Source organism: Tursiops truncatus, chromosome 4, assembly GCF_011762595.2.
Source record: "Tursiops truncatus isolate mTurTru1 chromosome 4, mTurTru1.mat.Y, whole genome shotgun sequence".
Lineage (NCBI taxonomy): Eukaryota > Metazoa > Chordata > Mammalia > Artiodactyla > Delphinidae > Tursiops > Tursiops truncatus.
Genome location: NC_047037.1, coordinates 28,953,516 through 29,025,604, shown reverse-complemented (window position 1 = coordinate 29,025,604; position 72,089 = coordinate 28,953,516). Strand labels below are relative to the sequence as shown.

The 72,089-nt window shown below is 46.2% G+C and overlaps 1 protein-coding gene across 11 annotated transcripts; it reads right to left on the bottom strand.

Annotated features, from left to right (window-relative positions):
• Nucleotides 1-22,875: 22,875 nt before the first annotated feature.
• Nucleotides 22,876-69,656, bottom strand: DZIP1L (DAZ interacting zinc finger protein 1 like). Of its 11 annotated transcripts, none has more exons than XM_033855366.2 (17): nucleotides 69,243-69,639; nucleotides 66,621-66,699; nucleotides 56,491-57,072; nucleotides 53,757-53,841; nucleotides 50,523-50,644; nucleotides 49,684-49,845; nucleotides 46,693-46,821; nucleotides 40,408-40,470; nucleotides 39,027-39,167; nucleotides 36,710-36,740; nucleotides 35,526-35,579; nucleotides 32,182-32,315; nucleotides 30,079-30,274; nucleotides 27,157-27,373; nucleotides 26,559-26,728; nucleotides 25,355-25,494; nucleotides 22,876-23,799 (listed from the first exon to the last, which is right to left on the bottom strand). In XM_033855366.2, exons 2-17 carry the CDS (start codon nucleotides 66,633-66,635, stop codon nucleotides 23,638-23,640), a joined length of 2,403 nt encoding a protein of 800 aa, XP_033711257.1. In that variant the 5' UTR covers nucleotides 66,636-66,699; nucleotides 69,243-69,639; the 3' UTR covers nucleotides 22,876-23,637. The 11 variants fall into 11 exon arrangements, with proteins under 11 accessions (XP_033711257.1, XP_033711256.1, XP_073659894.1 ...); XM_033855365.2 differs by having other exon boundaries at nucleotides 26,559-26,731; nucleotides 69,243-69,637; XM_073803793.1 differs by lacking the exon at nucleotides 27,157-27,373 and having other exon boundaries at nucleotides 25,355-25,560; nucleotides 26,559-26,731; nucleotides 69,243-69,656.
• Between the last annotated feature and the right edge of the window lie 2,433 nt (nucleotides 69,657-72,089).

Genomic DNA, 72,089 nt, shown 5'->3' with positions numbered 1-72,089 from the left:
TTTTTTTTAAAAAGGATTACAAGTGTCAATTACTCATCATAATTGATGGCAAATAGTTCAACTCTCCTCTCCCTTTAAGCATATTTCTCCCCTGAATGTAGAAGAAAAGGCTTTCTGAAGCAGCAGTCCTTATGTTAGACACCCTCAAGGGAATTATTATAGCCCCTGCTGCTGACAGTTTAACCTCAGAGCAGTCACTGAGGAGTATGATTCACAGAGGAGGATGAGACAAAGAGTGTAAAGATACTATTGTGAAACCCAATAGCTGGCTGCCCTCTGGTTCCCCTGCTCTACCCTGATTTCATGTTGCAATGGAATGGAAACTCCAAAAATAGGCTAAACATGGGGCATCTACACTTGGAGAGAATGTGCAACACTTTAACATTCTATTTCCTAAATGGAAGCTAGCTCTTCTTTCTATGAACAGGAGAATTGGCACTTCATTTATTCTTCCCCAAATGGGTTTCATGCATATAATATACTTTCAATATTCACCTGTATTCACTTATTGAACAAAATGTACTGAATGTCTATTTTACACAAACATGTAGAAAATTTGCCATTAAAATAAAATATTTATAAACCATGTAGCAAAATATTTTTAAAATTATGAAAGGAAGGAAGGAAGGGAGGGAGGGAGGAAAGGAGGAAGGGAGAGAGAGAGAGGAAGAAAGAAAAAAAGAAAGAGAGAGAGAGAAAGAAAGAAAGAAAGAAAGAAAGAAAGAAAGAAAGAAAGAAAGAAAGAAAGAAAGAAAAAGGAAGGAAGGAAGGAAGAAAGATAATAGCCTGAAATAACTGAAATTATAAGGTCCCAGAGCAGGTACTCCATATGGATGCATCCACATCCCAGCATACACAAGCTTCCCTCACTAAAACATCTTTCACTAAAATTAAGCTCACTATCAAAAATTATAAAGCATGTGAGGAAATAAATCATGATGAGAAAGTCACCAGATTTGAAAACCAAGAGAAATCAAAAATCAAGATCTACAGCTAATAGAAAAATATAAGAGGCTGTAAAATAAGGACACTTTAAATGTGTCCCCCAAAAAAGAATTGGGAAAAACGAACAGGTGGTATTTTAAAATGAACCAAATAGAAATGCTGGAAATTTAAAGTATAGTCATTGATGTAAGAATCATAGTCAGGTTAAATAATGGACTAGATATAGCATGCTATCTCAGAAGAATGAGTAAAGGAAATGACTCAGCACAAGAAGAGAAAGAGATGTAATGCCTAAAAAAGATTTTAGAGACATGACACACAAGATGAGGAGCTTTAACATTCACTTAATATGGATCCAAGAGAAAAGATTAGTCAACCTGGAGGAGAAGAAATGTCTCTAGAACTGGAGAAAGACATTCTCTGGTATGAAAAGTACACTGCCTCCTGAGGAGAATTAAGCTATACTTAGGGACATAGTCATGAGAATGTAGTATATCAGGAATAAGAAGAACATCTTAAGATAAGTAAAGAAAAGATTATTTATTATAAATCCATGACAATGAGACTGACATCAGTACCAAAAAATGCCAGAAGACTTTGTAATCATATCTTCAAAGTTCAGAGGAAAAACAGTTGTCAAGCTCGAATTTTACAACCAGCTAAACTATCATTCCAAAGTAAGGGCAAGATGAAGTCTTTCCAGGGACCAGCATAAAAGATACTGACCATTCCAGCTGTCATTGTGCTCAGGAAACACAATGTGACTGTGTGAGCCACACAGAATTCTCCCAGTGGAAAAGGGTCAGGTCTGAGGAACTAGAGGCCTTGTTGACTCTATCAGGTGGGTATTGCCAAGCCAATACTACTGAGGATTATATCCAGACACTTAAGAACAGGTGGGCCTTGAAGAGCAAGCATCATCTTAGCTTTAGTGCTTTTTACCCACCTAAATTACTTCATTAGTTTGAGGAGTACAAAGATAACACATTCTAGGTAGGCAGAGGGACCAGCTAAATCTACATTGTGCTCAACCTGGGATGCAAGCATATATGGATATCCTGGTCAAGTCTTTTTGTATGTAAGGAGCAGAAAACTCACTGTATGATTTGGGGCCTCTCTGCCAGCTGCTTACTCCTCAATTAAAAATGGTTGCCCCACCCAGATCCAACTCTGCATGAACTTTTAGTTAAAGTATCTACTACAATCTAAGCAGAACCTACGTTTCTCTTAGTTTAAATTCTTCTCATGAGAGAAAATCTGACTGACTGACCACTAACCAATGAAAATTTTGTCATCCTCTGTGAAGGGTGCACCTCTGATCCAATCAGTTCTGCCCCTGTAGTAGCCTTGGCTACTCAACATCCATCCTATCACCATCATTTTTTCTTGGTAAAGAAGTATATCCACCCTCCATCCTATGGCGCTTTCCCCAGCTCAAAGGGTATATTTTGATTGGCCTAAGTCAATCATAGTGACACATTCCCCTTCCCAGGGATTGGTTTAGGGAATGGAGCATATGATCCAGTTTTAGCTAGTGATTTATAAAGGAAAGTCTGTTGGAGGATTCTAAAAAAAGATTTCTTCACTTCCTAATGAGAAGACAGCAAAACCTACAGACCCATCCCCCAAATACACACACACGCACACACACACACACACACACACACACACACACACACATTCTTCCTCCATCTAGCATAACCATGATTATATGTGATGACTGGAAACATTGAAGCTAGGTTGCTACCAGCCTGAAGATGAAGGAGAGCAGAAGAGAAGTCTAGAGAAGGTGGAAACAGAATTCTAATTTTGCTCCTCATTTGCAGACATTCCATCTCTGAACTCTTTGTAATGTATGATAGTTTGCATCTTTATTGCATAACCAAATTTCAGTTGGGATTTACTACTACTTAAAGCAAATGTATCTTAATTAAAAGAAACACGGACACCCAGGCCAGGCTTTCATCAGAGACCTTGAGTGGGTACAGCTCCCACAGAAATATCCATTGTGCCAAGTGGGTTTGGTAGACTTGAGGAGCATGAGGAATGAAGTATGTCCGAGAAAATCCCGTCTCAAGAGAAGAAAAATGACAAAGAACAGGTTTACTTCAAGCATGAGTAGGGATGATTCTGGATGCAGTGTGTAATTTTGATTGTCCTCTAACCTAGTGTGCATAGACTTGTGTCTGAGTTCTAGGGCAAATGTATTGCGAAAAGAAGCAAAACATATTAATGGCTACAGTAGTCCTCCCTTATCTGCCGTTTTGCTTTCTGTGGTTTCAGTTACCACTGGTCAACTGTGGTCCAAAATTATTAAATGGAAATTTCCAGAAATAAAGTCATAAGTTTTAAATTGTGCACCATTCTGTGTAGTGTGATGAAATCTCATACCATCCCACTCCGCCCTACTCCATCCTACTCTGTCTTATCCAGGAAGTGAATCATCCTCTTGTCCAGCGTATGACACCTATTAGTCGCTTAGTAGCCATCTTGGTTATCAGATACACTGTCATGTTATCACAGTGTTTGTGTTCAAGAAACCCTTGTTTTATTTAATAATGGCCCCAGTGGGAAGAGTAGTGTTGCAGGCAACTCAGATATGCCAAGGAGGAGCCTTAAAGCGCTTCCTTTAAGTGAAAAGGTGAAAGTTCTTGACATAAGGAAAGAAAAAATATGCTGAGGTTGCATATTTATGGTGAGACTTATGGTTAGAATGACCTTCCTGTCTGTGAAATTGTGAAGAAGGAAAAAGAAATTTGTGCTAGCTTTGCTATCATACCTTAAACTGCAGACGTTACTGCCACAGTGCATGATAAATCCACTTTTATTAGTATACTGTTATAATTATTCTATTTGGTTATTAGTTATTATTTAACAACAATCTCTTACTGCATCTAATTTATAAATTAAACTTTATCATAGGTATGTATGTATAGGAAAAAATATAGTATGTATAGGGTTAGGTACTCTCTGCGGGTTCAGGCATCCACTGGGGGTCTTGGAATGTATCCCCCATGGATAACGGGGAACTACTGCACTTCACTAAAATCTTAATGCCATCCTGAGAGGTTCTGGTAGCTTTGGTGCCATGACCTAGCTGGGTCAGGAGACTAGAATGAAGCTTCCTTGGAGGGAAGAGGGGTCTTTGAATCTTTGTACCAAATGGGCACAAACATCTCCCTGTTTGGAGCCGGGGACAACAATCATTGGATCTTAAAAGCCTAGACTGATTCCAACTGACTGTGCTGAGAAGGACTCAGGCATGAGAGACTGCCATGGTCAGTGAGCAGTGTCTGTCTTGCAAGTGGCTGGGGACAAGCAGCACCCACGTCACACTCTCACCCTCCCGAATCCCTTCCGAGACCTCAGCCAACCACTACCTGCATAACAGGGAAGGTGCGCTCCCTCCAACACTCCACATCACGCATTCAAAAATCTTGTATTTTATCCTTTATTCTCTTAAACAAGGATACACTTACAAAAGTGCACTGTCTCCAACCAACTCAGGCATTGTCGAACAACCCTCCAAGACCAAGAGCCATTCTCATCACTTTTATTGTCCCTTGCCCATCCACAACTTGACACGCCTCAACTTGCTATTTCTTGAAGATCAACAGCCCTCCAACCTAGCGAATTTCACTTCAGAATTTTAGTATTATTGTTATTTTTATGATTTTTCTTGTCTTCCTGCTTCATCCTAGAGATTTTAACCATGAGTAGCTTTGACATGCTTCAAAACTGCTTTTGTTCTTTCAGGGAGCTTTTGGAGAGGGTCCAACTTCACAATGTCCCTGTGAAACAAGGCCACGGAGAATCCTTTGAATTTACTTCCTCAAATATTTCTTGAGTACCTACTCTGTACCAGGTGCCATGGCAGATACAAAGATGAATAAAGAAGGAGAAGGAAGTGCCACTTGTTGAGATTCTGCTGTGCTATGTAATGTGCCAATACCATGCCAGGGACTTGGAAGTGCTTCAGCTCATTTCATTTCCATAGCAACCAGCAATTTCCCAGAGCATTATTATCACAATTAGAGCTGAGGAAACTGAGACTCAGAGAGGTAACAGTCATTCTTCTAGTGATTAGTGGAGCTGGCATTTGAATCATGTCTGTCTGACTTGTGGACAAAAAATGTCGCCTGCCATATCAGTAAACAAAGGATGCTGGGACGACCAATCCATCAGCCACTGCAGTCCCCGAATGTGCACCCTACAGGGATTCAGGATGGAGAAGAACAGGATACTGGCCCTAGATAGCTGAGGTGTCTATCAAAGGAATGATTTAAATGAGCCCAGATTCTTGCATCTTCCCATACATAGAAAAGTGCTAAATTCATTAACCTGAGATGTCTGGTTTTCTTTAATGAGTGGTAATCTTTTGATGCTCATCTACCTGGGTTTTTTGTTTGAATTTCTGTATATCCCGGCTCCTCCCTTACCTCTTCAGATCTGTCCCTCAGAGCTATCTGAAAGCCTGTCTCCAGGGCTTAAGTCCTCAGTAAAGCTACCGAATAAAACATAATTCTCAACTTGTAGGTTGTGCACTTTTTTTCAGTCAACAGACTCAAAGCCCATTGTGTTTCAATGCACCAAGACAAGGGACCAAATGAGAAGTAAGGCTTAAAGGAAAGGGGTGGGGGGGCTTCCCTGGTGGCGCAGTGGTTGAGAGTCCGCCTGCCGATGCAGGGGACACGGGTTCGTGCCCCGGTCCGGGAAGATCCCACATGCCGCGGAGCGGCTGGGCCCGTGAGCCATGGCCGCTGAGCCTGCGCTTCCAGAGCCTGTGCTCCGCAACGGGAGAGGCCACAACAGTGAGAGGCCCGCGTACCACAAAAAAAAAAAAAAAAAGGAAAGGGGGAAGAGGGGTGCTGGGAAATTTGGAGTCAGAGCATTTCCTAGCAAGCTGTATGAAAGTAGGCCGGTTACTAACCTCTCTCAGCCTCAGCAGCTCAGTCAACATGGGCTAACACCTACCTTGCAAGGTTGTTGTGAGGATTAAAAATAATACGTGTAAAGCATCTAGCACATGGTACTAGCCTATAAAGCATCATTATTGTTATTCACAGCTATGCAAATTACCATTTCTCAAAGAGGCAGGAGCCATTTTCCTCCACCCCAAGTTCTCAGAATTTGCAGTGGGTATGAAATCTAGGACCTAAGTTAACAGGATTTTGCTATATGGCTTTGAGAAGGCATATGTTTGTCTCAAGAATCTCCAGGAAGTCTGTAAGAAGAGAAAATCCCAAATCAGAGGCAAAATCAAGTCCTCATTCAGGGCAGATACTGGGCAGGAATGCCAAGAGAAGCCACCACAGTTCAAGCCTGCTTGTGAATTTGCATGAAAAGTGAAAAACAACATGACCACGGATCTGGCCCCATGGAATAGCCACGGGCATCTTCAGTGAGAAGAAGGCCATTATCTAAACTGCTTGGAGTCCCACCGCAAATCTTTACAGAAAGGCACAAACTCACATTGGATCAGGCTTTTGTGGGTCTCCAGGGAATGCTGACTTTGTTAATGTCACCACAAATGTGTCCCTAAATGAGGGAATTGACAGGACACCTGTCTCTGCATTGAAACCTGATTAACGCAAGTCCAGCCCCTACCATTCTCTCAGAAGTTTTCACAGTTTCTAAGCTATTTAGTCCTTTGTGATTTGGTCATTTCTATGGCAGGAAGACTTCATCCTTGATTCTTTTAGTGATAGTCCATCCACAGCACAGCATGAATACTCGAGGACCAGGCTGTCTCCCAAATAGAGAGGATTGCCTAGGTGGAAGGACTGGATAGGGACTGAAAATGCATCCCCAAAAGCCACCCTCACACATAAGAATTTTCCCTACCTCCTGTCACTGATGCTGTGAATTCTTCCCTGGAGGAAGAGCGGCAGGGAGGTAGCATCCCAAACTCTTTCACAAAAGAACCCCTCAAAAAGAGGGTACTAGTGGAGATGGCTGTGCAACATTGTGAATATACTAAAAACTATTGACTTGTACACTTTAAAGTTGTGATGTTTATGTTATATGAATTATATCTCAAAAATATTTTTTTAAACATTAAAAAAAAGAGAGACGGAACTTCAGCTTTGGGAAACTTGTCCAGGAGGCCTGGAGGGCCCAGACCCAATTAGAGCTCCAGATAGGGACTCTCGTGCATATCACGTTCTGCTCTGTAATATATCTGTATTTGTTGTAAGGGTTAAAATTTGTTTTAAGGGTTAAAATTATTTGCCAGTTAAAATGCTTAACCTTTATCCCCTCAGATATTTAAATAAAATTGATAACCGAGGAAGATGTGCCTCAGTTTTCCAGGGGTTTGGAGAACCTTGTGGCAACTCCAATTGCTTGTGGGCTTAAGAAGCATGAGAGGGCTTCCCTGGTGGCACAGTGGTTGAGAGTCCGCCTGCCGATGCAGGGGACACGGGTTCGTGCCCTGGTCCGGGAAGATCCCACATGCCGCGGAGCGGCTGGGCCTGTGAGCCATGGCCGCTGCGCCTGTGCGTCCAGAGCCTGTGCTCCGCAACGGGAGAGACCACAACAGTGAGAGGCCCGCGTACCACAAAAAAAAAAAAAAGCAGCATAAGAAACCAGCCAGGCTTACCAAAGTATTAACCCCGGGTGTGGATCTCAGGACACTATCCCAGTGCCTATAAAAAAATGTTGTCTGTCATTCCATTAAACAACAAATGCTGCCCACCATCAAGTCATCGGCCACTGCAGCCACCCCCGTTAGTACTCTATGAAGGGAATTCTGGATGAAGGAAAACAGGATACTGGCCCTAGATACTTAAGATGCAAATCTAAGGAATAATTTCAATGAGCCCAGATTCTTGTATCTTCCCATACATAAAAAAGCACTGGGCTTCCCTGGTGGCACAGTGGTTGAGAGTCCGCCTGCCGATGCAGGGGACACGGGTTCGTGCCGCGGTCCGGGAAGATCCCACATGCAGCGGAGCGGCTGGGCCCGTGAGCCATGGCCTCTGAGCCTGCGCATCCGGAGCCTGTGCTCCACAACAAAGCACGAAAATCATTAACTTGAGTCGTCTGTCTTTTGTGATTAGCAGTAATCTTTTGATGTTCTACCCCATGATTGGTTTGTCTTTTCTTTTTCATTTTTTCAGCAAAAACTCCTGTGTAACCTGGCTCCTCCCTTACCTCTTTGGAACTGTTCCTCAGAGCTATCTGAGAGGCTGCCTTCCCAGGCTTTAGTCCCCAGTAAGGTCCCTGAATAAAACATAACTCACAACTTTTAGGTTTGCATTTTTCTTCAGTCGACAGTCTCAATATGTGATTCCAGGGTATAGATCCTTGCTGTGGACTCTGGTCTGGTCAGGTCACTCAGAACATTCATTTCCTCTTCTGTTAAATTAGGAATCCAGCACCTACTGTACTATGAAACACACCCAGACCTACATATATATATAAAGCATATATATATGCTTTGTCACAGGAATAATTGGCAAAAGACAAAACAGTAATGACCACAACAGCCCCCAAAACACCATTACACAGACATTCACACTCAGTAGAGGGTACCTCCAGATTTGAAAGAGCTTATGCAAGGCAAGAGACCTCCCTCAGGTGAGCAAAGAACAAACATTGAATGGAAGACTGCCAGTTGAAGCAAGAAAGAAAAGCTCTTCCATCCGGTAATGGAGCCCTGTGAGGCCAAGGTCAGGGCAGACCTCTGCAGCTGGAAGAAACATCCTTTCCTTATTATGGGTTCAGGCTGTGAGTCAAGAACAAAATAGTTGCTTGTTTTCACAACAGTACAGATCAACTGGTAAAAGAAGTGATCATACCAAATAGAAGATTTAAATTAGAGGTCCATCCTCATCCACCAAACCAGAACTCAGCACAACCTAGCTTCCTTCCTGTGTCCAGTGTGCAGAGGCCTAGGGCTGACGCTACAACCGCAAATGTGGATGTGATCACCGTCGTGAGGAGATCAGCAGCAGCGATACATGGCTTAGGCCTGAGCAGGCAAGCGGCCCAGGCCTCACGTGGCCCTGCTCCTTCCTTGACATTTTCTAAGCACCCCTCAGGGCCTGGAACTGGCCGGGGCCAGCAGTCTCTTCTGAGAAGATGCCTCAAGCCCAGATCAGGACACAGAGAACTCCATCCCTGTTTCTCCCCTTCTCAGTGCTGACTCTCTACCCTGGATGTGGGGATGTCGGATGCCCAGAGGAGCTCTGGAACATGCCTATGTGTCCCGTTTCAGGCCAGCAGCCAGGCCAGCAGCTTACCCTTCCTACTTAGTACAGTATTTCTTTGTGAGATCATGCAAGATTGGGCCCCTAAAATGGTGTTAACATGCTGAGTTGGGGTGACACTCACATATCCCACAGAATAAGTTCAGGGCCCGTGTGTCAACCCTCCCCCCTCCCCCATGTTCTATGCTCAGTGCTGCCTCAGACCTACAACATCGGACAGCAGTAGGTGTCACTTATCCTATGTGTCCCCGGCTGCTGGCGCCCAGGAAGGTTTCCCAAGTCCTCACCGGCTCCATGCCACACGCCCAGCGGTCCTCTGCGGATGGTCTCACCTACATCCCCTGAGGCCTCTTGAGATTGCCGCTCTGCAACACCAGGGGGCACTTTAATTGATGTCCTCGCTTGCTCCTAATCCATGCGGCGACATTGCACTCTCCTGCTCAGTCTTCCCCCACGGTAGAGGACAGATGGACATGCCTCATACAAGGTATGTGCCTCACTCCCCTCACAGGCCCCTCGTCCATCTTCCCTGCAGGCAAAGGTGTGTCTACGTTGAACGAGATCACATCCTATGAAGGCAGTGATTAAAGCCTAAAAATTTCAAGAGAAGACGTGGTCAGAAGATGTGGTCTAGGGACTTCCTTGGTGGCCCAGTGGTTAAGAACCCGCTTGCCAATGCAGGGGACATGGGTTCGAGCCCTGGTCCAGGAAGATCCCACGTGCCACAGAGCAACGAAGCCCATGCTGCACAACTACTGAGCCTGCACTCTAGAGCCCACAAGCCACAACTACTGAACCCGTGTGCCACAACTACTGAAGTCCACGCGCCTAGAGCCCATGCTCTGCAACAAGAGAAGCCACCGCAATGAGAAGCCCGCACACCGCAACGAAGAGTAGCCCCCGCTCGCCGCAACTAGAGAAAGCCCACGCACAGCAACGAAGACCCAACGCAGCCAAAAATAAATTAATTAATTTTTTAAAAAAAGAAGATGTGGTCTACCTTCAGGTTAAAAAATTCCAAATGGTAAAGGTAACAAGACCAGAGATCTATCATTCTCATTTTCCTGTATACTCCGGGTAAGATTTGTTGTTGTGCTTCTCAACCACGAAGCAGGCAACATTTGAGAGAGTCATTGGAAGCCAGTATTCACAGGTGGCCTGATGCAGAGGCAGCATCATAAGCAGTGATATCACCGTCACTAAATAGCTGATATCAGGGAACTGCGGGAATGAGCAGATCTATATTGTTTCAATACAAACAGCCACAGCAATGGGAGCAATAGCAGCATTGCTACCTTTTCCTCATAATGAGGAGTATGAAATTAGCCAGGAATGGTGCATTTGACAATAAAGAACATGAAGAATGTTTCCTGGACCTGAACAGGATGAGATGGTGCCAGAACACTACAGAGAGTCTTCACATGCACCAACTGGACAATAAAATCCATAAGTACCTCTGCTCCCCCTATTTTTCTATATTGCCAACAATAAATCACTATGTCACATAAGCCCATGCCCATGGATTTTAAATTCTTTAAAATTAATTTAAAATTTAAATTAACTGCAATTTCTTTGTCTTAATCAAATAGTTTTCATAGACAGCTTTATGAAAAATATTTGCTCAGGGCCCTGTACACCCTAGAGGTTCCCTGGGCAGGAGTGCATCTTTCTAAGGTAGAGGAGGAAGGTTTGTGGGAAAGAGCTGGGCAGAAACATGCTTGGGAAAGTGCATTCAAACCTGAGGACAGGAGAACCTGGTCATGAGTGGAGACTTTTGTCCCCTTCAACTAGTATTTATTAGTCCCCTAAGAGCCTCCCCAAATGGAATAAAAATAAATTTAAAAAAAGAAAAGTAAGCACACTAAAGGTTTAAAAACTTGAGGCTAATATCAAGAGGAAGTATAGCAAGAACAGTAGTTGCTAAAGCAAATTGCCCTACGTTCAAACTCTCCCTCTACCATGTGTAGTCATGTGACCTTGAACCTATCTGAGCCTCAGTACTCCATTCTGTAAAATGGGGGAATAACAGTAACTCTCATCAAGGTACTTGTTGTACAATAAGTGCTCCATCAGTGTCAGCTGCTATTATTTGTTTGTGGAAGGATCTAGCCAACCATATGCAGAATAAAAAATCCTAGATCAGTATCTGTAAAGTCCAGTTAATTATCTTTATGTTTAGAATACTGCAATTTTTAAAGTTTTTTAAAGATATAAATCCTCCAACTTAAATTCATACTGTATCTTAATAAAGATAGAAAAAACCAAATGAATCCAAACTTACAAACACAGTGATGAAAATGTAGAATTGCAGCAATAAAGAAAACATCTTAAACTTAAGTCAAGAAAAAAGACAGATTGACTACAAAGCAATGGCATTTGGAGTGATAATAGATTTTCTAGAACACAGTGGAATCACATCTTTTAATGTAATGATGGAAAACAATTATCCTACTTCTCTACACCTAAGTATTCTATCATTTAAGAATGAGAATGAAATCTTTTTATTTTCCATTTTCACTGACTCTAGTGCCTTGGGCTCCCCAAATCAGATCGTCACCCTTCAACCCCTTCTACAGGGAAACTTTCAACCACCTATGTGACTAAAGAATGTATTGAGAATGCCTGAATCCACATCTAGAATGAGAAATATATACACGTTCAGGGAGTATTAAAACCAAGTATAGGGCTTCCCGGGTGGTGCAGTGTTTAAGAATCCGCCGCCTATGCCGGGGACACGGGGTCGAGCCCTGGTCCAGGAAGATCCCACATGCCGCGGAGCAACTAAGCCCGTGCACCACAACTACTGAGCCTGAGCTCTACAGCCTGCGAGCCTCAACTACTGAGCCCACGTGCCACAACTACTGAAGCCCGCACGCCTAGAGCCTGTGCTCCACAACAAGAGAAGCCACCGCAATGAGAAGCCCACGCACCGCAACGAAGAGTAGTCCCTGCTCGCCGCAACTAAAGAAAGCCTGCAAGAGGCAACAAAGACCCAACACAGCCAAAAATAAATAAATAAAATAAATTTGTAAAAAAAAAAAAAAAAAAGTATATTTGCCACCTAGGCTGCAGCAGCCATTGAGTAGAAATCATGTGATCATTTATACACAGCCACACTCCAAATATTGATGCTCCAAACCCCTATGCCCTTGACTAATAGGAAGTCCCATTCTTTGCTGCAGTACCCTCCCTCAACTTTTCAGCTCTCTCAGAACTTACATGTGAAACCCAAATGTACCTAAATCTACCCATCCGTGGGTCCCAGGTAAGGGCCGTTCTTTCCTGGAGTGTCTGGAATGCCCCACATAAACGCAGAGCCTCCGCCTGACCCACCCTCAGCTCTCACCCTACCGGTGCTCTGTGATCTGTCGCCCCCTGCCGGTCTCACTGGACATAGCCTTCCCTTCCCCTCTGGAGTCCAGACTACCATTTTCCGGCTTATTCCAGGCCACCCTCAAACTACTGTCTACACCACTGCAAATTTCAGGCACACCACCAGCCTCTGGCCTCGGCTGCTCCTTTCTCTCTTTCCCCAGAATGGGGCTGCTTTCCCTTCTGAGACCTAGTTCTCTCTCAGTGCTGTGTGCCCCTAGTAATACAGCTGTGAACCCCATATTTCCCAAAGGGCTTTTTTAAAAGTCATTTTGTTTCTGCTATACATTAACCACAAAAGAACTAATTCCAAAGCCAAAAAAAAGAAAAAAAAGACAATTACATGAAAAACGGCTCAGAACCATGAAATAGATGCTGATTATAAATATAGGCTTCAGGCATTATGAAATGAGGCAGCTCTAAATTTTCAAAGAACAAAGAGAAAGCAAGAGGATTTTTTAAATATCAAAAGGACTTTCAGGTTATAATTAGTAAATTGACTAACCTTTTTAAAGGTAAAAGTGAATTTCTAAAGCCTAAGGCATTCACGGGATTATACAATACTGTAAGTCTAGAAGATCGGCTCTGCCAAACTTCTCACTTCACAGGTGAGAAAACAAAATGTTACGTGACTTTCCCAAGGTCACAAAACAGGTCTGTGGCTGTCAGGATTTGAATCAGTGCTCCTAGCTCCCTTCTTCAGGCTCTTTCCACTCTGTCTACAATAGAAGATGTGTTCACAAATGAGTGACAATCCCCAGAGTTACATGGATAAATATACAATGGTGGTGGTTGTGGAGGTGGTGATGATAGTGGTGGTGATGATAGCGGCGGTGGTGGTGATGGTTGAAGAGGTGGCAGTGATGGTGGTGGTGGTGGTGGTGGTGGTGGTAGTGGTGGTGATGGTGGTGGTGGTGGTGGTGGTGATGGTGGTGGTGGTCGTGATGATGGAGGAGGTGGTGGTGATGGTGATGGTGGAGATGGTGGTGGTGATGGTGGTGGTGGTGGTGGTGATGGCAGTGGCAGTGGTGGTGGTGGCGTTGGCGATGGCGATGGCAATGGCGATGGTGGTGGCGGTGGTGGTGGTGGTGGTCGTGGCTGTGATGGCGGAGGTGGTGGTGATGGTGGAGATGGTGGTGGTGATAGTGGTATGCATATGTGCTGGAATATTGAAGAGTAGAGGACAGACAGTTCAAGGGCAACTCAAAGGCATGTCAGCCGAGGCTGAGATTCAGTTATGACTGGGTATATCTAACAAATTGAAGGAATGAGGCCTGGGATGCAGCAGGTATAAGCAAATCAATTAGATGTATCTATACACAAAATGAGAGACAGTACAGCAACTGAGGAAGCAAAAAGGTCATAAGGACATTTCCGTGTCAGATTGCCCTGTGTATTGGATACTTCCAGGATGGGGAAACTTCCTGACAGTGAGTCTCCTTGAGAACACAGGTTGTGGAAACCCATCGGTATTTGTTGATTGCCTTTTTGGTGCAAGACTCTCTGCTAGGCCTTGGCAACACAAGGGTAAGCAGGAAAGCAGGACAAGTCCCTGTTCTATACCTACCTTCAAAGGTTCTTGATTTTTGTTCTTTTAATGATAGGAGAGTTGCCTGGCTGAATAAGACAATTTGCCAAGTCCTGCCCACCTGTCCTGAGTGGTGGTGCAGGCTGGAAGAGCCCTGGTTAACTCTTGCGGAAAGGTCCCCATGTCACTGAAAAGTCCTCATGAGCCATCCACTCTGGCCCACAGTGCCACTGTGCGGTAGGCACCCGCGGGCTGATCCTGCACAAAACAAAACAAGCAGTAGCAGCTTCTAAGTCAACATACCGCTCCCGGTCAGGAATTCAAAGCACTTTCTCTGAATAACTATTGTGCTGAACCAAGGCAAAGAAAAGGCTCTAGAATCTTGGGGCTCAATGGACCCTTAGTGATCAGCTATTGGGCCCAAGTTCTCCTCTGTAAGACCTCTGACTGTGGTCAAATCATGGAATCAGTGAGCTGAGGGCAGCTCTCTACTCCTTCAGACCATCCATTTATTTGATCTATGATGCTGATGGGCTCTGTTGAGCATGGAACACATCTCCATTTCTACAAGAGCCTAACACTGACCAGCTATTGCAGCAACAATTCAGCTCATTACCTCATCCTGGTTCAGGTCCTCCGTTCACCCCCCTCAGACCTTTATCCTGAGTCCTCTCTATCCCTTGGAAATATGTCTCTTTCCTTGCTTATGTTGGTTCTTCTCTCTTGTCTTGTCATCAGGTGTGTCTTCATACGCTATGAAGACACTCCTGGCACAATAACTGACTTAGAATTGGCCCAGTTAGGCTTATCAGATGGGGAGTGTCTGCTCTCTGTAGAAACAGGTGATACAAGGATCAGCGACATGTCCTCCTCCCTAAAGAACTTAGCAAATGTTAGTGCCTGGCAGCTCTGTCTTCTTCTGTCTATTACTCTAGCATGGAACCTGCACCATTACCTCCAGGGAGATGGGTATGTAAATGAGACAGGCATGAGAACAGACAGAGAATAGGCCATGCAGGTATGAATGATTCTTTCCACATCCGTTCCTCTTAGAGAAGACTTGGAGGATCTCAGTAGCTCCCCTCAGAAACTGGCAGGGGACACACACAAGGAAGAGAAAAAAGTGTAGAACCACTGCTGAGGTTTTGTTGACTTTAGAGTTTGCTTTACTTCAATTCCCTATAAACTCAGAATTGATAACAGTGTGTAAATCAACTTATTATAATGTCATTTCACTTTAGATTTTCCAAAATTGAAAATGGTCTCATGTGTATCTCAGTTTCACAACACTATCAGATTCCAGCCATGAGATCAAAGTATCTTCTACTTCCTAAATTGTGGGTTCGGATTTTTAGGTGGTAAAAACCTTTTTCAGGTTGTAGCCACCAACCTATTATAAACTTCCAATCATTATCATCCTTACATGCATAAGTTAAGCTCATTACTGAAGTTATCTCAGAAGATACAACTCATTACATTTTCTTTTTTCCTATTGAATCATGCAATCATGTAATATATGGTCCACAGATACAAACTGCAGTTCCCGAGGGCCAGGCTAGGGACCAGAGCTGGTCCATAATCAGGTCTTCATTCGTCCACCTCGTTTTGAAGTGAATGAAGAAAACGAGGGGTGCGTGTCATTGTGAGGGGCCAATTCTTGGGAAGTTAGGTCTTCTAGTCTAAGATTAACTCAATCTTATTCATCTGGTATTAAAAATCTTTTATAAAATAAGGGTGCTAGTGTGTTAACTGTTGCATACTTTCTTTCTGTTATGTTCTTATCGGCAAAATAAAAGCTGTTAACCTCGAATCACCTGACGAACATTTTGTTAACTGAGCCTACAGCACACTGCCACCCCACACTACCAGGGATTACGTTCCCACCCTACAAAGAACCAGCCTGATGGGAATCCAGGAAGAATTGTGAGATGCAGGAGGATTTGTGAGAAACGGGACACTCTACTTAGAAGTATTCAAAAGACACCCAATTAAGGACCAAGTTAGAGCTGCTTTTTTTCCGGACGCGCAGGCTCAGCGGCCACGGCTCACGGGGCCCAGCCGCTCCGCGGCACGTGGGAGCTTCCCGGACCGGGGCACGAACCCGTGTCCCCTGCATCGGCAGGCAGACTCTCAACAACTGCGCCACCAGGGAAGCCCGCAAGTTAGAGCTTTGACTAGACCCAACTTCAAATAAGAGTTGTAATTAGTGCTCATGAAGGTGCACTTGACAGCTATCCAGATTTATTTGTTTATTCATAGATGGAGATCTGGATGCCTTCATAAGAATCTGATATAGTTTCAACTTTGAAATATAACCAATAATAAAATTCTGAGAGATAAAAATAATTAGGGTATTTGCATCCTGCTGGATGATAAATTTTAATGATGAAGAGCAGTGCGATTCCAGTGCCAGAACCGTCAGATTAATGGAATAAATAAAAAGTCCAGAAACAGATCCAAGCACATACAATAATTTACATCTGATAAAGGGGATATTTTCGAAAGTGAAGAAAGGATAAATTGTCAAATAATGATGGTGAGACTACTGGCTGTTTGGAAAAAAATAAGTACCATCCCTAACTCACAGCTAACACCCTCCCCCCACAAAGCCCAGATAGATTAAGTATTCACATTTTAAATTTTTTAATAGAAGTAAAAGAAAATATAGATGAAAATGTATGAATATTGGCATGAAAAAAGCCTTTCTGATGCTGACAACCACTAAAGGCAGACATTATAAAGGAAAACGTCAGTTAGACATATAAAAACTTAAAAATCTCTCTGTGGAAAGGAACCTATAAACAGAATTAAAAGACAAAAAATAGCAGTATGACAATGGATTAATATTTTCAATATATATAAAGTCTTATTTATATAATAATATATATAATTTTAATATATTTACATTTTATATATTAGCAATATGTATATATAAAAGCAATATGAAGCAAATTAAGTAATAAAAATGCTAACTCTAAAAATCAAAAGTAAAACGAAGAAGCAAACCAAATTATACAGCCATTCAGTAGCATAACCACAGAGAGAAACTATTGGAAGTGATTTTAAAACATAGTAATTTGACTGGGCATCCCTAGTGGGATACACCCTCAGGACCCCAAAACTCCAAAATATAACAGTAATAAATTTTAAACTGTCTTTAATATTCATATTGTGGACAATAAAGTTGGTACTGCTATTCTAAGACTGAGATGGTGCTGTTCAGAGCCAAGACTCTTGGAGTGGAAAAAAAGAGATACAAATAGATATTAAATCAATGAAATAAAGTAAAAATCCTGTAGTCCTGAATTTGAATGGGAAATATCAGTAGGAACTTATAATACATTTTCTTACCTGTATTTCCTGTCTCTGTCCACTGAAAGCACTTAGAAGTAATGACAATACCAGTGGTAGCCAGGACCCCACAGCACCCAGGTTGTGTCTGTAAATATCATCTTCCTCTAAAAGAAACCAGGATTTCCCCAGAGAAATTACTAATTTCAGGTCTGAGGCAGGAAATGTATGCTATGATCTTCTTTCATAACAGATAGCAAGGAAGCTATCAGACTGCTAAGGTCATTCAAAAGGACCCAGGAACCAACAGCAAGAAGCACCCATTGACCAAAGACGATGAGTTCAACATCAATAAGGACAACAATCACAATCAATTTCAACAGATCAAATATATTTAAATGTATGAGTTCATATGGTTCCCATGGAGTACAGAAGGAAACCATCTCATTATTTTGAAAGGGGTAAGAATCAAACCCTTAGCTTCCTTACCTATATAAACTGTATCTTAAGGCAACCAGACAGTTCTATTTGGGGAATTTCTCCTTACAGAAGCGTCCCAGCTAGTAAATGCCAAAGGAATGATAGACTATCATAATTTTGGAAATCCCTCATCAATAGATGGATTTAGGTAATGATCCTCAATATATCATCAATGCCATCATCAACAACATAAAAAGAGGGAACCAGATGTTATGTTCCTGTTGCTGGAAGTGCACAGTGCCACCTACGAAGTGTTTTGTCAAAAAAGAAACTAAATATGAAAAAAGTGGAACCCGCTCAAGTATTTAGATCTAACTACAATTTACAGATAGTTCAGGGGAAAGAGGAATGCATTAAACACCATCACAGTAATGCAGTCAGCAAAATCGAGACCAGGGGAATTCTCCAAGGCAAATAACCAAATTTCTTTAGCAACAAAAAAAATAGTAAGGATTGTGAGGGAGAAAAGGAGGGAGGGAGAGAAGGGAGGAAGGGGAAAGTGGAAATGAAATCTATGGATTAAAAGAGACATAAACATGTATAGGATAAGAGAGGACATGTGAACACAACAGACTGGATGACGTTTAGAAGATATTACTGAGTTTTGTTTTAGTGGTGGTGGTAAAGTGGTTATTTGGAAAAGGAAGTATACTTTAGAGATACGTATGGAAATATCTGTAGATATAATAATATGATTATTCAAGAGGAGGTTGGCAAGAGGTTTGCCGGAAATAAGAGTCTTCACGTGTTGATAATTGTTAAAGCTGAGCCATGAGGACATCAAGGCCATTATACATTCTCTCTATTTTTATATATGCTTGAAATTTTCCATAATAAAAAGATAAAGAGGGAATTCCCTGGTAGTCCAGTGGGTAAGACTCCACGCTCCCAATGTAGGCACCCTGGGTTTGATCCCTGGTTGGGGAACTAGATCCCACATGCATGCCACAACTAAGAGTTCGTATGCCACAACTAAGAAGCCTGCATGCCACAACTAAAAAGGTCCCATGTGCCACAACAAAGACCCAGCACAGCCAAAATAAACAAACAAATAGATTAATTTTTTTTAAAGATAAAGAAAAAAACAACAAGGAAAAGTTAATTACATCAACTGACCAAAAAAAAGCACTAAGAATATAATCGGGCAATTTATAAAAGAAGAAATAGAAATAATTGATAGGAAAATGAAAAAAGAAATCCTGTCTTAGAAGAAAACTAAAAAATGTAAATTTTTTAAAAGGTGAGATTTCATTTTTCATCTAGCACACTGTCCAAACATTTAGAGGTGAATGATACCCCCTGGTGGCAAAGGAATGAGAAAAGGAGCACTCCAAACACTAGACTCAGTGGCTCAGGTTCTCTGCAGAGTGTTTATGTAATGAAAATCCCGCTAAATACATGGTGAGGGACTTTCCCGGTGCGGCAGTGGTTAAGAATCCGCCTGCCAATGCAGGGGACACGGGTTCGAGCCCTGGTCCGGGAAGATCCCACATGCCGTGGAGCAACTAAGGCCGTGTGCCACAGCTACTGAGCCTGCGCTCTAGAGCCCACGAGCCACAACTACTGAGCCCATGGGCCACAACTACTGAAGCCCTCGTGCCTAGAGTCCGTGCTCCGCAACAAAGAGTAGCCCCCACTCGCCGCAGCTAGAGAAAGCCCACGCTCAGCAACGAAGACCCAATGCAGCCAAAAATAAATGAATTAATTAATTAAAAACAAAAAGAAGAGAAGAGAAATAGAAAAGAAAACATATATATGAAAAAAATACATGGTGAGGAGCCGGGGCTCCAGAGCCAGCTGGCCAGGTCAGATCCCAGTCATACCATTTACTGGAGACAGGACTCAAAGCAAGTTTAACTGCTCTGTGTCTCACGTCCTAGTCCTAAAATGACTGTAATAGCAGCACCTCCTCAAAGAGTTACTGTCAGGTTCAATCAGTGAATTTTGCGTGTGTGTGTGTGGCCGCACCACACGGCATGCAGGATCTTAGTTCCCCGACCAGGGATGGAAACCGTGCCCCCTACAGTGGAAGCTCAGAGTCTTAACCAGGCAAGCCCTCAGTCAGTGAATATTCGTAAGAAACTTGGACCAGTGCCTGGCATATAGTGCTGGCTTTCATTACGATGTTGGTCCCGCAACCTCACTTCTAAGTCCTTATCCTCAGGAAATCTTTATTAAGCTCACAAAGATGTATATACACATTTGTTTATCATTCCATGATTTATCAAAGGCCCAAAGTAGGAATGCTTGGCTAAATAAATTTTTGTAATCTTTACCTTGTGATACTATGTGGCCATTAAATATAATTATGTTGATACATGCGTATTGATGTAAGGACATTTACAATCTATTTTCAAGAAGGAAAATCAAGTTAGAGAAGAATAAATATAGTTGAACTCTAGGAAGGAGACATATGTATGTTTTTAATCAGTGCATGCATACCTAGTAGTTGACTCTGGATTTGGGGGTTATTCAAATTTATTTTTCTTTTTGATTATCTGTGTTTTCTAATTTTTCTACATCAATCTTACTGCTTGGATAATTTTTAAATAATTTACTATGTTACATATTGTGATGGTTAATTTTATGTCAGGGTCAACTTGACTAGGCTAAGGGATGCCCAGATAGCTGGGAAAACTTTATTTTGGGGTGTGTCTCTCAGGGCGCTTCCGGAAGAGATTAGCATTTGAATCAGTAGACTGAGCAAAGAAAATCCACCCTCACCAGCCTGGCTGGGCATCATCCAGTCCATTGAGAGCCCAAATAGAATGAAAAGGCAGAGGAAGGATAAAGGACGATTTAGCTCTCTCTTCTTGAGCTGGGACGTCCATCTTCTCCTGCCCTTGAGACTTGTAATTCCTGGTTCTCAGACCTTCACACTCCAGGACTGAGAAGCTTTCCTGGTTCTCCAGCCTGCAGACACCAGATCATGGGACTTCTCGGCCTTTATAACTGCATGAACCAATTCCTGTCATAAATTTCCTCTTCATATATCTGTATCTGTATCTGAACTTATATCTATATCCTATTGCTTCTGCTTCTCTGGAGAACCCTGACTAATACACATAGTTCCAAAGTTCTTATAAATCTTGCCCCCCCAAAATTTTAATGTATTTGAAAGTAGGGAGGGGTAAACAGCATAGAAATGCGAAACTAATATGTGAGTCTCCAGAGTAGATAGAGAAACACATTTGGGGACATAGAACTTAATAATGTACATTCAGAAACAGAGTCATTCTGCACAGGTGATTATCACTAGCATGTGTAAGCACATGCAAAGCACATGGGTATTCACATCTATTTCACTTGGGTCCCCCTGAAAGCGGAACCTGAGGCAAGGACTTGGGTACAGGTTTTATTTGTTTCAGAGGTGCTCCCAAGAAGCGGAAGCGAGAGGGTGAGAAAAATGAAACCAGAGGGAGAAAGGCCAATAAAGGGTGTGTTAATAAATTGTAACTGTTGCAGGAGACTGGGATTCACTCCCCCTGGGGACTTTGAGAAACTGCAGAATTAACCTCAGAACTGTCCCACCAAAGCATGGGAAGGCTGGAGCGATTACTCACCAACTCCCACTCCACCTTGGGTGTGGGCTGCCCTGGTAGAGACAGCTCTCCAGCATTTGCAGGCTGTACCTGCAAGTAGCCTGTGCAACCTCCCACCAGAGACAACCCTGAGGCCGAAAAGCAGAGGTCCCAGAGCGCATTGTGATGTGGGGGACCGGCAACGGTAGTGCCCTCAGTGCTACGGGAAACCAGCATGTGGCGAGGGACCCCACAAGCACCTTTTTACACCTTCCTTGCCCAAAGCCTGTGAATAAGAAAGCATAACTTTGTCGGCAGAACTCTGAGAGAGGGATGAACTGCCCCCACCACTCCCCACTCACTGTCCCTTCCCCTCCTCACTTGCCACTGAGATCCTGGTTGTACACCTTCTCAGCTGTTCAAAGGTATGAGATCCAGGGCTTCCCTGGTGGCGCAGTGGTTGAGAGTCCGCCTGCCGATGCAGGGAACACGGGTTCGTGCCCCAGTCCGGGAAGATCCCACATGCCATGGAGCGGCTGGGCCCGTGAGCCATGGCCGCTGAGCCTGTGCATCTGGAGCCTGTGCTCCGCAACGGGAGAGGCCACAACAGTGAGAGGCCTGCGCACCGCAAAAAAATTAAAAAAAAAAAAGGTATGAGATCCACAAAGGCAACTTACTCCCCAGGAGCTAAGGGGTGGGTTGACCCGAGTCCCACGTAAGGCCCTTCATAAGCTAGCCTCTGGCCTCACTGAACAGCCTGGCACCATGATACCCCCAAGCCTCCTTTGCCCCAGATCCCCTTTGCCCTCTGCAGTGCCTTTCCTCCTCACTTCCCCTGGTTCCTCCTGCTAGAACTTCAGGGCTTAACCCAGGTATCAGGACCACGCAGAGGTCAAAAGAAGCCTGGATGGAGGGCTGGGGAGAGGGACAGGCCCAAGGTAGTGGGGAGAGATAGGTGAGGCAAGACTGGCCACGAGCTGAGTGGACAACGGCTGAAGTTGGGTGTTGGGGACGTGGGTTCATCACGCTATTCCCTCTACTCGTGAGGCCTGGAGGTGCACGGCTGGGGGTGCACGGCTGGGTTTCCCTTTAGGGAAAACAGTGGCTGTTCAACTAGGTCTCACTCGCCGGGGCACCCCAGCCAATGGCCAAGCTGGCTGGGGGCATGAGGTCCTGGCCACTCCTGCCCAGTGGGGACTCCCTGGTGGGCAGTGCTTGCTCTGGAACTCCCACAGGGTTGGTGGAGATGTCAGCCGCAAGGTGGTCTGGGGCTCCCCCCTCCCCACTCCTGCTTCCCGCTCTCCCTTCTCCCACAGGGGTCAGACCTGCATTGCACGTGAGGGCTTTCCCTGCCCGATCCGGCTTCCTCCGCCGGTGTGACTCCCCAGCAAACCGACTGCAATCCTATCTCCATCTTGGCAACTGCACCCCAAAGGCCCTAAACTGACACAGTTGGGGTACAGATGGCTCCGGCCCCCACCCAGCCCCTGCTAAAGCGCCAAAAACATGAAGAAATACCAGAGAGTGAGAAACATTGTACTGTATTTAAAGGTTTACATATAATAAATTAATGCTTTTCAAATTAAAAAAAATACAGTAGTTACATACATAACCTAATTTTAGAAATAATATCAAAAATTTAATTTGTGGTTCTTTGGGGATATGAGGCCCTCCTTCCCTCCCACCCACGAGCAGGCCCTGCCAGACATCAGCTCTGGGAAGCTCTCCAAGGTCACCCCAGGCTGCACTGGGAGGCTCTGTCTGCACTCCCATAGCATCCTAATCTCTGTCAACAGATTATGACCCTGTACTTTTCACCCCCCATCTCTGCCTCTACCCCAACTCAGCAGTGAGAGGCTGGAGGACCTCAGTAAATGGCTTTGGGTCAATCAGTGAATGACTGGCTCAGGCATAAGTCCCCAAAAGGACCCCATACAAGACCCATCTCTACAGCGTTTCTGCAGGTTTACAAAACACTCCGGACTGGAGACCAGGGGTTTCCTTTCAGTCTGGAGTGAACGTGGAGGTGGAGGAAGGATGCTGCTCTGAGGTCCTGTTACAACCCTTTCTCAAGCCCTGGGACCCAGGGGCACTGCCAGGGCCCCTCACAGGGGGCGGGAGAGATCATATCCATCTTCTGCTCTGCTTCTCTCCAGGGGAGAAGACCTCTCGGTTACTGGTGACGACAAGAGGCCCAGCAGCCCCATCTGTTGGGGGGGACCGTGAGCCAGCCCCACCCAGCTGGGCGACGAGGCTGGTCCTCTGGCCGCCAGGCTCTGGGACAGGATCACCAGCCAGGGGCCCTGGGCTGACCAGGGCTCCAGGAGCTGGCACCAATCTTCTCTGGGAGCTTCGAGCGAGACAAGGGCTTTGGTTTCTCTCTCTGGATCACGTCCTGGGGGAGATCTTCCAAGGAAGAGATCTCCAAGTCACTCTCATCTTCAGAAAGCTGCAGGGAGGGGAGGGGGAGAAGAAAATGCATCTGACAAGGGAGGATGGATGTGCAGGACGGACATGGGGACAAAATGCGGATTTGGAAGAAAGCAGGAGGGGGATGCTTCTCCTCCTGCCTTCTCATTTCCCTGAGAACCTGCTTCAGAGACCTGGGGTCACAGCAACGCAAACACCCCTGAAATTCCACTGGCCACACCAAGGCAAGCTCCTTGGAGAGGCCTGTAGCAGAGCAGGTTGCTCTTGTTGTAATTTAAACTTTGTCCAGATTTTTTAACTGCCCACAGTGATGGATCTGGAAGCCTAGAGCCTCAACTTCTCCAAATTCCTGAGCTGACGCACCAGGGGCTAACACACCCACCCCACCCGCCACAGACTTCTTGTCTAGGGGCTGGGAAACATTCTGACCATAGGAGCGTGAGGGGAACTCGAAGTGCCAGGAATCTTTCGTCCTGGAAAGGGTCTGGGCTGGGGCCAACTGAAGAGCCCAGAATGGGCCACGGTCCCAGGCTGTCCTGGAACCAGAGCCACGGTCAGTGCCCAGGTCATTTGCCTGGAATGTAAGGCCAACCAATCAGAAACCAGCAGGCCCCGGGGGCGGCAAGCAGGCTCCGAGCGGTACCTCAACCTGCTTAGGGCTGTCGGTGTTCTTTCACAACATGGAAAAAGAAATGAATACTTTTAAAATCCTTTAGATTCATTACTCGCAAACACACATGGGCTGCATAATAAACCAAACATGTCATGTAGTACAAGGTAGGTATTTGGGGTTGGGGGAGTATGCTAGGGAGAACCAAAAAGTGATGGCCCACTCTTTCTGAATTTTAGGGCAATGGCATCCCAGGATGCGTCTTCTTGATTGAGAAAGGAGTGTAAAGTAATAAGAGCTCGAAATGTTTCTGCCTAAGACAGCAACAGGAATATGGAAGTTGTTCCCTGATGGGGCGCGGGCAGCGAAGAGGACGTCCTGACGGGAACGGTCTGGAAGGCTGAGCATCTGAGTTCTAAATCTGATGGCAGCTGGAGCCTGAGAGAGGCAAGGCCATCGAGACATTCTTAGTGATGAGAAACGGCCTTGAATATTTAGTCTAAATATCCCCATTGTGGGTTGTGGTCTACTCTGACGTGCTGTGTGATGCTACTCCAACACTCCACCCTGTGAAGCAATCTGCTCTGCACACAGCCTTGCGCTGGGGTCCTCGGGGCATGAAGGAAGGGGGAGGGGTCGGCTGTGGGGTGAGGCGGAGCCGGAAGAGAGCAGCTACTGCAGGAAGCCAGACACAGAGCTGGGTCCAGGCTCTATCAGAGGCAGGAAGTGGGAGCGTGTGCGGCCCGGAGACACAACCCACTGAGCGGTTGTTCGTATAATGAAACAACAAGCACTGGAAAGTGGCCATCCCTCTACCTGTGCAAGGGCAGAGGGGACAGTGACGTCACCCGCAGTGTCACACCAGGGCCCAGGCTGACGCTCGCTGGACCCTCCCTCAGTCCCCCAAACTCAGAGCTGGCTCTGTAGGGAATTGCAGGGCAGCCTCCAAGGTCCTACAGCCTACCTGGGGCTTCCCTCCTGGCACAGCAGCCCTCTGTGGCCCGGCACTGGGCTTGCAGAACAGACTGACCTCCCCAGCAGGCTTCTTGGTCGAAGCCTCCAGCTGCTTCTCATGATTTCTGACCATCGACCGCACCAAAGTTCCTGGAAGGCAACCGGGGGAAAAGCCTGGAGTCCGAATGCATCATCCTTATGGGTCACATCCAGGCTCTGGTGTGGATAAAGGGAGCAAGGAAAAGGGTCAAGAGGAAGAAGGAAGGGCAAAAACAGTAAAAGAGGGGCAAAGAGAGAGAGGCCCAGGCCAGCGTGTGCTTGGAACATCCTGTAAGTGTACAGTGCACTTAAGGACACGGCTGGGTACACAGGCTTAGGAAGCTGCCCTTCCCTCTCAACGGGAGGCCGGGAGGAATCCCTGCTCAGTTGGTACATGAACTGCAAGACTAACGTGCAGTTCCTCCTCCAACACCTTCACAGAGAAACGAAGAAATATCATCAATATAAATTCGCAAAGGAGGGCTGTGGGCCAGACACACTTTCTGTGAACTCCACGCAAGAAGGGGGCTAAGCAGGGACTACGTTATCAACGGACTCGGTGACGTGGGAGAGCAAGGTGGGTGTCCAGACCGCAGGACCGGCCAAGAAGCAGGGAGCTAGCCACAGACTTCCAGGACTCAAACATCTGGGGCCTGAACAGAGGTCCGGAGCTACGACAGCCCTCGGCTCATTGATTCATGCAAAAACTGTTTGTTAAGGGCCTAACGTGTACCCCGCCCCTCATTACCCATCTTGTCCGGAAACCTCATTTTACAACAAAGGAACCGAAACCCTTCACACAAGCACACGCAGGGAGCAAGTGACAGAGGCTGACGCGTGTCCGAGGACTCCGGATTCCCGGTTCCTAGATGTTTACACCCTATCATCTCGCCTGGCAGGTCGTCAGTACTTCTCCAGAGACCTGGTTCTGGTGGGCGACGGATCGGCAGGCTTGGAACACACTGTGGACAAGATGAAGTACTGCAGGATCCATGGACACTGGACTTGGCAGATACAGCTGGGCTTACACCCCAGCGCTTCCACTTACTGACTTCGGAAAGACAAAAGTTCCATATTCTTTCATCTTTGGCTAGAAAGTGCAACTGAAGCCAGAAGCTACAAGCCTCTTAACATTTTTATAAGAAAACCTTCCTCTCCTGAGGAAGCCAGCGCACCTGAGCTCTTGCCAGGCATCTGGGCGCTCCCCTCCGAGGTCTCGGTGTCAGACCAGTCCGAGTCATCCTGCGGCCGGGGCCCCCTCCTCGAAGGAAGTCTCGGGGGCTGGAGGGACACGTGAGAGCTGGCATCTGCCTCCGAGGCCTCTTCAGAACTGAACGGGGGCGTACTGCTGAGGAAAAGAAGAAACGGGCGACGTGTGGGCCGGAAGGAGGACGTTCAACGCCACACTCCACCACTTGCAAGCTTGTTTGGTTTGCCCAGAGCCAGCCCTGCTCCCTCCCTGGGCCCAGACGCCAGCCAGGAGTCACCTGGAGGGTGGCAGCCACACCAGCTCCTCCGTGAGCAGATGAAGACCCAGCCCCTCCAGCGTGGCAACCGAGGCTTGGGGACAGGCGAGTAAGGGGAGGCTGGGTGTGTCCTGGCTGGGAGCAAAGGACCCCGGTCTCTTCATGGGAGCTAGGGCTGGACCGCACCTGAGGCCCTTCCTGTTCACTTCTGCCTCTGCCCCTCCCCTGTCCACAGAAGGCTGTGGGGGGCCCAGGACAGGGCGGGAGCCACACCACAGACCCAGGGAGAGCGCAGAGCCTGGCTCACCTCAGCCCGGGCCCCAGGGAAGGCGGGGTGCTGGAGGGGCCAGGCGCTCTGGAGCCAGGAGTACGGGTGGGCCCCTGAGCCAGGCCCGGGCCATGGCTGCCGCGGATCTGAAGACGTGACACGGGGGACTCTGCCAGCTTGGATGACTGTGCCACGTGCAGGGTCCTGGCCTTTGTCTGGGCCTCTTTGGTGACCGGTGTGCTCTGCTGGCTTTTGACTAGAAACACAGGTAAGAGTGAGTTTCAGAGCATACCCATCTGGGCCCTCGAGCCCGAGAGAAGCAGAAAGAGGTTCCACACACGGGAACTGGGCAAGTCACTCTGTGCAGAGCACCATCATAATCACAGCGGATTTAATAACTTCCCCCACCCCAGGTGTCCTGCTGCTGGCCAGACCTGGGGCCAGGTTTCATCAGAGACCAAGAGAGCAGCTGGTGTTCCAGGGTCATGGCATCGTTTCGGGAGACCCGCGGGAGGCAGCAGGTCTGAAGAGGGTCCAACATGTCTGCAGCCCCCCCAACACAATCGTAGAAGCTGGCCTTGCCAAGGCCACCTACTCCCCTCTCTACCCAACCCCAGTGGCTGCTGCTGGAGCGCAGGCAGCCCTGCAGGAAGGCTCTGCTGCCACGAGAGGGCGCCGGTGGACCACCTGGGCCATCGAGACCCACACACCCGCCTCCCAGAACTCAGCTTGTGCAGGAGTGCTTAAGGCAGGCAATTAATACAGCCCCTCCAGTTCGCGAATCACAAGGGGCGGGCAGTAATGCAGGATTGGCAGTTTTTTTATGGGAAGAGAAGAGGAGAGAAAGCGCATCACAGGGAGTCCGAGTAAGTACTGTTTCATCAAACTCGTACACGTGTGGACTGAGCCACAGCATAAAATGCATTTCTTACTGTAGTTCGAAGTTCGAAAAGACGGTTCAAAGTGCACAGCTCTCGGAGAATGCATTTACACAGAAGTGGGGTTTCCAGGAAAGAGTAAACTGAAAGGAGGGTGAACTTGCTGAGGGAAAATAACAACAGCTACAGTTACTATGCACAGACCAAGCTAAGCACTTCATATCCAACATGCATTTAGCCCCAGGCAGGCTTCCAGGGATTCGGGAACACTCAAGGCCCACGATTCCATGCAAGTCAGAGGCAGATGCCAACCCAGGTCGTCAGTCATCCCAAATCTAGGGCTCTTGCCACTGCCTTGCCTGCACCCCACAGCTCTGCCCCCAAACACAAGAGGCATACTCTGAGCAGAGACGGGAGGTGAGCTTCCGTACGGCACTCATGGGGCCTAGAAAGAGAACACGTGGGTGCAGAGCTGGAAGGAGGCCTACGAAATGCCAAGAGAACAGTGTTCATCTCACAGGTCAGTGATGGGCCCTGGAGAAGGCAGGACCCAAGGCCAGGGAAGCGGAGACAGAAGGTGGGGGCCAGGGGAGGTTCCCACTGAAGGCTCTGGGACCAAGCACTGGAGGGGAGGGGAGCACCTGGAAGAGCAAGAACACTTTCTCTTCTTTTGGAAACCAGGACTCAGAGGGGCTTCCATTCACCCTCCTTCGGGGCCCGTCCCCTCTCCGAGCTGCCCCAGCCTGTGCTTGGCCCTGTCACATCACCTAGTCCTGGCTGGTTTACAGCTAAGGGAGCAAGCCCCAGCCCAGGCCAACCTCAGTAAATACTGCACTCAATTAAACAAATTAGGAATGAATGAGCATTTGGGGCAGAGGGTTATGTGAAAGGCAGGTTAGCAGCCAGGACAAACACCCTTCACTCTGAGATTTCTGTACAAGACTAAAAACTATCCTTTCCTTAGAGCTTTTAAGGCCAGAAGTTTAAACCAAATACAAGAGAGTTACCCAGATCATCGACACAATTTTCACCATATTCTCAAAGCAACTGTCCTGTTGTCTATTTAACATTTTTATATAAAATGACACCACTTTTAAACATAAAGTACCCACTTCATACTTATGCAAGTAATAATTTCCATGAGCTCTCAGGATTGCTATGTTAGTAATATTTTTCCAATGTACATGAAGAAAAATAAAGATTAAATCTTGAAATTATTGATTCACGTACCAACTAAAATCAACCCTCATAGCCCCCAGCGATGGGTGGACCACACTCTGGAAACTTCCTTTGCATACAGAGCTCAGGTTGGGGCCTGCCTGGACACAAGGAGACAGCAGAAGCGACGTTCCTCTGGCTGCACACGTCCATGACCGAAAGGAGCTAGGGCATCACCCGGCCTGTGGATCTGAATCTAGAGATGGGGACTCCTGAGCCAAAGAACACAGTTCCCTTGCTCCCTGCGTGCCCTGAGAACGGAGCGCAGAAGGTCCTCGCCCACATACTTCAGTCCTCCACAGGACCCACAGGGCCTTTCCATATCACAAATTCCAGGGACAAAGCAGCGGCTAGACCCGGTCCAGGAGACATCTGAGTTCTGAGGACTTGTCCGCCTGCCAAACTGGCCCAACCGCTGCCCCAGAGCCGAGTATTCATTTGACGGATCCTTGCCTCCACCTGCAGCCTCTGTGCTGACAGGCCTGGTTTATAGAGCCACAAACAGAATGGGCTGCTCTCTGTTGCGGCAAAGCTCAACTTGTGATCCAAGGAAGTAAAACAGTGCAGAGCTAAGCTGCTGAAGTGGGCAGTGCATCGGAGCAGGGCCAGCTCAGGGCTGAGCACAGCTCTGGTTCTGGCTCTCCTGTGCTTCCCCGAGGGACTCTGGTGCCCACCCCACCCCATCCACAGACTCTGTTTTTCCGGCAGAAGACTTTTGGACTCAGACACCTGGGAGGACCCTGTCGTCTGGCCCTTCAGAGCAAAGCCCTGGATGTGGACGGGGGGGATTACGCACCCCCTTATACACAAACAAGCCTGCACCCTCGCAGGTCACAGCCCCGAGCGAGCCCACTCGCCAGCTCACCTGGAGCCTCGCCGTCTGGTTGGGACACCGGAGCCCTGTTCCACTGTCTCTCCTCCTTCACTCTGCTGCTGGCTTCCTTGATGAGCTTCTCCCTCAGACTCAGAAATTCAGAAAACCTCCCCGCCTTCTGCTCCCGCTGGGCTCGCAGGAGGGACTCCAGGTGTCGGAGGGTGTGAGCAGGGATTCCCTTTGCATCCTGGAAGACCACAGAGGTTCCCTCTGGAGATGGGCTCCCCTTCTCCTTCCCTAAGCCTCTCAAAGCTGCTGCTGGCCTGGGAGTCACTGGGATCAGTGCCGGTGCTTCTGGGAGAGGAGCTGAGCATTAGAGCAGGGCGAGCAGGCTGCTGAAAGCAAGGTGGGCTAGGACCTGGGGGCCCCAGCAAAGCACACACAGCAGGATGGTACAAAGGGGCTACGCACCAGTCCATCGACATCAAGCATACAGGCTTAGGTGGGACATGCCTCTCCACCACCCGACCGAATCCTACAGTGGGGAGACCATGGCTTGCTCCTTTTTGTACCCCCAGGCACTATCGTTATGCTGGACACATTGTCCTCCGTGGCTAACAAGATTTGAAAACATCAACTGCAAAAAAACAAAGACAAGCACCCTTCCAAAACCTACTGGAACTTGCTTGGGCTTTTGACATCCACCTAGAGCCCGTGAGAAATCATTTAAGATTAGAAAGAAATGGTTTAATCAAGTCTGAACGTAAGGCCAGAGTTAGATTGAGCAGTAGTTGAAAACAGTCAGTGATTAGGGGGCATCCTTGCTACATTAAACCTAGGTGTCTGTTGTTTTTTTTTTTTTTTTTGGAATTCTCAACGATGCGATGCTCAGCTTCTTTGATAACAAGGTGTGTTTTTTAATAAAAGATGTCACTGGGCTTCCCCGGTGGCGCAGTGGTTGAGAATCCACCTGCCAATGCAGGGGACACGGGTTTGAGCCCTGGTCTGAGAAGGTCCCACATGCCGCGGAGCACTAATAAGCTCATGCACAGCAGCTACTGAGCCTGCGCTCTAGAGCCCATGAGCCACAACTGCTGAGCCCGTGAGCCACAACTACTGAGCCCACGTGCCACAACTACTGAATCCTGTGCGCCTAGAGCCCATGCTCCGCAACAAGAGAAGCCACCACAATGAGAAGCCCGTGCACCGCAGCTAGAGAAAGCCCACATACAGCAATGAAGACTCAACGCAGCCAAAAATAATGCCTTTCATGATAATATGCATTCTCTGGTTGAACACAGGCATGTAGGGACAATGGTGTTCAAATGCTAATTTGTACCAGAGTGTTCAGAGCCTGCTCCACCCACAGCCACCTGCTGAGTGGGCATGGCCACGTGTGCCACCGATGAGGGGCACTTCACCCAAGGGGCCCCTCCAAAGGCCACACTGAGCCAATTAAATTCCCTCTGTCAGAAACAGAGACACAGCCCTTTGGGGCACATATAGTCCCTTTGTGCAGGAGAAGATGGAACATCTTGTTTGATAGTTCCACTGAGACTCTATCCAGTTGGAGAGGAGTAATCTGTCAAAGTAATATCCACATATCGTCCACCGTCACACTTGGACCTTCAAGCTAAGGCACATCCCCTTATTATTCATTCTATAGCATCCAATACCTCTCTTGCAGAGTATTTCTCACAATGGTAAGTTATTAAATGTCTGGACAATCATTGTTTAATACCTGAGTTCCCTACCATTTGTAAACTCGATGAAAAAAATCATCAGTTCTGTCTAATTCATCACTGTATTCTCAGCATCTAGTACACTACTTAGCACAAAGGTGCTCAATAAATATTTGTTGAATACGTGAACAACAACAACAAAATAGAGACGCAGAAGAAAGTAGCCAATGAGTGGAGAGCAAGGAGAAGTCAGGACACAGGGTGACCTCTCAGGAAGCCATTGGAGGAAACAGAGAAGAGACCACAGTGTCAGCTGTGCAGGTTTATATTCCTGGATACCAAAGGTGCCCCACTGGAACAAATAAGATGAATCAGCTTACAACATAAAGAACAATCGACCCTCTGTCGGTTCAAGAATGCCCTGTGTCTAAACGGCAGGTACCGGCCCTGCCACAGGGGCCCTGGAACTCACTCGCTTTATCCCCATGCTCTCCAGCTTCTCCTCCAGGGTGTCCTCCAGGACTGGCCTGAACTGCTTCAGCAAGGTGGGGTTTCGACTGAGAGCAGCCAGCACCTTCTGCCGTCCACTGCGGGAGTCCTCCAGCTCTGCAGCACAAGACAACCACCAAGGTCAGCCTGGGTGCCCGAAACCTCTACTCCCAAAGCCACACCGCACAGAGCCAGGGATCCTGGTCTCCAGCCTGTGCACCCAGGGCCACCGATCCCCTCTGAGTGTCCATCCCCGGGTCCTTCTCCTCCTGGGAACCACTGCTGCACACCCCCTACCCACCTTCAGGATCCTTATCCCCTGCCGGTCTGGCCCTCCAAGATTTGGCTCAGCCCTGTCCCAGGTTAACTGAGAGATTTCAGGCTTTTGACTCACAGCTGAGTCCTGACAGCAGTCTGTTCCCTGGGTTCTGGTCTTCACGCCCCCCCGCCCCCGCCCCAGCTTTATTGAGATATAACTGACATACAGCGCTGTATAAGTTTAAGATGTACCACATAATGATCTGCTTACATGCACGAGGTATGTATACATATACATACGGTGGACAGACAGCTCCCTGCTCCCCTTGTTCACTGTCTAAATCAGGCGTTCTCCCTCCAATTATATACATCAGAATTGCCTGGGTTTAAAGTGTACATCCTCTGACCCATCCTCCAGAGAGTCTGATGCCATAGGTCTGGGGAAGGGCCCTGGATCTGCATTTTAACTTGCCCAGATGATTCTGATGGAGGTGAGCCACAGACTGCCCCTTGAGAAATACCGACCCAGCGGGTAACAAGATAAGCAATTACAATAAAATGTGATAACTGCTACAAAGGGGCCACCCCGGGTGAGTCAGGGAAGGCCTCCCAGAAGTGCTCTTCAGGTCCAATGCCGGGGGCCACTGTGGTTACAGATGGACCAGCCTTTTGATTCACTCAGTAGATGTTTCCTGACAAGTAATATGGAGCTTGAACAGGCCAGTGCTGAGGACACTAAAGAAAACCCTCGAGGAGCTCACAGTCAAGGCGATGGCCTTAACCCTGGCTGCCTATCGGAATCACCTGGGCTCCATCCCAAGCTAATTATATCAGAATCTCGGAGGGTGGGCCCCAGGCCTTAAGATCTATTTGTGAAACTCCCCAGACCTAACAACAACCATGCCCGAGAACCAGCTGTTCTAGAGCAGCGGTTCTCAAAGCGTGAGCCACGGCATCGGCACCACCTGTCACTTATTAGAAACGCAGATTCTCAGATCCCAGTCCAACCTACTGAATCAAAAATTCTGGAGCTAGGGGCTTCCCTGGTGGTGCAGTGGTTGAGTCTGCCTGCCGATGCAGGGGACGCAGGTTCATGCCCCGGTCTGGGAAGATCCCACATGCCGCGGAGCGGCTGGGCCCGTGAGCCATGGCCGCTGAGCCTGCGCGTCCGGAGCCTGTGCTCCGCAACAGGAGAGGCCACAACAGTGAGAGGCCCGTGTACCGCCAAAAAAAAAAAATTCTGGAGGTAGATCCCAGCAATCTGTGTTTTAACAAGCCCCCCACTGCCCCTCAGGGTTGACGCTCTTCCATAAAGTTTGCACAGGGCATGAGCCCCAGTTTTGGCTGCATGTTGAAATCACCTGTGGAGGTTTAAGTACTACTGATGCCTGGGACGCCCCTCACCGCGTGTTGTGATTTAGGTAGTAGGGGACTGGCATGGTCCTCCAGAGAGCTGCAAGCAGCCTGGGAGCTTCTTAGTGTGCAGCCAGTTGCAGAGAGCCGTGGGCCCCGCAGCGGTCCTCTAACTAGAGCAAGCCCCAGGATGCCCTGGAGGGCGGGTGCAGACAGAGATGGCTGGGCCCTGCCCCAGAAGTTCTCATTCAGTCTGTGTGGCATGGGGCCGAGAATTTGAAAACTTTACGTTTCTAGTAAGTTCCCAAGGGATGCTGCTCTGCTGGTCTGGGACGAGCAAGTGAAGAGGCACAGCACAGCCTGACAAAGGTCTGGGTCCCGCCTGCAACAGGATGGGGCATGGAGGGGGTGGGGAGACGTCTCCCTAACTCGCACTTCTCAGCCTCCTTCTCCTCAAACTCTAGGTCCCCATTGGAGGATTTGGTTCATCCCCACCATGGACCTTGTGTTACTCAAGGTTACATGTAACTAATTTTTGCTACTATATCCCAAGGTTAAACGCACTGGGTGGGGAGGGAGGTAGCAGAGGACTGATTAGGTAAATTTAGGTTCAACCATCCAATGGAATACTGTGAAGTCCTGAAAAATTAATGCAGCAGCTCTATATAAAGGGATTGGAAATGACTTCCCAGATACGCTGTTAAGCCATAACCACAGAAAAATATGTACACTGTGCTCCCGTTTAGGAAAAAGGAAAAGAATGCATACACCTATGTGCCTGTGTTTGCACCAAGTATCTCTGGAAAGATGCGTGACAAACCATTAACAATGGAATCTCTGGGCGGAGACTGGATGGTCCGGCAGGAGGAAGACCTACTACTCACTGTGCACCCTTTTGCTTTTCTTTCCTTCTCCCTTTTTTTTTTTTTTGTTTTTGGTCAATAGCATAGATTACTGTCTCAAAAGTAAACTATTACATTAAAAAACAAAATAAAACAGCCCACGATGAACTCTTTGGTGACACCAATAAAACCCTTTCCTGGGTGCACCTGTTGGGTCGCTCTGGGACTGTCACATCACAGCCTGGCTGGGCAGGCAGGCCTGGTCCGCAGGTTGGCTGTGAGCTCTCTGACCTTTCCTGGGAGCTCCTTCTTCCTGACCCTCTCAGGAGAGTCTATTTTTTTCACTTCTCCTCCTTTGCATTCCCTGGAAACATCTGGTTGAGAGCTCGGCAGAGGGAGTGAATAAAGCAGCAGGTACCCAGGGCTCTGCAGAGGGCGCCGAGGAGGATCCCTGCACATCAGTTAGGTCCCGTGGGATCTGTCTGCAGCATGCTCGCCATGCAGAAGAAAACCGCAAAGGTCATTTGAAGCCAACGCAGGGAGGCTCCATCCACCGCTCTGGGTAGTACCAGGTAAGCGGTGGGGCAGGCACCAGGGACAGGCTATGCAGCAGACACCGCGCCAAATCCTGACTCCACCACCTGCCGGCTCTGTGACTCTGGGAAAGTCACTGACCCTCTCTGAGCCTGGGTGAACCAGCAGGCTGCACGTTAGTACCCGTGTGTAATGTGCCTGGCAAGCACAAAGTGCTTAAGAAATATTTATTTCACGTCCCCAGTTCCCGTGCCCCAGCCTCAGGTAGCCAGATACAGTTAAGTAGGGACAAGCTAAACAATGAAGAGGGCCGCCCCCAGGGAAGAAAAGGGAGCCTCACCTTCCTCAGAAGAGTCCTTCTCTGTGTCCACAGCCTTCGGGCCCTTGCAGATCCCTGAGGAGAGCAGGAGTAGTTAGTGTCTCCAATGCCTTGGACCCCATCCCCGCCTTAGAGGAAAGCACGGGACAGCATGTGAGTGCTGGCCAGACACAGCAAGCCCTCGAGTCGGTTCTCTAGCAGAGAGAGGCAGGATGGAGCAGCGGTCACAACCATGGACCCCGGAGGCAGAAAGATCAGAGTCCACGTTCCAGCCCTGCCCCCCGACTAGCTGCACACGACACGGTAAGTCCTTGAACTTCTCTAAGCCTCAGGCTCCTCATCCAGAAAGTGAGAACAATAATACCCGCCCCACGTTAAATCCTGGGGACAATGGACTTGAAGTCCATGGCACACAGCTCCTATGAATGGCTCACACCCCAGCCCCAGCACCCAGGAGATCAAGGCCATAGGAATAGCGCCTCTCTGAACTGGTTGCGAGGCTGGGAAAGAAATGTCTAGCCTCGAGGCAAGACATTTGGGGGAGATGTGTGGGTCTGCAAGGAGAGGCAGAAGGGAAGCTACAGGCATAGGGCAGGGGAGGCGGCATGGAGTAGAAGGGCCAGGTTTCATAAGCAGGAGGGGCCCCCTGTAGGTTGCTGGCGCCCTTTAGACGCCAGCGCCTGTGTCCGTCAGACACACACAAGCACGCACACCAGCACGCCGGAGTACCCAAGAGGAGGAGGGCGTACCCTCCAGACAGGCCACATTCACACAGATTCGCAGAGATTTGGGGTCAACTCGCTACACGCTGGAAACAAGGTAAAGTTGGATGGAACTGAATCACAGGCACGGTGAATTAGAAAGAGCCTGTTCAGGAGCCCTGCCTGCCCCATCCATCACTGCCCCCAAGATCCTCACTGCCCGCTCCCACCTCAGGTCTCCACCATCCTACAGAGAAGAGCAGGCCAGGCAAGAAACCCTGCCAGCCGCATGGAACGCCTTCAGCACAAACCTGGGCTGGAGCCCTGTCTGTCCCAGAAACCGACGTCTTCTCACCCTCCCCCACACAGCCAGAGAGCCTGACGCTACAGGCCCCTGAGCTGCTGCCACCAGCCTCGTCCTATACATTGACTGGTGGGGGACAAGAGACAGGAGAGGCCAAGACGATAGCCACAATTGTTACAAACCTCCCCGTACAGACTTACCCTCCACCTTCCTGAGAGACATGGTCTGGATCTGCAAAGATGTGGAAGAGAGCAGGTTACAGCCAGCAGGGGACTCTGCTGTGAGCGGTGGCTCTGCCTAGCTCTGTGAAGAAGGGACGGCCAGTGTTTCCATGCCAATCACTGGGAACTGGAGGGAGCTCAGAGTACTCTGCCCCAGCCCCTCAATGGCACCAAGGGTGAACAGCAGCAACCGAGATGGTACCATGCTCCACTTTCCCTTGGTGAGGAGACAAGAATGCCCCTCTTCAGAGAGGCACTGTGGTTTGAAGGGCAGGAGCCCCATGCAAGCAGAGGGGGGCAGGCACACAGGCAGTACTGTCGGTATAATTGGTGGAAATCAGCCAGGGAAAGGGAGGCTCCCCTCCTGCGATGTGGGCATCTGAGCTGAGTGCCCCGTGGGAGGGAGGAGGCATGATGTGGACAGTCACCGACTCTCTGCTCAACCCCTCTTTTCCAGGAAGTGCTTCCTCTTCCTCCTTCCACATAGTTGCAGACAGGATAGCCCCCTGTGGCAACGAGTCCCCCACACCACAGCCAGGTTTGGGCAGAGAATTCTGGACTGGTAACATGTGAACTCAAGAGCTCTTGACAGCCAACTGGTTTGAGTTTCAGTTGTCACTGTTTATTTGTTTGCTTGTTTGTTTTGCCATGTAGGGCAGACATGGAGTGGAAGCTGACCAGAGTAAAAGAAAAAATCGAAGCGGATACAGAAAGAGGAACAGAGACACACAGCAGAGGAAAACTCCTGACTACACTCATGTCTCTGGTCCCAGCTCATTCCTAGACTCGGCTCCACCCCTGCCTCGAGCTCTCTGAGACACCCAGTCTACCCTTATGACAAATCCCCTCTTCTGCTTAGGCTGGAGTTGTTTTTCATTACCTACTGATGAATGACCCATCCAACGTCCATTTCTAACTATTCCTCCTTTGCTTACCTCTACCCTAGAAAGTATAAAACTAATTATTCCCTTTCTAACCCTCCTTGCAACTATAGTTGCCCATATAACACAGCTTTGAACAGTAAAATATAAGTAGAAGTCTTGGGAAAGAGCCTTTTCATCAACTGCTTCCATTGGATATGACTGTGATGGTTGGGGCTATGGCAGCCATCTTGCAACTATGAGAGTCAAGCATGAGAACAAAAGTCAATATGCTGAAGATGGTAATTAAAACAAAGAAAAAAAGAAACAGAGTCTGGGTTTCCAATGGCATAATCTTGCAGCTAAACCAAGGCCATCAACTGTCACCTCTTTTGGTGTTACAATAAAAATAAACCCCTGTTAACCTATTCTGCTATGTTTAGCCAGTGGGTTCCTAACTGAAACATGTGCAAACAAGAGTTCTGGGTAACATAAGGAGGAAACCTCCAGACTGGACCTGAGGCGGCCACAGCTGTGAAGAGTTAAGTGTGTTGGGGGAGAAACAGTAAAAAGAAAAGCATCGGGGCCATGGGTTAATAAGATATGTTGACGGTGAAGTATAGCTGGGAGAACAGAAAGGCAAAAATAGAAAGAGGTACAGGAACAGTGGATTAGACAGTGACAGTGGGTGCTCCGCCCAGGGAAGCTGTGTGGAGGGTGGTATCAGACCCATGGCAAAGGACCTGACGCCACAGGAGGGCCCAGCTGGGGACAGATACTCATCTCCACCGACCTGGGGCTCAGAAGGAGGAGCTGAGCCCAGGCTGGGCGGAGAGTGATCTGCATTAGATGAAGAGTCACAGGGGCCAGTTCTAGGAGAGGGTGCTTAGTGAGGGACGCCTTTTCATCACACTAGTTTATCTGACAACTTCATCAGAGGCAGTCAATTTATGAAAAAGGAATTAGTTAAGAAATGATGTCTGAGGACACACTGAAAGGGGCACACACTTTGCATTCCACCTGCCTGGCGAGGGTTGAATCTCACCCCTGTCATTTATAACGTGCCCTGTGTGGACTCGAGTGAGGCACTTGACGTCTCCTGCCTGTTTCATCATCTGTCAAATGAAGATGGGGAGAAGGTAATATCTACCTTGAAGGGCAGCAGTGAGGCTTCCACAGAGGGATAAGCAAAGTACCAACCAGGTGCTGGCCCTCACACGGTCTCTGGTGGTACCGTGAACCCACTAACACTGGACAGCAGGCACGTCTTCAGCATCTTCATCACTTCCTGCCCCTCAAATCTGAGGACTCTTCTCTCTCCTCAAAGAGTCTGACTAATGAGGCTAGTGCCGGTAAGTCCAGAAGAATCTAAGGAAATCCTCGCAGGGAAGAGGCCTAGGGCTCCAGGTCCTGGCTGGGAGGAGGGACACACCTACCATCTCCTCCTGGGAGGCGATGAGCCTGGTTTGTTCCTGGAGCTGGGCGCGAAGGGCAGTGATCTGGCGCTGGGCCTGGATAGCTGCTTTCCTCTGATCCTGAGACAGGGAGGCCTGGAGCCTCTCGTTCTGCTCCTGCAGCTGGTGGCACAGGATGGTTGGTCAGTCACATGTCTGCAGGGACCTCTGAGTGCCCAGTGCCTGCAGGGCCTGCACCTGTAGGCAAACGCTGGTCGGGGTTTCACCTGAAGCAGGTGGAGTGTCTCCAGACCTGGGCAGGTGGCTTTCTAACAAGACTGACTTCCTTCCCATTTGAGAACATTTCAAGTGGTGTCTGAGAAGTGAGAATTGAATGCAGGCCCCTAAGGTCAGGGCAAAAGGCTCCCTGTCTGGTGTGCCACCCACTGAAGGACAGTCAAGTTGAGGTCATTCGAAAATCATCAAATGGATGTTTTTAGGTGAAGACAAAAGGTGAACGAAATGCGGTCTAAGAGCAGAGAGAAAATGACACTATTTCTTTTTAAATAAAACCTCTGATGTAAGAGCAGAGAGAAAATGACACTGTTTATTTTTGCATAAAGAACCTCTAGAAGAATACAAGAAAGCAATAAAAGTGGTCACCTGTGGGGTGGGTGTCGGGGACAGGGAGATGGAAACGGAGCAGAAGTAAGACTTTACTCCATGTACCTTAATATAGTTCTTCTGCTTTTGGAACAAACTTGAATGCATTTCCCATTTTTAAATGTTCAAATAAGATAAACCCATCAGATGGGAATTACTGGAACGGGGGGAATCCATCCTGCGCCGGACTCAGACCTAAGCACCTTCACATTCTGAGCTTTCCGCAGCAGAACCTGAGGCTCCTGTTAACCGGCTTCCTCCTCAACTTGCCTCCTTGTCAGGGACATTTTTAGAGAAGCTGTTTTCTCTGCCCTGAGGCCTGCTGCTCTCTGCCCACTGGTCTCAGTGTCTGAACCCTTCCACTTGAGCTGCCCGTGAACTATCACTGAGGTCCACAGCCACCGGGGTCTCTCCTGGTTGGAGTTTCAAAGGAGGGCCCAAACACAGAATGACCAGGCAGCTCTCTGAGTTTTTACAGCACCACCCACCTTAGAGCACCTTACGGGGTCACTGCAGAGGAAACCACAGAGAAAGGATGTGTTGGATTCAGAAGAGAAGGCCCAGAGGCCCCTGCTCCCTGCCAGGGAAGCTGCTCTCTGGGCGGCCGACCCCTCTGTGTATTGACGGGGGTCAGCAGCCAGGAACAGTATCAGCAAAAAATGATTTTCTGCCAACCAGTTCAAGGGGTGAACTGGGGAGCTGAAGGATGAGAGGAGGTCGTTGGAAACCAGGCTCCCCAAAACGGTCCAGTGAGACCTACCTCTCTCTTCTGAGCTGCATGCTCTTCCTGCAATACCTTCATTTTTCTCTTCCATTCTGTTTTCTGGAAAAGATTAAATGCTTATCAAGTGGGCCCCTCTAGATATTAAAATATACTATAAAGCTACACGAGTAGTAGAAAACCCAGACGAAGATGGGGAAAAAATGGAATCTTAGTCTGGGGGAAGATGGATTATTGACAAATGGTGTTCAAACAAGTAGTTAACTGCCTGAAAAAAAACATGAACTTGGATGCTTATTTCATATCTTAAACGAAAATAAATTCTAGGTGGTCAAAGATTTCAACTTAAAACATGTGAGTGACGTCAGCAAGATGATGGACCAGGAGGTTCCAGCTCTCAAAACACCCACAGATGAGACCTTTATGGGAGACTGGGAATCCAGCTGAGAGGTCCCAGCACCTCGGTGAAGCAAAAAAAACCCAAGAACAGACACACTGAAGAGGGGAAGAAGAACAGCTTTCACCTCACCTGTGTCACCCCTCACCCAAGGCGGCACAGCTCAGTGCCAAGAGAGACCCACTCAGCCCACAATCTCTCGCATGGGGAAAGTGAGAGCAAGCGAGCACCCAACTGCCCCAGCCTTGAAGGATGCTGCCCAGGAGGCCCACTTCCGCCTCACCCCACCCAGAATGGAGGGAATCAGCACAGCTGACTCGGTTTTTGGTCCTGGCACACGGATCTCAACACCAGCTTGAGATCCTACTGGCTAGCTTGTGGACAGTGGAAGGTGTGGAGGAGGAAAAGTAAAAGTGTAGACTATTTGTATGCAATCAAAGTTAAGTTGTTTTGGGCTTAAAACAGAGTGCTGTAATTATAAGATGTTTTATATAATCTAATACTAATCACAAAGAAAAAACCTGTGGCAGATACACAAAAGAGAAAGAGAAAGGAATCAAAGCATACCGTGACAAAAAAATCATCAACGCACAAATGAAGACAGCAAGAGAAAAAGAAAGGGACAAAGTAACTACAGAACAGTCTGAAAACCATTAACAAAACGGCAATAGAAAATCCTTACCTAACAGTAATTACTTTAAATTTAAATGGATTAAATTCTCCAACCAAAAGATCAAAAATGGCTAAATGGATTTTTAAAAAAAGATCCAACTATATGCTGCGTACAAGAGACTCAGGTTAACTTTAAGGACACACATAGGCTGAAACTGAAGGGATGAGAGAAGACATTTCATGCAAATGGTAAACAAAAGAGAACAGGACACCTATACTTATATCAGACAAAATAAGTCAAAAACTGTTACTAGAGACGAAGAAGGTCACTACATATAGGGATCAATTCATCAGGAGGATATAACGACTGTAAATATACAGTCAGCCCTCCATATCCATAGGTTCCACATCTGTGTATCCCACATCCATGGATTTAACTAACCATGGATTGAAGATATTTGGAAAAAAGTTCCAGAAAGTTCCAAAAAGCAAAGCTTGAATTTGCCTCATGCTGGCAACTATTTACATAGCATTTACATTGTATTACAATATTTACAACTAGTTACATAGAATTTACATTGTATTAGGTATTATAAGTAATTAGAAGTAATCTATAGATGATGTAGAGTATATGGGAGGATGTGCAAAACATAAGGGACTTGAGTATCTGAGAACTCTGGTATCCATAGCGGGTCTGGAACCAATCTCCTATGAATGGATACTGAGGGACGACTATATACTCACCCAACATAGGAGCACCTAAATATATAAAGCAAATATTAACAGAACTGAAGGGAGAAATAGACAGTAATACAATAATAGGAGGGGATTTCAATACTCCACTTTCAACAATGGATATATCATCTAGACAGAAAATCAGTAAGTAAACAATGGACTTGAACAGCACTGTAGACCAAGTGTACTGAACAGGCATACATAGAACATCCCATCCAAGTAGCAGAGTACACATTCTCCTCAAATGCCCAAAGAACATTCCCCAGGACAGATCACACGTTAGCCCACAAAACAAGTCTTGCCAATTTAAGCTTGAAATCATAACAAGTTAATCTTTTCCAACCACGACGCTATGAAACTAGAAATCAATAATAGGAGAGAAACAGGATAATTTACAAATGTGTACATATTAAACAACACATTCCTGAACAAAGAAGAAATCAAAAGAGAAACAAAAAAAATAACTCGTGACAAACAAAAATGGAAACACAACATACCAAAACTTCTGGGATGCAGCAAAAGCAGTTCTATGAGGGAAGTTGACAGTCATAAAATTTTACATTAAGAAAAAGGAAAGATCTCAAATAAATAACCTAACTTTATACCCCAAGGACCTAGAAAAAGAATAATAAACTAAACCCAAAGTTAGCAAAAGGCAGGAAGTAATAAAGAGTAGATCAGACATAAATGAAATAGAGAATAGAAAAACAATAGACAAGATCAACAAAAGTAAGAGTTAGTTTTTGAAAAGATAAACAAAATTGACAAATCCTTGGCTAGATTAAGAAAAAAAGAAAAGTCTCAAACATATAAAATCAGAAATAAAAGAGGAGACACTACAACTGTTATCACAGAAATGCAAAGGATTACAAGAGATGTCTATAAACAGTTACACACCAATAAATTGGATAACCTGGAAAAAATAGACAACATTTTCCTAGAAACATACAACCAACCAAGACTGAATCATAAAAAAAAAGAAAATCTGAACAGACCAATAATGAGTAGGGAGATTGAATCAGTGGTCAAAAATCTCCCAACAAAGAAAATCCCAGAACTAGATGGCTTCACTGGTTAATTCTACTAAATGTTTAAAGAATTAATGCAAATTCTTCCCAAAAATTGAAGAGGAAGAAACTTCCAAACACATTTTATGAGGCCAGTATTACCCTTGTCAAATGCCAGAGAAGGACACTACAAGAAAAAAAATTATAGGCCAATATCCTTAAAGAACATAGACGCAAAAATATTCAACAAAATACAAGCATATTAAAAGGATCATACAACATGATCAGGTAGGATTCATCCCCAGAATACAAGAATGGTTCAACATACACAAATCAATACATGTGATACACTACATTAACAAAATAAAGGATAAAATTATATGATCATTTCAATAGATGTAGAAAAAGCATTTGACAAAATTCAATATCCTTTTATGATAAAAAAAAAAACTCTCATCAAAGTGTGTATAGAAGGAATATACCTCAACATAATAAAGGCCATATATATGACAAACCCAGAGGTAACATCATACTCAACAGTGAAAGCTGAACACTTTTCCTCCAAGATCAGAAACAAGACAACAATGTTCACTCTCACCATTCTTAGTCAACATGGTACTGGAAGTCCTAGCCAGAGCACTGAGACAAGAAAAAAAATAAAAGGCATCCAAATTGGGAAGGAAGAAGTAAAATTATCTGTTTGCAGATGAGATGACCGATGACCTTACAAATGGAAAATCCTAAAGACTCCACCAAAAAAAAAAAAAAACTGTTAATATAAACAAATTTAGTAAAGTTGCAGGATACAAAATCAGCCTGCAAAAATCAGTTGTATTTCTCTACACTAAAAACAAACTATCCAAAAAAGAAATTAAGAAAACTATCCCATTTACAATAGCATCAAAATCAATTAAATATAGGAATAAATTTATCCAAGGAGGTGAAAGAGCTATACAGTGAAAACTATAAAATGTCAATGAAATAAATTCTAGAAGACAAATAAACAAAAAGATATCCCATGCTCATGGATTGGAAGAATATTGTTAAAATACCCATACTACCCAAAACAATTTACATATTCAAAGCAATCCGTATCAATATTTTAATGTCATTTTTCACAGAAATAGAAAAAAAATCCTAAAATTCATGTGGAACCACAAAAGACCACAAATAGCCAAACCAATCTTGAGCAAGAAGACAAACTAGAGGCATCACTTCCTGATTTCAAATTATATTACAAAGCTACAGTAATTAAAACAGTATGGTACTGGCATAAAAACAGACACACAGACCAATGGAACAGAGTACGAAATCCAAAATTAAACCCACATATGTATGGTCAACAAATCTTCAACAAGGGCACCCAGAATACAAAATAGGAAAAGAATAGTCTCTTCAGTAAATGGTGTTGGGAAAATGGATATCCACATGCAAAAGCATGAAATTGGACCAATATCTTACACTATACACAAAAGCCAACTCAAAATGGATTAAAGACTTAAATGTAAGACCTGAAACCCTAAAAATCCTAGAAGAAAACAGGGACATTGATCTTGTCAATGATTTTTGGATGTGATACCAAAAGCACAGGCAACAAAAGCAAAAATAAACAAATGGGACTACATCAAACTAAAGTTTCTTTATAGCAAAGGAAACCATCAACTGATGAAAAGACGACCTATGAAATGGGAGAAAATATTTGCAAACCATGTATCTCATAAGGAGTTAATATCCAAAATACAAGGAACTCATATAACTCAACAGCAAAAACCAATCCAATTAAAAATGGACAAAGGACTTGAATAGACATTTCTCCAAAGAAGACCTACAAATAGTCAACAGGTATATGAAAATGTGCTCAACATCATTATTCAGCAGAAAAATGCAAATCAAACTACAATGAGATTATCATCTCATACCTGTCAGAATGGCTACTATTTTTAAAAGTAACAAAAGATAACAAGTGTTGGCAAGGATGTGGAAAGAAGGAAACATTTTACACTGTTGGTGGGAATGTAACTCGGTACAGTCATTATGGAAAAACAGTATGGGGGCTCCTCAAAAAAATTAAAAACCAAGAGAGTTACTCATTTTCCCAGGGGAATCTCCCATGTATCCATGAGGTATACATGTTAATAAACTTGTTTGTTTTCCTCTTATTAAAAAAATTAAAAACAGAACTACCATATAATCCAGCAATCCCACTTCTTGATTGATTCAAAGGAATTGAAATAAGGATCTCAAAGAAATACTCACATTCCCATGTTCATTGCAGCAGTATTCACAATAGCCAAAATACAGCTACACTTACCCCCAGATTCAATGAGTTATATACATTAAATATGCACAGCTTTTTACATGTGAATCGTACCTCAATAAAGTGACATGTATGAATGAATGAATGGATGAATGAATGAGCAAACACACTAACAAAAAGAAAACACAGGAATATTTTCTTTTTCTCTTTTTGGCCACACTGTGCAGCTTATGGGATCTTAGTTGCCTGACTAGGGATCGAACCCAGGACCCTGCCAGTGGAAGCACGGGGTCCTAATCACTGTACAGCCAGGGAATTCCCATGATTATTTTCTTTTTAAATCTAAGAGTGGGATCTGGTCATTTTGACCACATAAACATTATTAATTTTGTATGGTCAAGACCATGATAAACAAAGTTTAAGGATGACTAGGAAATAGGGGAAAATAGCCACAACAAGAGCAACAAAGGGTTGGTTAATTTCCATACGTTACACAAACTCACAAATTGGTAAGGATATCAACAGAAAAAATAGGCAAAGGATGTGAAAGAGTTCATAGAAAAAGAACGGCTTTTTTAAATGTGAAACTTGAAACATCAAGCAGTGGAAACGCTTCACCTCTGCTAGTTAAATGTTAAGCTCTTTCTTAACAGTCTTGGAGAGCAGAAGCAGGACATGATTGAATGACTGTGCCCTTCCTGGCCATGGAACTATCAGTGATACAGACCATATGTAACTGGACTGATGTAAGGTTCATCCAGTGGAGGCCAGGCCACCCCCTCCCAGCCCATGACAGCAGATTGTGCATAAGTCTTCCCAGTTCCATATCCAGTGACCTCACATTAGCAGCATGAAATCAGCCATGGTGGGAATATTTACACCACAGAAAATGGCAAATGCTACAAATCGAAGCTTTTTTAGTTCCAGACAACCGGTTGTTAAGTATTTAACATCACACCATTAGACCCATGCCAAATATCTTTAAAGCCAGAAGACTGTCACACTTTCTAAGAATTGTTTTCAACTGGGTTGGAATCAAAATGAGGGCAAGGGTGTCCAGTAAGATACACGGCTGAATGTATTTTGAAAAAACTCCCAGGCAAATCTGACATTGCACACATTTATGTCACCAGCCTCACCTGAGAATCCTAAGAACCCTACTCTATGCTTTCATGAATTGCCAGAAGGTCTGAAAATATAGAACTTTGATGTCTTTCAACTTCCCTTAAACCACAGAGCAAAACCGACAAACTCTGTCGGAAGACAGCATGGTTCTCGCCTGGCTCTGGGAAGGAAGGCACGGGGCATCGGCTCACCTGAATCTCCATCTTCTCCTTCAGGCCCCGGAGCTCCTGAGCCTGGCTGAGTCGTTCCTCGGGATCCTCATCCTGCAGGGACCCGAGGTTGGACTTCATCACCTTGTGGGACTGCAGTGCCTGCAGTTTCTGAAAAGACCAGGGTGCAGTTTCATTCAGATGAACATCTAATCATTGATGTTGTCTTTTATACCCGGAGCGGTGTCAGAAGGGCACACCTAACCCCAACCACAAAGCCCCAACCTGAACTCACTAGGTATCTGCATGCCTGCAAACATTCACACAAGTTCACACTCCCCTTCACTCGTGTTCTCCTGAGAGCTCAGCCCTTGTGCAGGAGAAGCAAATTCCCATGGAAGAACAGGATTCAAGAGTGTCATTTCCATCGCGCTGAAATTCTGCTGTACTTCAAACCCGGAACTTGCCTGACGGCTTTCCCATTTCTTCCTCAGTCTCGAATAGGCTGAAGAGAATCAGACTATCGGAGCTTTGAGGAGGGTCTCAGGCACTCCAGACCACTCCCTGAGGACTCCTGGCCCTCTTCCCACAAAGAAAAATCCTGGCTGTCACCAAGAAGGCCTGGCTTTTCACAACTTGGAGTCATGTCACCAACGCCTAGTGCTCCCCAAGCTAATAGTGTACGGTGTGAAGGAAAAGGCATGGAAAAGCGGATCAAAGACAAGGTGCCTTTCCACCCCCCTATGGTTATATTTTTAAATATATCACTACTGCAGTGACAAAAGCAATTATCTCCATCTCTATTACTATAACAAACTCAAAAGCCCTATTCAAGCTTTAGAGAACAGTTAAGTCCCTGAGTTTAACTTCTCACTCTTGCTAATCTTTAACTCTTCTCAGTTCCTGCTAAAGCAATATTGGGTCCAAGTGTTAACCATTTCTAAACCCCTTGAATATTTTTGTAGAGTCAAATGCTTGATCAGATGTATGCACAACTTTCGGCCCCTGAGGTGTCACTTCTGTCTTCACACTGCTGCTTATGACACACCAGGGAGCTGGCTTTCTTGGCATCACAAACCTTCGTGGTGTTTTCCTTTCAAGTGGGGTAAAGTGGACTTACAGTGTTTTTCACAACCACTCTAAATGGAATCTTATCTGTTTCCCCTCCCCCCAGAATTTTTAAAAAATAAATCAACAAGATAATTATCCAACTACACTGAGAATCTTGTATCCAGTTTGGTTCCTATACTTTAATAAAAGTGAAATAATAAAATGTCAGGTGAGAGGAGATGGGCGGGGGAGACACACAAACACAAAAATACAACAGAAGCCATCCTATAGGGGAAAGGCAAAAAAAAAAAAAAAAAAAAAAAGGATGTTCCCGTTTAGGACAGTGTGATCCAAGTTAAAAGGAAACCATGGATGGTAGTAAGAATTATGTCCTCATTTACCACAACCCAGAATTTCCTAACCAAAAGTAACCTTTTGATTTTTGAGGACACGGTTTATGAACAACAACTCCAAATTCAAATCAATACCTAGGTATCTAACGTGTCTAGTCAAAGAGTACCATGTCAGGGGAAGCATGAGAGTCAGGGAGTTTCAGATGAGCTCAGAGATGATGGGTGTGGAGCTGGGGGTTAGGAGTGTGACATCCACATGGTGGGGCAGCATCTTGTCCTCCACAGATTATCCCTGTCCACCCTGGGGGAACATTTAGGAATGGGAGGACTTGGGTCACTATCGATACACACACACACACACACACACACACACACACACACGCAGAGCTCTCACTGCACTCCCACCGCCCTCCACCCTTGGCTTTCCATCTCAGATTGAGACCACCAAGGCTCCACGCATATCCTACAACAATCCCCTTCTAGAAAAGTTGTCTAGGTGTTTCTTTAGGCAAAGCATGCAATCATCATGAGAAACACTATTACACAATTCATTTTCAAATCAAGAAAAGATTCTCCTTGATGTTCAGTGGACCAATAAGAGCTAAATACATCCTGAAAATACTTCTCCTCAAACACTGTCCCTGATACGGTTTTAGTTATACAGGTTTATATGGGAAGATACAGTCCACGGATAACTTTAATAAGGTTTTCTTGAATAAACTTAATAATATATCCCGTAGAAGAGCAGGGGCTTTGAAGTTTAAGGAGCTGGGTTCAAATCCCAGCGCTACCTCTTAACAGCTGTGTGACCTTAGGCAAGTTATGTGACCTCAGTGTCTTGGCCTGTAAAGGAGGAATGATAATAGCCTTTTTTTTTAAAAAAAAAAAAAGAACTTTCTTTCTTTTTTTTTTTTTTTACTTTTTGGCCATACTGTGCAGCACGTGGGATCTTCGTTCCCTGACCAGGGATCCCTGCGGTGAAAGCGCAGAGCCCTAACCACTGGACTGCCAGGGAATTCCCTAAAAAAAGAACTTTCAAAAAGAAATTAATAAACTAATGACACACTTACCTTTAGAATGTTATAGTTGTTTGGTTGTTATGAGGATTAAAAGTTAGTGTATGTAAAGTACTCTGCACGGGGGCTAGAAAAGTTTCAGTAAATGTTAGCTATTATGTGTGACCCCCACAGACCCCAACAGACAGCCTCGCCTGTAGCCAGGGCTCAGCAAGTACTTGTTAGAAGAAAAATGCATTCATTTACATTTTGCCTCATTTCTTGTCCAGTGATGAAAGCCCTTTGAGAAAATAAGGATAATGTCTCAGGAGCTCTTACTATATGCCAGATAATGTTAAGTGCTGTCTATGTGTTAATTTAACCCTTTCAGAAACCTATCCTACAGAAAATAAACTGAGGCAGAGGAAGGTTAGGTAACTAGCCTAAGATCACACAGCTAGTATGTGATGGAGCAGGGATTCAATCCTGGGCACTGGCCGCTAGTACCTGGCCTCACAGTGTATTACCCACCCCCAATGGCAGATGACAGAGAACTAGTACAAACAAAGAAATGAATTTTGAGAATTAGCAGGTTTTCAACTAAAGAACTCTGAGAAGCCTTTTAGGTTGGGTACCTCTTCTAGCGTAGAGTTCTGGTTGGCAACACTTTTAAATTCATCCCAAAATAATTTTTTGAGCTTGTCTATTTCCCCGTATAGCTTGGCCCGCTCTTTTTCTTTCCATTCATCAAATTCTTTCTTAGCTTCTGCTTCCCTCTGGCGAGTGATCTCTGCTTCCTACAAAGAAAAGCAAGAACAAGAGAATCATTAATTCCACGTTATGACAAATATTTACCGAGAAACTGCTAGGGCTCCTTGTCCGTGCAAGCCACTATGGAGACCCAAAGAACATTCATCCCCCAGTCCCCACTGCTGGGACAGGGAGTGGGATTAGTCTTATCTGAACCGTAAAGGCCCTTGAGGATGGGGATCATGTCTTTTCTCTCTTTATATTCCTCACAATGCCTGGCATAGTTGGTGCTCAGTAAATGCACGCTGAGGGAAGGAGTGATGAATGAAAAAATGCCGGAAGGAGTGAGGCAAATTTATGCATTTTCGTTCTACAAATACTTACTGAGTACCTCCTCTGGGCTGCCTTTGGGAGCTTATCCAGTCTTTGTCCTCAAAAAGCTAACATTATATTGTAAGAAGTTAAAATTCAGGTTCAAATGCTCTCCGAAGGTGCTAATGCAAGAAGCTGCAGCTCTCTTTTGGCCATACAGGTCTGACCAAGTAATTGAATTTTCCTTGCCAAACTACCCAAAATCATTTAGCACATCCAGGAAGATGCCATCCTAGCTCTGTCTCCTGCTCTATGCAACAGCCAGAATTTTGGCCCTGTGGGATGCGAGTGCATCATGGGTCTCTCAGCTAGTCCGTGACCAAGCCCCCTGCCGTTTCCTCTCCACGCCCACCTGAAGCTGCCGCTGCCTCTCCGCTGCCCTCTGCGCTTCCAGCTCCCCTTGGGTCCACTTCAGCTTGGCCCACAGCTCTTCCAACACCTCCTCCACTGGCTGCTCCTGCTTCTTCTGCTTTCCTGTGGGGTCCACTCGAAGAGAGGGTGACGGCGTAAGTCAAAGTCAGTGGAACGTATACCGTCACACCTCAGTCTGAGTTCAGCTTTGCCACTTACATTGTACACTGACTCTGGGCAAATGACAGAACCTCCCTGACCCTCTGTTTCTCCAAACTGGAAAATGGACATAGTAATAGCACCTAACCCAGAGAGTTATTGTGAGGATGAAATGTGATAATGCAAAGGGCTTAGCGTAGTGCCTGGCAGAACAGCTCAAACCATGTGAACTATTGTTGTCATTTAAAATAACTATTTTGACAGTACTAACACATGGTAATGTGAATGCAAAATCAGCAGAGTAACAGAAGCAGAATACCAAATAGTGTGTACACTGATTATCAATACAAAGAACATGTCTATGTATCCTGACAGCAATCAGAGGGGAATTTAAAAGAGTGATAATAATTGTAGTTTTAAGTTCACTCTTTTCAGGAATATAGTGTAGTTGAAATGTGTAGTTTTAAATTTCCAGTGGAAAAAAGGCAGCAGGCATTACGAAGAAACCTTGAATTACAGAAGAATACTCTAACTAAATCACATAATGATAAACTAAGAGTTAATGAAAAAGACACCAATTGTTCTTGAACATTTGTTACTTTTTTTAATTTATTTATTTATTTTTGGCTGTGTGCCAGGGCCTTCTCTAGTTGTGGCAAGCAGGGGCCACTCTTCATCACGGTGCGCGGGCCTCTCACTATCGTGGCCTCTCTCGTTGCGGAGCACAGGCTCCAGACGCGCAGGCTCAGTAGTTGTGGCTCACGGGCCTAGTTGCTCCGCAGCATGGGGGATCCTCCCAGACCAGGGCTCGAACCCATGTTCCCTGCATTAGCAGGCAGATTCTCAACCACTGCGCCACCAGGGAAGCCCAACATTTGTTACTTTTTAAAGTACATTTAGAGACTATTAGATGGTACTGTTACTGAAACTTTAAGTTTTACTCTGAAAAGAAATATATGGCTTTTCCCAGATGGGACTTTTTAGAAACAAGCAACTTTTAGATGCAGTGTAAATTAATTTGGGTTAATTAAGTGATCTGAGGTGAGTCTGGAATGGGAGGGCTGGGTTATCTGAGAAGCCAGCTGCCTGACTATAAATTAATGAACATTAATGTAGCAAAAGTTGCCTTAAGAACATATTTTTCCTCTCCTTACAGCACTTTACATTAAGGAAATAACAAGGAATATGCACAACGATTTATGTACAAGAATGTTATCATCATGTGACTTATAACAGGAAAATTTTTTAGTAGCCCATATAAATTGAGAAATAATTCAACTGTGAAATATATTATGATCGCCACATGATGAAATACTATTCAGCCATTAAAAATCATGTTTTCAAAGATGACTTACTGACTTTGGAAAATGTGATATATTCTTAATTGAAAATAAGCAGTGTCAAAACTGCATCCTATATGACTATATTTGTATAAAGAAAAATAATGACTGAGAACATACCAACATATTAACTGCAGGTGATATTGTCCACAGTTTTTATTTTCTCTTTTCTACCTTTCTGTATTTAAATTTTCTAGATCAAAGGCATATTTTTTCCAATTTCTTTATTGTGATGAAATATACATAACACAAAATTTACCGTCTTAGCCATTCTTTTTTTTTTTTTTTTTTTTTTTTTTTTTTTCCCAGTACGCAGGCCTCTCACTGTTGTGGCCTCTCCCGTTGCGGAGCACAGGCTCCGGACGCGCAGGCTCAGCGGCCATGGCTCACGGGCCCAGCCGCTCCGCGGCATGTGGGATCTTCCCTGACGGGGGCACGAACCCGTGTCCCCTGCATCGGCAGGCGGACTCTCAACCAGTGCGCCACCAGGGAAGCCCCCGCCTTAGCCATTCTTAAATGTATAGTTCGGTGGTATTACATACCTTCATAATGTTGTGCAACCATCACCACCATCCATCTTCAGAATGCTTTTCATCTCGTAAAACAGAAACTCTAGTCTCACTAAACACTAACTCCCCATTCCCCCTTCCTCTAGCCCCTGGCAACCATCATTCTACTTTCTGTTTCTATGAATTTGACTATTCTAGGTACCTCATTTAAGTAAAATCATATAGTATTTGTCCTTCTGTGACTGGCTTAGCTCACTTAGCATAATACCCTGTTGTAGCATATTGCAGAATTACCTTTCTTTTTAAGGCTGAATAGTATTTCTTTGTATCTATATACCACACATTGCTTATCCATTCATCTGTCAATGGACATTTGGGTTCTTCTACATCTGAGCTACTATGAATATGTGTATAAATACCTCTCCAAAGATATATATCTTTATCAGAAAAAAATATTTAATAAGTAGAAAATCTGTTTTTCTCTAGCAGCCTCTAATGCAGAACCAAGAAGAATTAGATATATAATAAATGCATAGTAACTAGGTGAATTGTCTGTTTTAAAACTCTGTTCTTTGAAAAAGAAATTAAAATAAAGGGAAAAATATTTTATTCAATGGGATTTTTATCTTTAATTTATATTACATTTTATCACATTATATTTTCATATCTATATTTATTTTACGTTTTAACAGCTATTTCTTATTGAACCTCAAAAAATAGATATAAAGTACGCAAACCTCTTAATGGGAAAAACATACAGCCTTGCTACTCGTTTTAGAATTTGAAACAGTAAAATTACAGTGATTAAGTCATAATAAGCTCATGACATTAAAAAAGTCAAAGAATTGGTCTGACTGCTCATTAAGCCCAGTTAAGCTTATTCATTGTCAGCACCAGAGAACAGCAAATTCCAGAAGGCTGGGAGGTAAGGGCCCTTCAAAGTCACTCTGTCTGACTGCCCCATTCACAGTGAAGGACAGAGGAGGAAACATTGACCGTGGTCACATAACAGAAGGGGACAAAGCTAAGACTGGAACCTACCTGTCTGACTTCCAGCCCTTTTTCTCTAAACACGTGGTCAGAAACCCTCCCCGCCCCACGTGGGATCCCCCCATCCTCAACTGGATGATGAGGTTCTGAGGGCAGCTTTGGTGGTGTACATGCCCCTCACCCACTGAACACAAGCCCAGGCCCTTGCACGGTCCCAGGAGGGCCACCTGGACTCACCACCTTCCACCACGCCCGTATGTCTGCGCTGGATGTGGCCCCGGAGAAAGGTGGCGTTCATGAAGGTCTTGTCACACAGGTGGCACTACACAGAGGGAAGTAGTGGGAAGTGCAGGATTAGCTCACCTGAGTCAGCCAGGGATTCTCCCTCTATCAAAACTCTCATTCCTTGGGCCCCTTGGGCTGCTTCATATATAAAGAGTTTGATTTACTGAGTAAGGCAGTGACTGAACCCAAAATATATATACTATATATTTTATCCCCCCCCAATATATATATATATTTTCTTTTTCTGAATTTTAAAACACTACCAGTGCCGTGGGGAGCTAGGAACAATGATTAGTATCATCCTTTGCTGATACTAAGGAATTTTTGTTGGTTTTTCAGGGCATGATGATGGTATTACGTTTATGTTTAAAAGTGGGATGGGAGTCCCTGCCTTTTAGAGCTACATAGTGAAATATTTACAGATAAACTCATATGACTGATACACTTCAAAATAATACAGGGCTGGGGGAAATTGGGTAGAGGAACAAATGCGACAACATTGGCCATGAGTTGATAACTGTTGGGCTGGAGAGTGTGAAGATGAAGGTTCATTATATTATTCTCTCTACTTTCGTATATGTTTGAAATTTTCCACAATAAAAAGGTTTTTATCAAAAAACACCAATGTCCAAGTCTCACCCAGAGTTGAGAACCACTGGAGCAAAGGGTAGTAAATATAGCATCTGAAATTCCACTTCACTCTCCTCAAGCATTTCAGACAATGCCAATCCAGCATATCATTTTTTCACTGTAAAACTTCAAAATTCTTCCAACACGGCTTTGCAGGCTGCCATTGCTAGTCAATCAGAGTAAGAGGGCAGATTATTTGCTGTCTTTACACAAAGGCAAATGTGACAGAAATTGCCAATCGTCCCCCAGTACCAGTTTTCCCTTTTCCCTTAGCAATAGAAACCTTGATTTTTAGCTGACCGTGAGGCTAATGAGAATATATCTCACCTCCTCCCTTACAACCAGGTGTGGCCATGTGACTAAATTCTGGCCAATGGCATATAAACAGAAGTGGTATATGCAACCACTTTTAGGAGGTGTCATTAAAGAAAGAGCCATGATATTCCTCACCCTCCCTCCTCCTGCTGAATGGAATGTGCACCTGAGAGGTGGAACTCAGGCAGCCATCTTGGACCAGGAGGCAGAAGTCACACAATGAGGCTGGAGAGAAACAAATCCAGAACTGGGTCCGCGATTACATGCCACCCCTGGATTGTTTACCTCTAAACTTTGTTCATGAGAGAGAGAAATAAACTTCTATCTGGTTTAAATAATTATAATTTGAGGTTTCCTGTCACCCACAGCCAAACCTAATCCAGATGGATACAGTCTGGGTTGACGGACTCTGCCCACTCCTGAGTTCTAAAGTGACACATGAAGTTCTAGTTGTTTGAAGGAATATCAGCTGGGGGGCAGGGAATATGTTACAAGGCATCTTATTCCAAATTATAAGCCCGTCCCCTCAACCCACCCTTCCCTGCTTCCCCTTTTCCACCCCAAGCAGCACACTCACAAACCAGGCACCAGATTAGTCCCTCCACCATGCCAGCTTTGAATCTGGGAAAATGAGATGCTGGCATTGCAGTGGCCCAACTTGCTGCCACACGGACAGAGGGTTTCTGAGAATGGAATCCACACTGACAAAGAACTGCCAAGAGCTGCAGAGAGAGAAACTAGATTCTGGTGCCATCACCTAAGTCCCACCATAACCCTGGATCTTTCAGTTAAATTAACCAATAAATTCCTTATTGGTCTAAGCCAGGTTAGACTGCTGTTTTGTCCTTTACTGCTGGAAAGGTTCTGACCCTTTTCTCGTAATTAACATTATATTAATTATGTCAATTACCATTCAATCCACTAACATCATGTCCTAATGATTCCTTCTGTCCACCCACCCCCAAACTATGAATTTCTGTTAAACCTGAACCAGCATGATTTGTGTCTTCATTCTCAGAGCCTGGCAGAGGGCCGGGCCCCCTGACAAGCTACTAAAGGGCAACTGTCCCCGATCCGCTCTTTCCATAGAAAGAAACGCAAATGCTCAAATGCCACTCTGGGGAATGAACTGTCACTTGGCTGACTAATAGAGTCACTTTTCCAGAACAGGCCTGGCTCTATCAGTCCCCTGTCACACACCTCTTACACACACCTTTACACATCACACTCTCTACACACACACACAGCCTTCGTATATACACACCCACGCCCTCCATGAATACACACACCCTTACACACATACAACCCTTCATTCATTCACACACACACACCATAAATATATCTTCACATGCAAGCATGTTACACACCACACACTCTACATACATACCTACACATACCAGTCACAGATGTACCTTCCAATCACAGACACCATCCATAAACACACATACACACCTTGCATACATTCACACATGCACACGAGACATGAACTCATACACACACCTGCCACACATGTACAATCCACACACACACACACACACACACACACACACACACACACACACGCCATAGAATTGATGAGACACCCTGGGGCTCTCTGGCCACCAGCGGCATCTCTGAAATCTGCTCCCAGTCCCAGGGAGAAAAGCCACAGCAGCCTCAGGGGCCAGGCAGTGGTGCCGCCCGGGTGGCCGGTGGCTGGGCCCACAGCCCTCCCGGCAGCCCCGCCCGCAGAGATGCTCACCGCATGGTAGCTGTGGGCGCCCGTCTGCAGGAGCAGCTGCTGCAGGGCACTGATCATCTTGCGCCGCCGGCGGCTCTCCTCCCGCACGCCCCTGAGCTCGTCGGCCTGGCGGCCCAGCTCCTGCTGGCCGCGCTCCTGCTGGCCCAGGCTGGCCTGCAGCCGCGCCTCCAGCTGGGCCACGCTGGTGCTCAGGCAGTCCTGGCAGTGCAGCAGGTACTCAATGGTGAGCTGCGCCAGCCGCAGCACCTTGAGCAGCGCCGGGTCCACGGGCTGCCCGCAGCGGCCGCACACCTCCCGGTCCAGGTTGCAGAAGGTGACGCTGACGATGTTCTCCTGCAGGGTGGCCACATCCAGCTCCCGTGCCACGCGGTCCACGTCCAGGGCACTAATGCGCCTCCAGTCCATTCTCTCACGGCGAGGTTGGAACTTGAAGGTGGGGAGAGTGTAGGCCGCAAAGAGGGGGTCGCTGAGGCCCTGGGCGGTGGTAGCGTGGGACTGCATGGACGGGGGGAGCCCTGGGCTGACCACTGGGGAAGGGTGCCGCCAAGGCCACGGCAGCAGGCACAGGAGCTGAGAGAGGGCCTGGAAAATGAGAGGAGGGTTGAAGTTAGGCCTGGTGAGTGTGGCTCCATGTACCGCGCTGGCCAGCAGGAGCCTGTAGTGTGTATGCTGTGCACTGACACAGCCAGAGCAAGGCTGTGGGCTTTATGACACACAAATGTGGATTCAGATCCTCAGCCTGGAGCAAGATCCTTTACACCTTTAAGCCTCCGTGTGTACTGGGGATCACAGGGCCTCCTCTTCAGGCTTGCGGTTAGCAATGAGGCAGGCGAAACACCCAGGCCAATGCCTGGCACATAGCAGGTCCTCAGTGAACCCCCCGCCATGCCCAAGTCCACTGTAAGAGTGCCTGCCAGAGGGCTTGGTCAGGAGGGAGCTGTCCAATGTATAAGCAGGTCTTTCTGCAACCCTACATTGACCTCAGGATGAAGTCTAATAACTTGCCACGGGAGGCAGAGTCACTTAATGGTGGACATTAAGTGGCTCTCCTTCTGTAATTGCAACATTTAATGGAGGGTGCGCTACAGTTCCCAGTTTCCCCAGCTGTCAGGTGTGATCAGTATGACTATGTTCTCTCTAGTGGGATGTGAGCGAAATGATGTCCGCCCCTGCCACGGGGTGGCGCTCAAGAGAGCAGCCGTGTCTCTGCACAGAGATTGTGCTCAGTCCACGATGGTCTGTTTCAAACCTCATGGTTTAGAAAACAGCTCCAGTTTGTTGTTAAATGACTCAGATTCTACTCACCACTCTCTTGTTAGACAAAGAAATTGCTCTCTTTGGGGAGTAACTTGACAATAGCAACCGGAATTTAAAATGAACATTCCAGTACTAAGAATTACAATCTGTTCTACAGATAAACTCATACAAGTGTGCAAAGGTGCTTGTACGAAAATTGTCTTTGTAGTATTATTTGTAATAGCAAATTACAAGAAAATTACAAGAAAGCAAAGTACAAAGTACAGTGGGGATATGAATGGTATCTCTATACGATGAAATACTATGCAGCTATTGATAAGAATAAGGCAGTTTTTATGTACTGATTGATATGGAATAATGACTATATATATACATATATATCCATTTCTGTTTAAATAATATATTAATATGACATTTAATAATAATTAGCAAAAATAAAGGAGATATGTATATCTCATATATGTATGTGTATATGTATTATATATACATATATGCATAAATATATATATCTCACATTAGAATGTTTCCTATGTGGCAGGAGGGAAATGGGAATGTGAAATGGGGATAAATAAATGAATAAAATAAATAAATAAAATAGATGGTGCATGGGTAGGAGATGGATAGATAGACAGGTCTTACATAGACCAATGATGATAATGATAAATATAACACACATATATGAATGATTCATATTTGTTATTCATATATAATCATAATTAAGTAGACTGATTTATTCTTCCTAAATATGGTTCATTATCTATACTTTTTAATAAGCATAGACTATTTCTAGGAAAATAAGCTGTTAGCAATGGTTATACCTGGGAAGTGGGAACAGAGGTTAGAGGACTTTTATTTTCCACTCACCACCTCTCTATACTATTCAGTTCTTTGCGTCATCATCTATTACTTTTATAATTTCTTAAAGAAAAATATATAATTTCCGGCCTTAAAGAACTTAGAATCTGACTGAACAGGAAATACATGTAACCCTATTCAATCAAGTTCTCTTTAGATCATGTGATTTACACTTTCAAGTACAGCAGAAAGTCAGAGAAGAAAAAGGTCATTGACCTCAGGAAGCTGAAAGGCCTTGAAGAAACAGTCAGGCTCAGTTTGCAAAGAGGGGAAGGCCTCCAGGAAAGGCCCCTGAGCACCCTGAGCCTGTCTTCATCTGGGAATGGCGGCAGTGGGAGGTGACAAGCCTGCCCCCACCTGCCCTGGGGTACTCTGGGGACTGGAGGAGAGGCAAGGGGAGGGTGCTCGGTAAGAAAACCGGCCGCAGTGCAGGGAGTGCCAGCCTCCAAGTCAGACACACACTCTAAATGCAAACCTACCAACAGGTAGAACTATCCTCACTTTACAAACAAGGAAACGGATGTCTGGAAAGGTTAAGTGTCTTCCCCAGGTAGGGAGGCCAGAGTTGAAGTACAGCTGGAGGTGCATCTGGCTCCAAAGCTTGTGGACTTTGAACCATCCAACATCGATTCTTGAGGCTATTTGTCCTAAAACTTGGCTTGGATCAGATCATCAAACCTTACCCATCGAACACATTCATTCATTCACTCACCCCCTCCCCCGCTCCTTTAGAACATGCCTAGCTTGGCCAGGCCCGGTGCCAGGCACTGGGGCCACCGAGATGCGTTAATCACACACCTGCCCCCCAGCCCCCTCCTCGCCAGCTTAGCATGGCTCCTTGCTGCCCCAGTACCAAGTGCAAACAAACCCCTTAGCCTGGTCTTGAAGCTGCCACAGGATGCCACGGACCCACCTTTCCCATTTCAGCTCCAATGTTTCCCTTTCTCAGATCCTCCTCCCCAACACATACTCCAGAAACAAAACCATCCAGCCATGAGCATCCTCATCACGGCCATGAGGAGAAGACCAGCACATTCCTCTTAATATGTCACGTTATTTTTTAAAAGGAGGCAGGTGACATGACACTCACCATGCTCAGCTGCAGGCTCTAACTGTGTCACCGGAGCCTCAGAGACAATTGCCACAACAAGCTGTGTTCTGGAGCAGCAGCACGTTGCCAGGTGGGCTGTGTGCCAGGGTAACAGGACACCTGCTTCCTGTCCTCCCACAGACCAGGAGCTCACCTGAGAACTCGCTGTTTAACTATTTAATATTTAAGCTCTGGCCTCAGATGTCTGCCCACAGTCCCCTCTCTCATAATAAGGCCAAGAATGTTCCACCAGCCACTCTCTCAGCTCTCCTCCCACCTCTTCGAACGCCCCTTCCAGCCTCTTCCTTGGACAAGGAAGAGCCTACTATCCTTGCACCCTTCCTTTAAGGCAGGGTGTGCCAGTGCCCCTGTGACAGTCTGCTGGTCACCCATCACCCAACTCTCCCTGCACACTCTCCCTGGGGATGAGCTCACACATAACCATAGCTTCAGCTACCATAGGCCTGCTATAGGCCGAGCCTCAGCCACTCCCAAATCTCCTTCTCACAGGCCTGTCTCTTGGGACCTTTAGACTTAGCCTTCCAATACTGATTATACCAGAAATCGCAAATCTAAATTCCACCAGGACCACGAAGGTACTATTAAAGGTAGGAAACATGCCAGGTGTAAGAGAAACCAAATACAAGCTTGATGATAAGTGGCAACTGATTCCCTATCTTAGTGTCCGAGATACACGTGGGCAGTGGTTCTCAAAGTGTAGTCACAGACCAGCAGCATCAGCATCAACTGGACACTCGTTAGAAATGCAGATCTCCAGACTAACTGCTTCAGAACCATTGCAGTAGGGAGTGTTGGCATAGGGAGCATTAAGGACTGTGGCAAAATGGGAAGTGCGTGCCCTGTTTACAAGGGGCAGCCACCACGGAGCTTCAGCCACATGGGAAGTGATGTTCTGTGCTCCTCGTGGGCTAATTCCAAATTCACTAAGTAGATATTCAAGCAAGTATGGCCAACATGGTGAAGTAGGAAGACACTAGCTCACCTCCTCCCACAGACACACTAAAATTACAACTATGTACAGACTGGCTATCTATAAGAATGACCTGGAGACTAGCAAAAATGGTTTTCCCCAACTAAAGATATAAAGAAGGAACCACAAGATGGGTAAAAGGAGTGGGGACGCAAATTAGTCAAGACCCACACCCCTCGGCGAGCAACCCACAAACAAGAGGATAATTACAACTGCAGAGGTTCTCCCCAAGGAGGGAGGGGTCTGAGCCCCACCTCAGGGCTCCCCAGCCCAGAGGTCCTGCACTGTGAAGATGAGTTCCCAGAACACCTGGCTTTGAAGGCCAGCAAGGCTTGCATATGCGAGAGCTGGCACCAGCCCTGGGCCCCTCTGGCCCCCACAGCCAGCTGCCCCAGGACTCAACCCCGATCACCAGGGGGCTGGCAGCCACTACATGAGGCAGGGCCAGCCACACCTACCAGCACACTCACAGCAGCCAGCCCAGCCACACAGAAGGGCCCACTCAGCCCACATGGCTGGCACCCATGGAGCATATAGCTCTGGGGACCAGAAGGGAGTGTGGTACTAGGCTCCATAGGACGTTTCCTACATGAGGCCACTTCTCCAAGATCTAGAAACAAAACTGACCTACCTAATACATAGAAATAAACACAGAGAATTAGACAAAATGAGGAGACAGAGAAATATGTTTCAAATGAAGGAACAAGACAAAACTCCAAAAGAAATGAGTGGAGATAAGCAATCTACCCAATAAAGAGTTCAAGGTCATGGTCATAAAGATGCTCCACAAACTCAGGAGAAGAATGGATGAACACAGTGAGAAGTTCAACCAAGAGTCAGAAAATATAAAGGAGAACCAAACAGACCTGAAGAATACAATAACTGAAAGAAAAACACACTAGAAGGGAATCAACAGTAGATTAGATAATACAGAGGAATGGATCAATGAACTGGAAGACAGAGTAGTGGAAATCACCGAAGCTGAAAACTAAAAAATAATTTAAAAAAATGAGGACCGTTTAAGAGACCTCTTGGACAGGATCAAGTGTACTAACATTCACAATATAGGAGTCCCAGAAGGAGAAGAGAGACAAAGGGGAAGAGAACTTAACTGGAGAAATAATAGCTGAAAAGTTCCCTAATGTGGAAAAGAAAACAGACATCCAGGTCCAGGAAGCACAGAGAGTCCCAGACAAGATGAAACCAAAGAGTTCCATACCAAGACACATTATAATTAAAAATGGCAAAAACTCAAGATAACGAGAGAATCTTAAATGCAGCAAGAGAAAAGCAACTAGTTGTGTACAGGGAACTCCCCTAAAACTATGACCTGACTTTTCAGCAGAACTTTGCAGGCCAGAAGGGAGTGGCACAACATGAAAAGATGCTCAACATCACTCATCATCAGGGAAATGCAAATCAAAACCTCAGGGAGATATCACCTCACAGAATGGCTATTATCAAAAAGACAAGAAATAACAAGTGTTGGAGGATGTGGAGAAAAGTGAGCCCTCATGCACTGTTGGTGGGATTGTAAATTAATACAGCTTTATGGAAAACAGTATGGAGGGTCCTCAAAAAATTACACATAGAACTACCATACAATCCAGAAATCCCACTTCTGGATATTTTTCTGAAGAAAACAAAAGCACTAATTCAAAAACATAAATGCAGCCCTATGTTCATTGCAGCATTACTTACAATAGCCAACATATGGAAGCAACCTAAGTGTCCATCAACAGATGAATGGATAAAGAAGATATAGATAGATAGATAGATAATTACTCAGCCATAAAAAGGAATGAAATCTTGCCATTTGCGACAACATCGATGGACATGGAGGGTATTATGCTAGGTGAAATAAATCAGAGAAAGACAAATACTGTATGATTTCACTTACATGTGGAATCTAAGAGACAAAACAAATGAACAAACATAACAAAACAGAAACAGACTCATAGATACAGAGAACAAACTGGTGAGTGCCAAAGGGGAGGGGGCAGAGGGATGAGTGCAATAGGTGAGAGAGATTAAGAGGTACAAACTTTTAGTTATCAAATAAGTCACTGGGATGTCATGTACAGCATAAAGAATGTAGTCAATAATATTGTAATAACTTTGTATGGTGACAGACGGTAACTAGACTTATTGTGGAGATCATTCTGTAATGTATAAAAATATTGAATCACTATTTCATATACCTGAAACTAATATAATATTGTAAGTCAAATATAATTCAATAAAAAATAAGATAGTCAAAGACCTCTATGAACTGCTTCCAAACTACCTTTCTAGCTGCATCTCCCACCTACCATTTACTTGCTGTCCATACTTTCATATCTATGGGCTATTTATTCATAGGCACTGTTTTTAAATGCTTTATAAAGAATAACTCATGTAATCTTCACAACAACCCTTCAAGGAGCTACTATTATTATCTAAGCCACAAAGAAGTGAAGAAGCTTGCCCCAGGTGCAGGAAGCAGGATCCATCCCACGCAGCCTGGTTACAGAGTTGCACTCTGAGCCACTATGCCATGCTGCCTCTTGGGATAGACGGCCCTCCGCCACTTCCTTCTGCTTCTCGTGCAGGTGAACTCATGCTCAAGGCCTTGCTCAGACATGAATGCCACCATAAATACCTCCCAGGCCCATAGGCAGAATCCCTGGCCTCTCCCCCGGGCTCCCAGAGCACAGAGCGTACACTCCTTTGGTCGCCCTCACCACACTCCGGTCTGTGCTGGGTGGCTGTGCAACATTCATTCACCCATCCCACCAACAAATGGCTCCTGAGCCCCTACTAAGTGCCAGGCACCGTGACTGGCCCTTGGGACGGATGGTGACCCAGGCAACGGTCCCTGCCATTGTTTTTGTTTGTTTGTTTGCTTGTTTTTGGCTGCGTTGGGTCTTCGTTGCTGCATGCAGGCTTTCTCTAGCTGCGGCAAGTGGGGTCTACCCTTCGTTGCGGTGCACAGGCTTCTCGTTGCGGTGGCTTCTCTTGTTGCGGAGCACAGGCTCTAGGTGCATGGGCTTCATTAGTTGTGGCGCACGGGCTCAGTAGTTGTGGCTTGCGGGCTCTAGAGCACAGGCTCAGTAGTTGTGGCGCACGGGCTTAGCTGCTCCGCGGCATGGGGGATCTTCCCAGACCAGGGCTCGAACCCATGTCCCCTGCATTGGCAGGCAGATGCTTATGCACTGCGCCACCAGGGACATCTCCCCTGCCATTGTTAATAAAAATCGTGAACACTTCTGGAACTGTGTGCTTCACACACAGTTATAAGACTTTGCATGAATTATCCCATTTGATTCCCACAACAACCCAGTGGACAGATGAAGAGATTTCAAGGTGAATACAGAGGGCAGATGACTTTCCCACAATCACACGACTAGTTAAGTGTTGGGGTCTGGCTCCAGATTTGGTTCTCCAGAAAGTCAGAAAAATACACCGAATTACCCCCCAGAGCATTAAGTGCCAGGGAAGGAGCTAGGACAGGGAGCCCCAAGGAGGGGCCATACAGGACATTTCTGTGTCCTTTCTGCCCCCCACCCCTGTCCCACCACATCCCCAGCTGTGAGCTCCACAGGGGCTGAGACCATGGCTTATTCACATCTGTTGGATTCCAGCCCTTAGCATATTACCCGCAGCCCAGATTGCTATTGACCTGAATGGAACTGTCAAAATCTTAGAATATCTGCTTCAAGATTCTATATTCTCGGGGTCTTGGGGAACTGAGGCTATGGACCAACAAGAATTAGGATAAAGAGTAAGAATGGACTTAGGGGCACTTAAGTTGTACTCCTTGGAGAGAAACGCCATTTAGACTTAGTGAAATGCTTGATGTGCTGACCATCTGTGTCCATAGCCTAATCCTCCAGGCCGCTAATGAAAGCTTAGAGGGCAGGAGCCCTCGTGGGTGGGCACAGGCTCATCAGTTAAGTGTCCCACACTGACCGTCAAGAGGTGGCAGCAGTGCTCTAGCTGGCTTCCTGAGCAGCCCATAAACCCTCCTGTTTACACTCTGAGCACAGTCTGTAAATACCCAAGGTGGCAGCCCCACTCCCAGTTATACAGAATTCTGAATCAGGGATCTGAGTTCCTGAGTTTTTACTAAATCCCAAAAGTACCACCCATTTTTGTCACTAGAACCCCAAGAGTCCAATTCTCAGAAGTCCTAGGGTTCTGACATCAAATGGTGAGCAGAACTGTGGGAATTTTTTTTTAATTGGAGTAAAACTGCTTTACAATGTTGTGTTAGTTTCTGCTGTACAGTTAAGTGAATCAGCTATATGTATACCTATATCCCCCCCCTTGGACCTCCCTCCCACCCACCCCCCATCCCACCCATCTAGGTCATCACAGAGCACCGAGTTGAGTTCCCTGTGCTATACAGCAGGTTCCCACTAGCTGTCTATTTTACACATGGTAGTGCATTTATGTCAAACCTAATCTCCCAATTCGTCTCACCTTCCCCTTTCCCCACCGTGTCCACGTGTCCATTCTCTACGTCTACATCTCTATTCCTACATCTCTATTCCTGTTCATCTGTACCATCTTTCTAGATTCCATATATATGCGTTAATATACGATATTTGTTTTTCTCTTTCTGGCTCACTTCACTCTGTATGACAGACTCTAGGTCCATCCACATCTCTACAAATGACCCCATTTCATTCCTTTTTATGGCTGAGTAATATTCCATTGTAATCGTACATATGTACCACATCTTCTTTATCCATTCATCTATCGTTGGACATTTAGGTTGTTTCTATGTCCTGGCTATTGTCAATAGTGCTGCAATGAACAATGGGATACACTCTCTGACAAAGACCACAGTAAGATCTTTTTTGACCCATCTCCTAGAGTAATGAAAATAATAGGAACTAATTAAACTTAAAATTTAAAAAATAATGGGACCTAATTAAACTTAAAACTTAAAATAGCAAAGGAAATCATAAACAAGATGAAAAGACAACCCTCAGAATAGTAGAAAATATTTGCAAATGAAGCAACGGACAAAGGATTAATCTCCAAAATATACAAACACAGCTCATGGGACTCAATATCAAAAAAACAAACAACCCAATTAAAAAATAAGTGTAAGACCCAAATAGGCATTTCACCAAAGAAGACATACAGATGGCCAAGAGGCACATGAAAAGATGCTCAACATCACTAATTATTAGAGAAATGCAAATCAAAACTACAATGAGGTATCACCTCACACCGGTCAGAATGGCCATCATCAAAAAATCTACAAACAATGAATGCTGGAGAGGGTGTGAAGGGTTCCCTTTTGGAACCCTTTTGCATTGTTCGTGGGAATGTAGATTGATACAGCCACTATGGAGAACAGTATGAGGTTCCTTAAAAAACTAAAAATAGAGCTACCATATGACCCAGCAATCCCACTGCTGGGCACATACCCTGAACTGTGGGAATTGAAGTTGATGAGGATGATAGCAGCTATAATTTATTAAGTATCCGTGCACCAGGCACTGTGCCAGCCTTTAATATTCCTATTTCTAGCCATCATACAACCTTGTATGTAGCTATGATTTGCCTCATCTGAGAGATGTAGAAACTGAGGCTCAGAGAAGCTAAGGGCCCTGCCCCAAGTCCTTCAGTTACTAAGTAAGGAAGCCAAGATCCAAATCAAGTTCTGACTCCAAAACTTCTAATTATGCCAAACTACCTCCCAATGATGATGAGGATGATACATAAATCCCTTCCCATTTTGTAAATTACAATACCTGAGATTTCTTGACCAAACTGTAAGGACTGAAAGAGTTTACGGCAAATCACAACAGGGTCTATGCTGGAGACCCTAAAGTCTCCCTGTATCCTGGCAGAACTTAGCCAAATACAACTCAGCTCCACAGCTTGGGTCCTGGTTGGGATGGGCAGAAGACAAAGCCAAACGAGAATGCTGCTGGTTACCTGGAAACTACACATCCCAGAGGGCAGGCACGCCGTACTTTCTGCAGACTGAATTATCAGCAGACTTCTTTTCCCACATCTGGGAATAGAAACACAAGGCAAAAATGACTCACTGTGGGACTTCCCTGGCAGACCAGTGGTTAAGACTCTGTGCTTCCACTGCAGGGGGCGCGGGTTCAATCCCTGATTGGGGAACTAAGATCCCACAAGCAGTTAAATAAATAAATAAATAAATAAATAAATAAATAAAATGACTCACCGTCATTAGGAAATCTAGAACTATTAACCATCTCTAGATGTTTTGATGGGTCCCTGGAACTTCCCAATCTTAGACCATTGTCATGAATTAGTGGGACCCAAAAGAATATTTACGCTAGCATTCCAAACTCACTTCATTATTGAAGAGACAGTTTCTACCTGGGGTAATCCCACGGCCAAGAAAACAAGCCTGTCTACCACCTAGCTTTGCACACTCCCAGTGACGGGATGCTCACTACCTCACAAGGCAGCCATTCCACAGTGAAACAACTCCTGGAAACTTTACAATTCTTCTGAAACCTGCCCACCTATAATCTGTCAAAGAGAACATCCACAAAAATGACCAAAGAGCTGATTTTTTTAAACAAAATTCTGGCTGATTTTTTAAACATAAATTAACAGATAGACTACACCACCACCGCTGCCACCTTGCTGTCTGTTCTGCTTCCTCAAGAATGCTGCCAAGCTACAAGGAGCACTTGGAGGAGCCAAGCTTCCAAGGCAGCTGCCAGGCAATCATTTACAAGCCTGCCCTGACTCCCAGCTAACTTCAGCGGTGCCGTCCCAGGAGCTCAGGCGTGTCATTAGTGCTAAGTGTTCTGGCTGCCAAGGAAACCCTCGCACAGTTTGCCAACAGACCGTGCACACACCGTAGGCAAGGGAGCGCTAGAGACCCCAACGGAGACAAGAGTGACCCAGGAGCTCTCCTGAAGCACTACCGTTACAGACCTTGTTCTGCTTTGCTCTGTTTCTGCTGTTTTCTAAAGAAAGGAGTCCCCCTTTCCACTCTTTCTTACCCATAAAGTAGCAAGAGAGAGATACACTCCACCAGGCTCACAGCTGTCCCTTACACCAGGTCTCCCATTTCCTCCCTAGAAACTTTGGAGATACTTTTAAGAGATGATGTCCTTGGTTTGGTCAAAAGCCCATTTTAAGTTTTTGCCACAAAAGGATTTTCTTTAAAATAAAAATGGGAGGTAGGGATTTGACTGACGTCTCTTCAAAGTATTTTAGAGACGACTACATACTGACAAGACCTATCTTCCCAGGTGCAAAACTGTGAAAAACCAACACTAGTTTTCACATCTAAAAGAATAGCAGTTTAGAACATACTGGTGTTTTCTTTCCCATGGAGAAGTCATTGCTTCTTGGTAGTGTTTCTCCAGCTTCAGAGCCTGGGACATCAGACCCCACAAAACCCTCTCTAGAGGCAGGAGGCCTAGTGACAGATGGCACTGCAAGCGGTAAACCCTGTTGACCAGGACTGGCCCTCCCTGCAAGGGGCCCACAGCGAGGTTCAGAACAGCCCACCAAGTTGTCCCCTTCCCTCCTCCTGTGTCAGTTGAGCAACAAGCCTTTGGACCAAATTCCAGCTCCCTGGCAGAACCCAGGTATTCTGCACAAGTGAGTTCAGGTTTCTGTTCCCAACCTGAAGCATGTAACTTCATGCGACCATTTTATCAAGTTGGATGGTATCCAAAAAGATTCCCACGTGAGGGAGAGGTCTCCAGAGCGTTGGTGCTGACAGAGACAGACAGAAGACCGCTTATCAGCTGCTTGATTGGAGAACCGGCCTTCTCTAGGTGGGGCTGTTCTCACTGGCCAGTGCCCAGCTCTAGGGGCAGGTGTGAGGGGCTGTGACAAAGGAGAGAAACCACCCACCCCGTCTGTGGACGGAAGTGTAGGAGGCCACAGTCGGAGCACCTCACAGTCATCAGGCCTCTCTTCAAAGTCCTGTTAGATACCACATTTCAAGAGACCGTGCAGGGGCAGGCAGGCCCTGCGCCTTAAGGTACAGGCCTGGGTAACCCCTGCCCAGGCCCCGCAGACCCCTCCTCTGACCCGCCTTCCGGGCCCTTGTCCCGTACCCAGCAAGTTCCCCTGGCCTTTTATCTGCAGCCACCTCAAAAGGAAAATACGGTGGCTGCCTCCTGCTACACTCCTGCCTCGGAGTGCAAGGCGGAGGAACCAGAGATGCTAATCTGTTTGTTTTTATCAATAACTCATCTCATCGCTAAAAGATCCCCCTTTTCCTACAGAACGCAAAGCAGCAACCCCACCCCCGCCCCCAATCATTTTACTTTTTTGAAAATCTGAAAACCCGAGGCCATCCTCCCAGCGAAGGCCAGTCCGGCGGGTTCAGTCATTCTTGCTCCCCTCCGGGTACCTCGGTCCGGAGCCGGCCAGGCTGGAGGCCGCGGGTTCCGAGGCGCAGCTCCCCGCCTGGACCCCGCAGGGCGCCCGAGCCGCTGCTGTTGAACCCCCTGCGGCCCGTGGCTCCGGTCTCGGACTGCACGACGCTCCCCACCCGCGCCCCTCCCGGGCTGCATTCCTGGCATCGCTCTCCCACGCGGTGCGGCTCACCTGGGGGTCCCCGGAGCCTGGGGAGCGGGCAGAGGTCGCGAGCCGGCGGCTCCGCTCCTCCGCCCCGGCCCAGCCTCCCGACTCGCTCCACCGCCCCGTACAGAGGCCGTTCCCGGAATCCTCGCCGCCGCGCCGGCCTGGGCTGCTTCCTCGGCCCCGAGTAGCGCGGGCTCTCGAGGGCGCGTGACAGAGCCTCCCGCCCACCCAGTGCTGCCAACCTGCGGGACCGGGGACACAGAGAACCTTTGGCGCCAGCAGCCGGAGGCCCGGTGTCTCTGATGCCTCCCGCTCCCGCGACCCCAAAGAGGGGCGGAGCCTCTCCCGAGCCCCTCTGGGACGAGCTATTTTTAGGCCTGTTACGGAAGCGGGAAGGAGGGAATGCCACGTTTAATCCGTCAGGAAAATCCGGCATCCTAGTGAGTGGGTCCCAGGCCTTGCTGAGAGGCGGGGACGTCCTCCCGTCCACACACACACACACACACACACTCACACACACACACACACACACACATACACACACACACACACACACACACACACACACACACACACCCCGCCCCCCACCCAGTACAGCTGCCGGCCTGCTGAAAGCTGGGAGCAGCTGTAGCCTCCTGGGCAGACAGCCCTGCCCCACCCGTCCTAAACTAAAGGGACCGTCTTGGTTTCTGATCCGAACCCATACTGGTCCTTTGAGTAAATCCCAGGTCTGTTCAGATGGCAACCATTTTCCCCCCAACTCCCAACCTTCTGGCCAGCCTTGTGGATCCAGCTGGGAAACCCAGAACCAAAGAACTCTTTCTTTCTGGATAACAGTCTCTGACCCCTTCCTATAACCATCTGTTGCTTTACTGAGACTCAGATTTCTGGGAATTCTTTTTTTCCTTAAGCCTTCCTCCCACCCCAGCCTCAATCTGCCAAGCTGTGTCACGGGGTATTCAAAACAAAATTTCATGGGAACAAGTGTTGGCAAGAATGTGAAGAAATTGGAACGCTTACGCACTGCTGTGAGAATGTAAAACGGTACAGCCACTGTGGAAAAGAGAATAGTGGCTCCTCAAAAGATTAAACATGGAATTACCATATGATCCAGCAATTCCACTTCTGGGTATATACACAAAAGAATTAAAAGCGGAGACTCAAACAGGTATTTGTACACCCACGTTCATAACAGCATTATTCACGATAGCCAAAAGTTGGAAACAACCCAAGTGTCCATTGACAGATGAATGGATAAACAAAACGTTATGCATATATTATATACATACGTATATATTTCAGCCCTTAAAAGGGAATGAAATTCTGACACATGCTACAATATGAATCAACCTTGAAAATGTTATGCTAAATGAAATAAGCCAGACACAAAAGGACATATATTATATGATTCCACTTACACAACGTACCTAGTATAGTCAGGTTCATAGAGACAGAAAGTAGAATGGTGGATGACAGGGCTGTGGGGAGGAGGGAATGGAAATTATTGTCTAATGGGTACAGATTTTCAGTCAGGGATAATGAGAAGCTTCTAGAGGCAGATGGTGGTGCTGGTTGCACAACAATGTGAATGTACTCAATGCCATTGAATGGTACACTTGAAAATGGTTAAAATTGTAAAGTTTACGGAATGTATATTTTACCACAATTTTTTAAATGTAAAAAAAAACAAAAAGGGTGGACAGGGGCCAGGCCCAAGTAGGGATGACTGTCAGCCACCAGTTCTTGATGGGGAGTCTTGTTCATCCTCCGCTCTCCTGGTTGGGGCACCCCTTTCCCTCCAGGACTTCCTGCAGGAGGGCAGAGAAGAATCCAGGCTGTGGAGTCAAAGACGCATTTAAGTTCCACCTTCCCAGGCGGTGTAATCCTGGGAAGTCACTTACCCTCTCTGTAAAATGGGGAAAATAAACTCTACCTAGCAGGTAATTATGAGAACCAACTTAGTTAAAACATCTCAGCCCAGGGCCTGGCAGTCACGGGTGTGTCCTCCCAAGTTCAGTCAAGTGTCAGGGTTGGTAGCTTTTGCTTCTCAACTCGCTTCCCTGAAGTATACAAAAAGTAGCTCTGTGCGTGCGTGTGTGTGTGTGTGCACGCACGCGCGCAGGTGCACGCATGTGTCATTCCCACCAGCTTCAATTTCCCCCTGTGGAAACGGGTGCCATCTTTTGCAGGGCTGCTGTGAGCAAGGGAACTTGACGTGCACCCAGAACTACCTTTTCGGTAACGCCAAAAGCAAAAGTATTTAGATTCCTTCCTCAGCTGACCAAGACCTCGCGTGCGTGGAACCCGCACACTCTCCCTTTACTGGGCCACAGTTTGACATTCAGTACAGCCAAGAGTTACTGAGTGCCTACTACGTGCCAGGTTCTGTTCTAAGACCCGAGGAAACCAAGAGTTTATAGAGCACTAGATCACTTAGCACTGGGAAACTGTCACCTTCTGCTGTGCCACCTGTGCCACAACACACAAGATTTGGTGGCACAAGTGGGAACAGGGGTATCATCCAAGACACAGGAACAAGCCAAAGGAGACTGGCCCTAGTGGGCCACTCCCGGGGACATTCCTTTCACCCTGAGCAGCTGAGCTGGAACTATTGGATGGACAGAAGAGTGGGTTCTCGATATCTGTGGTTTCCATTTTGCCGTGTAGCCCCTCACCTCTTCCTCAGGCCAGTGCCAGATACCAGCTCTCTGACCAGCATAGACACCATCACAACTGGTCTCCTTCTTACACTTAGGGATGTGTCAGGAAACAGTGGGACATGTCTGCTAAATGAGGGTCTACTTTACACTCTAGGGAGCCCATAGTAGTAGTGCCCTCTGCTGTCAACTGCTGGCATCACACCTTGGGAGT

Excerpts from the sequence above, each read along its gene's own strand:
- DZIP1L (XM_033855365.2), bottom strand. Across the intron at positions 40,471-46,692 it reads AGGAGAAGATGGAGATTCAG|AAAACAGAATGGAAGAGAAA; the intron begins GTGAGCCGATGC and ends AATCTTTTCCAG. Across the intron at positions 23,800-25,354 it reads TGCCAGGAGGGAAGCCCCAG|CTTTCTGAAGATGAGAGTGA; the intron begins GTAGGCTGTAGG and ends CCCTCCCTGCAG.